General features: G+C 40.5%; 1 protein-coding gene across 1 annotated transcript; it reads right to left on the bottom strand.

Moving 5' to 3' along the window:
• Positions 1-1,121: 1,121 nt before the first annotated feature.
• pigg (phosphatidylinositol glycan anchor biosynthesis class G (EMM blood group)) lies at positions 1,122-33,805 on the bottom strand. Its single transcript, XM_074674643.1, has 13 exons — positions 33,348-33,805; positions 33,040-33,245; positions 31,537-31,746; positions 29,479-29,667; positions 28,406-28,544; positions 25,621-25,833; positions 22,970-23,187; positions 22,376-22,660; positions 19,430-19,827; positions 16,829-17,020; positions 10,628-10,937; positions 5,640-5,803; positions 1,122-2,801 (listed from the first exon to the last, which is right to left on the bottom strand). The coding sequence occupies exons 1-13, from the start codon at positions 33,499-33,501 to the stop codon at positions 2,579-2,581; spliced, it is 2,901 nt and encodes a 966-aa protein (XP_074530744.1). The 5' UTR covers positions 33,502-33,805; the 3' UTR covers positions 1,122-2,578.
• Positions 33,806-60,948: the final 27,143 nt, after the last annotated feature.

Raw genomic sequence — 60,948 nt, 5'->3', positions numbered from 1 at the left:
CAGACGTTAACTGACCAAACCACCGTTAGCATTAGCTTAACTGCTAACAGTAGCTTTTCCTACGCATCCTGTTGCATTCCTGACGGATGTCTGTTAAAGTCAGAGGTTGTCGGACTGTTTGCTCTTATTTACTGTACTCACGATTCATGACACAGCTTTCAGTGTCCCGTCAGGAACTGCTAAACAAGACAGTAAACAAATGTACATTCAGCCGTTGCTCAATAAATCATTCAGGCCTTGTACTGGAAAAAGAAAACAGAGTCTGAGTCTTCTACACTCCGTGTCCAAGTTGAGGCACAGGTTCGGGCTCAAGTCCTGGGTCCTGGTTTCGAGTACACCAGCAGTGTTTTATTGATAACAGAGGTGGCCACAACCCAACAAATAAACCACTGAAAGCTTTTGCTTTTAATTTTTAATGCTCAGCTGCAATAAAGTAGTGTTGCAGTGCACACTGGAGACTGCAACCTTTTTTTATGACACACATTAAAAAACATCAAAACATGCGAGTGCAGAACCTGCAGAACATCTCAGGAGGTTTATTCGCTACCATCACTCTTAATGCTAAAACTTTTTTTTATTTTAATATAAACTGAGTCAATTAAACGGAGAGTTGCTTACAATAAAGTGTGCTCCAAGAAGGCGAGTGCAGCAACATGATTCTCCTGTTTTGTTTCCACAACCTACAGCCAGATAACTTACAGTGGTACTGAAGGAAGCAGGGGAGGTTGAGAAGAAATCTAGAAAATTATGAATTTCATGAACAAAATGTAAGTTCAGAAAAAATGCAAAAGTAAAACTATTGTGCTGCTCTTTGTGACTCTAACTTGAAGCACTGTTGTCTCACTCCTGAGTGAATGTGTAAAGATTTAGAGACTTGTTTTCTTTGCTCTATGAAAGCTTTTAACCTTGGAGGCCGGCCTGAGCGTCTGTTTTGGTGTTGCAGGCCAAACAGTAAATCTTACCCAGGACAGATAGCTTGTCTCCGAAGGTATCACTCTTGATGTATAATACGAGTTGTGATCCAGGATGTGTTGACAGTCTTTGTTGTACTCTGTGCAATACTTTTTCCTTTGCAAAGGCCGATATGAAATATAAAAAAAGACAACACTCTGTTTTTGGACTCTTTATTTCAAACACAAGCTGCAAGTAGAGTTATGCGAGTGAAAGTTTCTGGCCTTTGTGAATCTTCAAAAGGTACTATTTCTTTTCTCACGTCGACCACACAGATGCCATTTCTTATGCAGATGGATAAGACTTCAGCTCGAGACTGCTGCAAGGTACAGACCCAGACGTATGAGACTGTTCTGCTTTTTCAGACCTTCGAGATGTCAAAGCGTCTTCTGTATTCAGCTCTCTTGTGCATACTGTCAGCTATTTGCAAGATCAGCCGTCTTCCTGCAAAGGGGGAGGCTTCAGTGACCGCGTACTCGTTTAAAAAGCCCCAGCAGATGAAGTCTGTCGCCGCTCTACACAGTCTGCATGTGATATTAAAAAAATGTGTCCCTGTATTAAGTGACAGAACAGACAGTCTGAAGTTTGCGTGTCAAGACTGAGACACATTTATAGAAACCTGTTGGAATCACACTTTAAACTCCCCTCGAGCTTGAATCTAATTTGCAAAATCTTACAAATCATCAGCTTTTTCCATCTGTCCCCACTTTCTAAAAACAGTCTAGGAAAATCTGCAATAAGAAAATAAGCTTTTTGGCCACCAGTCTAAAAAAAGACAGTAGTGTTACTGAACCTGTTGGCAGGTACGACTTCACTTTATCGAGGTCAGAGACATCACACAGTTTAGTTGGATCAGCTACAGCAAGATCAGTGCACTACTAAAACGTCTGAAACAACATCCATGCTTTGGTTTGGTTTAATGTCCAAATGAGCCCTGACTGTATGACAGTGAGCTTTAATTAACAACACCGTGAAACTAACACAGATTAATGGAATTCATTCATTGTCATATCAGCTGTGCTTTCCCACTGTGACATGTCAAAATATGTCCTGTGAAAAAGAGCAACAGATTTTTCTTGGCCTGACTTCAGCTCCCACTTTAATCAAAGAGAATCATTAAAAACACCAGGAAGTGTTTCCTCAATGTGTCACCAGAGGCTCTGTAGGAGTCAAAGATCACTACTTTACATTCTCCTTGAAAAAAACTCATTTTACTTCTCGTGTAACATAAACACAGCCCCACATAGACAGAGCAAAGTCAGTGCTGAAGCAGCATGAGCTTCCTGTTTGTCAGCTCCTGAGGTAATATAAAGCGTGTTAAAAAGTCTCTCCCTCTCAAAGAACTTCTTCGAACCATTTCACATTTATTCACCAGAAAAAAAACTTTCTATGGAAGTCAAATATTTAAATAGATAGCATAGAAATCTAGAAGTGCATTCTTAAAATTTGGGAAACTGAATGCAAGGAGTGCAAGATGAGGACGGTTCAAAGCCTTTGTCACGTCGTCAACAGGTTTGGAAAATGGTTGGTCAGGGTAGGTGTATTGCTCGTATCAGTCTGGTCCCATCAGTGTCAAAAATGAATCCAAACCCTTGGACATTAGGAGATTTCCTGAGTCTTTGGATCCTCATGACCTGCTGGAAGTGTGGCTGTGGTCCATGGTGTTGAAGAAGAGGCACACTCCTGCAGTGAGCAGGAGGTGCATGGACTCGTACAGTAGTTTGGGGGAAAAGACGCTCCATATGAAGAGATGGTACCTCAAAGCAGTTATGAGCACGATGTAGGCAGCAGCTGGCACAGACCTGAGCAGAGCTAAGCAGTAGCAGCCGTGGCCAACTGCAACCGGACTCCTACGGAAAGAAGAAAGACTCATCAGAGAGGAGGAAGACACAGAGACAGAGAAAGAGCAGACATCTCTGAGCTGTGGATGAGAAAAACTTCCAGTAACGTAACTTTAAGAGTGAAGTGCAGGGCTGTCAAACTCAATCTGATCTCATGGAGGCTGGTCCAAATTAACAGTCAAATCAAAGCATAAAAACCTTCAAGTAACAAACATTTAAGTTTTCCCCTTTGATCAGGAGCAAAAAAGTCACTCATTCACTGACAATGTTCAAATTTATCTTTTTTTTTCTGAAAACATAAACATCCTCTTCATCTTTTCCTAAGGAGAATAAGTGCAACTTCAACAATACTCTGCCTTGGTTTATCATCATAGCATGTGCATTTCAGCTTTCAGATCAGAGTGTGTCTGCAAAGCCACAAAACACTTCACTGGAACAGAACAATGAAGTGTTTTATGTTCAAAAACAACTTTTCAGGATCCCCAAATTATTTCAGATTCATATTGATTTTGATATCTGTGTAGTGTCCTGACCACCTGACCTGACACACCATCAATGTAAAACTACAGGCCAAAAGTTTTCTTGCTTAGACTTTTGAAGTAACCTCCTCTGGCTTTAACAGCAGTATGGCATATATGAGGTATTTGTTCCACAAGTTTTAAGGTATGTGCAGGGAATTGCATCCCAGGCTTTCTTTAGTTCATCAATCAGAGACTGCTGATTTGTGGGGCATGCTTTTCTGACTGATCGATCCAATTCATCCCACACAAGCTGAGTTGGAGCCTAAGGGGCCAAACCATCTTTTGAAGAACACCTTCCTCTTCTTTTTTTTTGTCTGGGTAACCCTGACAGAGTTTGGCAGAATGCTTAGAATCATTATCTTGCTGCAAAACAAACTTTCAACCCACAAGTCTTAGTCCAAATGAAACTGCAAGATGCTGGAAGATGGAGTGGTAGAGTTCCTTCTTCACAATACCCTTTTCTTAAAAAAAAAAAACAAAACTCTTACTCTATCACCTGCAAATCATCCTCATATCACGGCACAACTACCTCCTTGCCATATTGTGGGTGTTGCACAATGTGCTTCAAGACGTTTACCAGTTTGTCTGCAGACATAGACTCTGTGTTTTGAACCAAGTACTTCAGACTTGCTTTCAGTGATCCAGAGAGCTTGTTTCCTGTCGTCATAGGTCCAATTTTTGTGACCTTTCACCCAGTCATCTCTCTTTTTCTTGTTCTGTAGACAAAGTAGTGTTTTTTTTTTGCAGAAACACAACCCTTCAGACCAGCATTTCTCAAACATCTTTTCACAGTTCTCAGAGTTTGGGGTTTTGACCCATTTGATGGGTTTTTCGCCTTTCTCTCTTACTGGTGAAAATAATATGTTTATCATAACAAATTTCAGTTTCTTCTGGTCTCTTAAGAGCGCAGTAAACTCATTTCTGGACACCATTAGATGATTTGCAATTTCTCTTTCAGTGTGTCCTTCCTTCCTAAATGTACAAATCTGTACTCTTGTTTCTTTAATTAGTTGCATTGGTAGTTTGTCGGAGATTTGAACACAACTGAGATTTATTGGGATTTCTGTATGCAGACTCAAAAGCCAAAGAGTTAAAGTAAATAATGAAAACTGTGATATTACTTTTTTCTGTCACTTTTGCACTGAAGTTTTGACTCTTGCAAATCTTCTCTGCCCTAAAACTAAGCCCTTCTCTTCTTTTGTTGACATTTATTCAGCAATGGTCTGGTAACATCAATGTATACCTGGAGGTACATTGAGGAAAATGGTGCCTATTAACAAAAGTCTGATCATGCAGTAAATATATCCCCAAAAAATAGAAGTTGCTTCCAAACTTTTGTCTTGTAGTGTATATAAAATTATTCAAAGGGTCTGAGAGGAGAATGTGTTTTAATCAGTTTTTACTGCTGCATGTGGGCTGGAATGAACATTATCACAAACAAATTAGCCTCTGTGTTAGCCTTTAGCTTTAGCTGTATCACTCTCCTGTTTATCTTTCTTCTGCTCTTCTGTCCCTTTTCTGTCTGACAGTTTTGCTTCTGTGTCCACCATCACTAGAAAATTAATCACAGAAATTGTTTCCAGCAGAGGAAAACACAGATCTATCCTCTCACTACTAAACTTTGTTAGCGGGCGTGGTGTCATAAAGACTTTAACGTGTTGTAAATCAATCTCGTCCTACTCAATCAAACCCAATCAGGAAGCTGAGAAGTAGCATTAGGAATAACCTATGTTTGCCCTGATGATTTTATTTTAAAGTGTGGATTATCATCAGGCATGTATCTAGAAGGGAGACTTTTTTAAGATTACTTTGAAACTCTTCAGATCTTTTTTTTTTTAAGTTGTGGCAGTGCAAAGAGGTTCCAGTTACCTGGAAGGCTGGACTGGATTCTGTGGTGGGCTGGTTTTGCAGAGTGGACTGTATGTAGGCCTGGTTTAGTTCTTCCTTCATGACTACATTCTGACATTTGTAAGATTTTAAATAACATATTTTACAGAGTTTAAATCTGATATAATATCATCCAAAAGAAGTATAGATGATTGGTACATCTCAGTGAAGAAGTTAGAGACCTTGTTGTGTGGAGCCAAATCAAGGGAAGAGTCACATTCAGCAGTAACAGAGATAAGAAAAGAAGGTGACCCGACAAGAGGTCAATGGTGCAGGAAGAAGTTTAATTAGAGAGTTAATTAAGGGGACACACACGCAGATTTATGTTGGCTTCATTATAAAGACATTTACACTGCAGTAATAATTCACTCATTTTTCACTTGAGCACTTTGATACTGTGACTAAGAAGTTAGATCATATCTATCGGTCCGTCACTCACCTCTCCCTCTCTGAGCTGAGGTAGCAGACAAGATGACAGGCCCACAGCAGGGGCCCTGCGTACGTGTTGAGGGCCGTTAGGAAGATAGCTGGGGCCTCGATGTAACTCTCCAATCCAACAAACCCCACAGAAATGTCGATGGTGGCGATGTTGTTGGAATTACCCTGCAGGAGCACAAGAAGATCGTTTATTAGTGTCGTGAAGGCCGAGGAATTAGTCACCCGGTAAATAGACTAAAAAGTAAGCAGAGAGATCTATGGGTAAAGCTTTGTGAACATCGGGGAGCTCTTAAGAACTTGTGTTTTGTTTTACACTCCTTACTGCGGCTTTTGGCAACCTCTCAGCAGCCCTTTGATTTGTGCTCAAGGCAACAGCAGATTAAAAAACAGACCCTCTTGTTGTTTCGACCTTTACTCAAAACTGTGAGGATGATCCATCAGATATGTTTTACCTCTACACACACACACACAACAGTGACAACGATGGCTCTGCTGTGTAGCTAATAACTCTACTAACTCACCCACTCACTCACTGGTAACCTTTTTTTAACAAAGTTGGTTTTAGGGCTGGTTTGGAGGCAGAAAAAACACCAAAAAACTTTGGTGAAGCAGGAAAGAAAGCCAGAAAATACAACAGAAAGTCTTTCACTTTGTGCTGTGTTCTCTGTTTTTATGAGGGTCCCTCTGCAACTGTCAAGCCCTCAGGCAGATCAGGATCATCATCCCACATTACATCTCCTGCAGGAGGATTTAACGACTGCAGCAGACGTTACATTAACAGCTGTCTGTCTCTGCCCTGTGAAATTAAGAAATGGGTGAAATTACAGAAAACTTGCAGATCCAAGCACAAAACACAAATCAAGTGTCACTGAAACATCAGATTCATTAATCATTGGGTGAAAACACTCAGGGGGGGTTGGATTTTTGTGACTTTGATAAAACACTCTGAATTATTTTCACAGCCTTGTTAAATGTTTTTGAATGTACAACAGTCTGTGCTCTCAGAGACTGTCATAATTACTCAAAGAAAGTGTCTGTGTCTTTAAATACTCTGCCACAGATAACGCAAACTCTCTGCAGACTGTCCATAATGCTTGGAAGCTTGTAGCATGGAAAGGGAGCAGTTTTACCAAAATGAGTTCAAAATGGATCATTCAAATACATTCAAACACCCATGAGCTCATTTCTTAATTTTTAACAGAAGCTAGTGAAAAGAAAACAAAAGTGAAACATTCCAACTAGATTTTACCATTCTACAACTTTTCTGTTAAATGTGGGGCCAGGCCATTAATCAAAAAAATAATCAAAACCGACATTCAGAGCTTCCTACCTATGTCAAACTGCCACGTTGATTATTTTTGTTTTTCCTCCCTTGTTATTCTCTCCCTACTAATACACCATCCCCTTAAAATACACCACTGGTTGTGTAGTTACACAATGAGCAGCCAAGTGTCGCAAAGCTGCCAGAAAACCAGCCCAAGAAGTCACCACATGTCCCAACCAACCACACACAGTACGTTTACATGCAGATAAAGAAATTGGACCAAGTCAGCACGAGGTCAGACTATCAAGGTGCATGTAAACAGTTTAGTCAGACCAAGAAAAGACTGAGCATAGCTTGATTGTTAAGCGTAGATCATATGAACGTATCAGACTGAAGTTGGTTCAGCAGGACTCGGCAGGACTAAGAACAGAAACGCCATGGAGGAAAACCCAAACGCTGAGCCGAGAGCACAACGTGAGCAGCTTTTACCCCCAAAAAATCCCATGTTAGTTGTTTGGAAAAATGTTTGCTACAGTGACCAAAAAGTAGTGAAGTACTTTTAACATGAGGAGAAAGTTATTTTCTACATTAATGCCACAAAATTATTTATTTTGCTTACAAGAAATACATGTTGCTTTTTTTTAAATTATTATTATTTTCTCCTCTTTTAGGATTTTTTTCCCCACAAAACATTTCCATTCTAATTGATTTGTGTTTTCAATTCCATTGTATAAATTAATAACCCTTAATTGTTCATCTTTGCCTGTTCATTTCAGTTACTTGTTCCAAAATTGAAAAAAATATTACAGAATGAAATGAGTTCAGAGTGAAAGTGAGACGATTGTGTTTTAACTGAAATCAAGGTGAAAGGTTCAGTGAATCGTGATTTTGATTTTGCCATAACCGCCCAGCCCTAGCTGACTGTTATACAAGCTGATGGTGATGATAATACCACAAGGAGGGAGTGACGATGAATATCTGAACCAAACACCGCACTTACACAAAGAGACCTCCAGAGACAGCCTAACAGGAATCAAGCTCTCCTTGTATGACAGTTGGATAAATCCTCTCAGACAGGGATGTTTAATTACCACCGCTCATGAAAGGATTCTGGAGTAAGAGTTTAGGAGGGAGAGGTTTATCTGTTGATATTAAAACTTCCTTTCTAATCGGGTAGTCTCATTACATTCATTGATTCTTGTTGACATTTAACGGTTTTATGAGCGAGGCATGTTCATCAAAGGCAGATGAGAAGCCGGTCTTTTTGATTTAATTACTCCTCAGGGACAGATATTTTATAAGCCGACGCGAGTGTCATCAACGCTGAACTTCCACATGGCTAACAATTTAATCACCATCGCCACCCTCGGGTCATTACTTGTTGATGAGCTGGAGAATAGAGTGCAGCAAGACAATTTTCACTGATGGAGCTAAGCCGTGTGATTATAGACCTTTGAGTATTTTGAGTCTCAGTAAAGCTGAAGCATGATTAAAACACACCGGCATAAAACAAAAGCTGGTTTCGTGTTTACCTAGAAATTGTTGAAGCACCTTCACCTTAATGCGCTACAGTTAAGGAACCAGAGTTTATGTGGTCAAGACCATGCCTTCATCCACTAGGTGGCGCTACCAAACACACTATTAATGTATTATGTACATATTGTTTAGACCACTGGTTTTTCAAGGGGGGGGGGGCGCTAAGGGGGCCTCAGAAAATTGGAGGAAATGGCAAAATAGGATCTAACTGTTATTTTATTTCATTTGTTTATTTTGTTTTATATCATTTAAAAAAATTCTATAACCAGAACATATAACACTTAAAGTGCCGTATTAATTGGGTTCTCAGGTTTCCAACTGTACCAAACTGTGCTTTGTGTGACAGCTGCAATTCCAGTATGACAATGTCATGACCTGTGTTGACCTGGCAGTTTGCGCATGTTATTAAGCTACCAAATAAAACTAAACTGAACTTTGAGGCTCTTTCAATTTCTAACTACTGGCTACATGTAAAAGGGCAGTATCCCATCTTGGCTGACGGAGCCCTGAAGTGCTTTCTCCCTTTTGCAACAACCCACTTGTGGGAGTTTGGCTTTTGTTTGTTCATAATTTCCCTGCTCTAAACAAATGTAAAAATTATTCAAAAGTGAATATAAGTTAGAAAATACATTCTTAAATTTGACAGTTTATTTTTTTATTTTACATATTTTGATACATTGTCTGTTGATTTCCAAAAGGGGTCCCCAGCCAGAAGCAAAGTTTGGGGGACCTTGGCAAAGTAAAGTTTGGGAACCCCTGGTTTAGACCAGTGGCTCTCAAATGGGGGTACACGTACCCCTGGAGGTACACAAGGGCACTCCAGGGGTTACGCAAGATTCAAAAATGTATATTCAAAAAATAGCAACCAAGCAAAATTCCTTTAACACTTTTTCTCGACTCAATGTTCAAATAAAAGTTTTCAAATTCAATCCTGTGATACCCCCCAGAAATAAGAGTCTCCCTCATACCAGGATAACAGCACAAACAACAGCACTGTGGTTGAAGTGTAGTAGCAACACAGCTGAAAACATGGAGGGATATGCACTAATGAATGTAAAACCAGGACCGGCAAAATTCTGCCAGAACTTGTGAGAATACACTTTAATGGGATTTATGTCCACAAGTTGTATTTTTCCTGCAGGTAGAAATAAGCCAAGAGTAGCATTAAGCCAGCACATCTTCAGTGGCATTTTTATACATATATTTTATAGCAAACCTTTCATTTAAAGTTACATCTTTAGTTATTTTAATTTTAACTGTTATAATTTATTGTGCCTATCCAGTCATAATTTTCAGGGTTAACAACTTTATATTATTTATCGTTGTTAATAAAGTATAATATTTCATAAATCAGACACTAACAGTACAGCGCTGTGTTTTATGTCTTTCATTCCAACCAAAACTGTTTTGTGCTTGTTAGGTTGTACTTGGCAGAAAAAAACACTTCACAGGGGGTATACCACTGAAAAAAGTTAGAGAACCACTGGTTTAGACAACGTGAAATGAGCTTTCATTTCACAAAGAGCATCTTCAGTCTATCTCTGCTCGATCTAACACAACATATGGCACAAAATGAGGATATGGGAGGACTTTGAGGACGTAGTTAACCAAAGGACAGCACAACTTCTGAATCTGCTAAACCTGAGCAAACACAAAAAGAAATTGCGTACCTCTCACAGCAAACATAACAAGTTAAGCATTGCTAGAACTGCAATGCAGTGCAAATGTTGGCACTGTGCTCTGCTGCTGTTTGCATTTATCGGAAACATCCATTGTGCTCTCAATTGGTCGCTTTTCATACAACACATCTCAGTGCATCATACAAAAAATATCAGCCTCTGGGAGTTTGGTTAAAATGTGGAACTGTGTTAAAAAGTGCACATATTCTAGAGAAAGATGAACAAAACTCCACTAAACAGAGAATGTCAGAGAGCAAAGTCTGTTAATATTACTTGGACAACATTAGCATGGCTGATGTAACAACAGAGAAACAAACCAAAATGCTAAACTTTCAGTAACAGGAGACTCTCTGCTCGTACTAGTTTGCCAAGTTGTATCAAAATGTAAAAAATAGGAGATGAATAAATAAATGAATTAATCAGACAACTAGTTATAATAGCTACACTTTATCACTTCTTAACGAATGGCTGTTAATGCTTGTTATCACTGATGTTAGGTTTGTTTCTTACCTGAAAGTAAAAGAAGGCCTGACCGAACCAGTAGTGCATGATGGTGGTTTGGGCTGCGTCGTAGTGGAGCTTCTTCCAGATAAACTGAGCCATGAACGTCTGGATCAGCAGGCAGCAGCAGAGTACGGGTAAGTTGTGAGCACGAAACAACAATGAAACCAACAGAACCAGGCCGCTGTAAATCTCCCACAGTCCTCTGCTCTTCAGCTTGGCGTCTGTAGTGATGATCTGGGAGCGCAGCAGGTCCTTAGTGCCGGAGAAGAGGATGCCCAGAACAAAGACGTAAACAAAGCGAGCCTCCACTGTCCCCCTAAAAAAGAATAATTACACACAGAGTGAGTTTTAAACTTGAATGTTGATCTTTACCCAAACATCTTGTTAATTTTTTTGTGACTGTGAGAAGTGACTTCAAATGTGGAGGTTTTGCTATGGCTGTTGGGAAAAAGTGATTTACTTGCGAAAGAAACAAAAGAACTTTGCATCGAACAACCTTGCATCAATTAAAAAAAAAAAAAATTCTGTTTGAAGAGCTAAGGGCCTAAAAACACAGAAAAATATGATAGCAATAGCTCATATATGATCATATAGAAGACAACAATTGAGGTTATGCTAATGTTGTCAATCGTGAAAACATCATCTTCACACTTTCATAAAATCTCCACAAAACATCCGTCAGACACACTCTCTCCTCGTCTTAGACTAATTTAAAAGAAGCGAACAACAGGATGCAGTCACAGCTGAAATGTCACAACAGAAAAATAGCTGATCCCAAAGGAGTTGAGCAAGTACTGGACATGTTTTATTAATAAGTGAGATTCATAAAAACCTGTACGAGCAGAGACACAGCTCCTTTCAGCGTGCTTTAATATTCACTACTCCCTGAACAGCGTGGCTGGGGTTTTATTAATCTGTTTTAATGCAAATCAGGGATAAGTGCAGGAATCTGAATTATATAATATTATGCAAAGCAGGGATAAAGTAGCAGGCTAACCTGTTGACTGCTGTATCAGGTGAAATTAATTGTTAGACTGTTTTGGGATGCAGAAATAATTAAGCAAATGCAGCATCGTGCTCCTAATTTGACTGTTAAGTCATGACAACACAAAAAAGACAGAAATGATAAATGCATAGATCGAGGCATTGACCTTCCATTCTGAAAGTTACAATTAACCCTGAAAAGACTGCTGCTTCCATCCATTCATTTATTCATGCGGCTTTTCATAGGGCGGTGGAGTTGAGTAAATCTAAGCATGTTGATCATGTTCCTGTAGGAACATGTGTCTTAATTTTGTTCACGTTATATAAAATAAGAAGCTGTGTCCTGATCTGGAAAACAATTTACACCAGTTAAATGATCCCTGCTCAGAGAGGGAGACAAGGATGAGGATTTTTTAAAACGTCACGATGTTTCACCAAAACAGAAGTGGTTTTACCTCCCAAATGATGAACCTGAAAACACATTTTCTGTTAGTGTGTGTGTGTGTGTGTGTGCTTTATTTGTGAATATATCTGGCAGGAGTTCACAGGTGTTTTGTGACAAGTTTGAATACATTTGCATTTTGAAGCGGTTCCTGTTTGCATGAATATATTTAAATAAAAAACCAGCACCACAGCCGTCTCCAGCTAAAGCAGTAAATGGTTAGATGAGTTTGGAGCTGTGCAGGTTTAAAATAGAAGATCAAGTCATAAACACTGTAAATGCTTTGTTCGGCTCGGTGGTGCCATTACGGCTAAGAAGGGCAGCGACTGCACCAAACTCCTCTGTGATGAACACGGACACAGACAGGCTCGGCACTCAGATGCCTGCTTTGATGTCGAGCTTCGTTCTTTTCAAACACTTGTTCATAAATTTCCCTCATTATGCTTCTAGTGGTTGTTTCATCTCAATCGCTTTTTTCTCACCGATGTCAGTGTTTGGGTTGCATTTACTGACATCTCATTACGCAGTTAGATCAAAATAATGCAAAGCAGTATCTGTTGCAGTTGACTGTTTTAAGGCTGTTTCCTCTGATGCCAGGGAGAGTAACACGGGAAAAAAGGACAAACTTCTACTGACATCAAACCTGGTAACCATTTGAACTGATGACATTGAGCAGGGTTGACTGTTCATTCTGCAGTTGGCATGAGGGAAAATCAAGGACACTGGGCAGTGGAAGGGAGCTCAACTTATAGCTTATAAATTATGGCAGAGGCAGAATATTTCAGGAGGAGCAGATTTAACTTCTTATATAACATTAAAGTGAGGTGAAAAATGTCCTTCTTTGAGCTTTTTCCTATAACTGATGTTTCTGAAACAAAAAATGTTCAGGTGTGAAAATCTCTAAAACGAAAGCTTAATAAAAAAAAAGAAGCTGTACTTTTATTTGTTATGGCTATCTGCATTGTTTAGTTTCAATGACTTATCAGTTAGAAGCTTTACTGTGCTGAAAATTACAACTTATAAGCTTAGAGCTAGAGACTGCAGGATTTTCCTAAAAAAACAGAATGCAAACTCTTGTCGGAATAATCCTGCTAAATAGTCACTTCTGGACCTCTTTACATGCGTGTCAGTGTCTGTGTCTGCCCCAAATCCCCTCCTCAGCCTGTATGTTGATGTTTCTGGGCAGAGACTAGAGCTGCACGATTTGGGGAAAAGGTGCGATTTGCGATTAGGTGGACAATATTGCGATTGCGATTGTGCTTGCGATTTAATAAAAAAAGTTGTGTCATGATGAGTCTACAGACTTGTTTGGTTATCATGGAGAAAAATCTGAATTGCATGTGCTGACATTGCGATTGCGACTGTGATATCCCCTTTTGCGATTACGTAATTGCATGTGCTGACATTGCGATTGCGATTGCGATATCCTCTTTTGCGATTACGTAATTGCATGTGCTGACATTGCGATTGCGATTGCGATAATCGTGCAGCCCCAGCAGAGACTAAGCGTGGTTACATGAGCCAATCACAGCGTGCCCAGTGCGCAAATGACTTTGCATGTTGATGATAGCAAGTGGCAGAAGCTATCCAGAGCAGCTACAATAGTGGAAGAAGCATGGAGGAAGAAAGACACAACCAAAGTGAAACAAAACGCCAAACAGATAAAGCTTTTTTCTCAAATGGAGGTGAAGATTGGCTTGACTTTCACCCACTTCCGGGCATTTGGACGGGAAGAGCAAGTTGGTTTTCTGCTAACCAGGTATGTGTCGAATACCCATGATTAGCTTGTGCTAACATGCCAAGTCTGGTGCACAGCTCTTGAGTCTTTCCCACATAGAAACATGATGCTGTGGGTGGTTACTGGGCTAGTGAGTGTGCTAACCCGGTCACGATTAGAGGCTGTGGGTGTGTGCTGCCGCTGGCACTGAGCCAAGGAGGAGGAGCCCGGTTTGAATGTTGTGTTTACTAACAAGTAACAAAACTCCTGCAGACCCTACCTTTAAAGAAATTATAAATTACAAGGAGAGACTTATCTTTTCTGAATTAGCTCTTGATTTGCAGTCATTGATTTTTTTTGTTATTGTTTTCATTCTATTCAGTCTATTGATCCATTTATTTAATAATTCATTCATTTAGTAAAGTTAAAAAAAAAATGCTTTTCTTCGTTTATTTCATTGATTTTTCCATGTCCTTAATCAGTTTTACTGTTTGGATTTTTTTTTTTTAAGTAATTTATCATCCTTTTATTATTTATTGATTGCTGTAATATTTCCGCCCGTCTCCAAAGCTCCAAAGGTTCTGAACAAATAAAGCTGGATTAGATAATTACCTCTTGGTTAGGATGAAGGTAATAACAGCAGCTACAAATAAATTCTCACAAAAATCAGAGTAATCATTAAGAACAGATAGAGTGCATCAAGAAGTAGTGAATATCATAAAAATGAGTTTGTATACATGTCATCACTACTTTAAATCCTAATGGGACACTTCACTTGAGACATACTTGACGGCCAAAGAACAGCAGGTCTGGTTTTGTAGTGGCACACACTGGACCATGGACAGTACTGGCTGAGGGCAGAGTGAGGAAACCTGTGTGTAACCAGCTGTGGGGAGCAGAGTTGTCTACTTCCACTCCATCAGTAAACAAGGGCAGATATCTGTTTCTAATATCATGGCTGAGTGAGTGTGACCTAAGGGGAAATAGATGTCAACGCTTCAGCTCAGGTGTGTCCTGCCCTCTCAGGTGTTAAATTTGCAGATCTGGCAGGATATCACCTCAGCCTATGAAAGGACATTCCTCTGATCTCTTTAACGTCTAAAATCTGTTCACATAACAGTTGAGCACTTCCCAGTGACTGCTTGGTTGTGCTGCAGCTTGAAATGCCAGTCTCTATCTCTGACACTGACCCCATAAATCCAAACGGTTTCCTTATGGCTGCTGTGGGATGCTTCGCTTGGTCAGGGCGTGTAACACAATGATTATCTTATTAAAAAGTAGCTCCACTGCCAAACACTTAAAGACTATTTGTGGGCAAGCTTTATCCTTCATTATTATTTTATTACCCATTGTGAAAGTGACCTGGCATTTAAAATCAAGTAACCTTGAAAGTGGGGAGGTTATCTGAAGACACCCTGAAGCAGATGGTAGTGTTAAAACAGCAGAAGTCAAAGTCAAAACCTCTGCCTTCCAGTCAAATACCAGTCACATGACTGCTTTAACTTCCTGAGCTCAAGGATGAAGATGTGTGATGGGAGTTGGAGTTGGATTTGGTCCAAAGCCTTCTGAAGCACCATTAGAGATGTAAAGCCCCCTGTTGTTTTGATAAGTGGGGGCAAGAAAAAAATAACTTATTTAGTTTTAGGTTCTTGTTACATTACTCTTGTTCTCAAGACGCTTGACACACACATTTTTCAAACCTGACTCCCTTGTTTTACTCTTCCAAAACTCAGGCATCATTTTTGACGTTTAATACTTCAAACTGAGACATTCTTCTGGACTTGTCAGAGGATTGCAGCTTGTATTAAGTTTAACAAAAATGTTTTGAACTTAAACTAAGAAAAAAACACTTCCTTAAATTCCAGTATTTGCAGTTTACACGTGACTCACTTTCTGAAGTTGTTTATGCTACTTTGGATTAACTAAAGAGATTGTTCAAACATGCACCCACAGGGCCCAAAGGCTAGAGCAGGGGTCTGCAACCTTTACGATTTAAAGGAGCCATTTTGTCTCATCTAATCTGAATTAAAGTCTTATGGAGCGACAAAATCTACTTTACCTTCACAAAAAAGAATATGATGTGTAAATTCAATACAAAGTTAAAATATTTGTGTAATTATCTAAACAAGACATTTTTGAATTAATGAAATTGTAGAACTACAAAAGGAATTCCTGAATTTAATAACATCTATTGATAAAGCCGCTCAACTCATATTTTATTGTTTGCTAATTTCTTGCCACATATCAAGCATGTATATTGAGCCGTCCCTTTGGCAGTTAAATGAATCTATTTACACTGAATTTAAATTTCTATTGTCATCCAGATTTGTCTTCTTGTTCATTTAATTATTTTATCAGGGGTTTAAAACTTGGAGTTAGCCACAGGTGCAAGGAAAGTTGTTGGGCTGTTGATGTTGTAGGAGGTAGAGTAGAGAGGTGCCAGGCTTTACTGCAAGATGTGATGCATATTTAGTAAAAAAAAATGTTAAATCATGATTTTTTTCTGTCAATATTGTTAATCATCAATATTCTCCATAAGAAATAAAAAGTAATAAATATTTTTGATTTTTTTTTTTTCAATTATTTCTATATTTTCTTAAAGCTACAGGGAAGCAACAGCAAAGAGCTGGTGGCTGATGTGGCTGTTTTTCACAGATGAAAGTGATTGTCAGCTTTCTTATCAAACAGTTTATCAAATCTTCACCAAAAAAAGTCGGTTTTCTTTTTACACTTTGGAGTAAAGAAAACAGGATTTGCCAAATTTAGCTGACACCACAAGCTCTGTGAAATAGGGATGAGTCATTGGTTGTTGTGGTTCAAGTCTTCTGCTGGGTTGGAAGCTGAGTACAAGGCAAACATACTAAATATTGAATGTTTCAGCCACACCTTTGACCTCATACTGGATAACAGCCTTGAAATGTAACACTGCAGCTCTAAAAGACATTCAGCCCTGACCATCCAGTGTCCACTTTGAATGCATGGGAGAATACACCATGTGATCTAAGCCCCTGTAAAGTAAATAAAGAATGAAAGGATATAAAGGGCAGGAGGTAAGAAAACTCACTTGGACATGGTTCGATTAGGGTGCTGCCAGGGAAACAAGATGTTGCCTACAGCTGCCCGGTAGCTGTAGACACCCAGAAGTCCGAGTCCAAGGGCAACTTTAGACACCCATGAGCAACGTCTTTGAACCAGGAGGTAGATAAGAACCAAGCAGAAGGCAGCCAGGAAGGATAGTACAGTCCTGTGTTCAGAGCTAGAAACAGGAAACAACAAAAAGATGAATCTTAAATGAGAGTTTCAAAAACACTGAGACGAGAATCCATTTGAAACATATTTACAAACAGAGCTCGACATTTACACCCCTCAGCCCCCCGAATGCAGATGATGGGTAAGACATTCACTCCCTCAAACCAGTTTGGCAGGTTGAATTTTATTTATCAAAAGTGATTATGACTCAACAGCTACCTGCATATAGTCACAGACTACAACTGCTACGCCGACGATACCCAAATCTACATTTCCATGAAAACCATCACTCCTGCCTCATTGACATGAAGACCTGGATGAACAGCATTTTCCTCAAACTCAACTGCAACAAATCTGAACTCATTATCATAGGCCCATAACCCCCTCTCTTTCCAGGACTTTACTCTCCTCACTGATGTACATACAGTCAGCCCCTCCTCCTCTGTCTGAAACCTCAGCATCAACCTGGAAACAACTCTCTCCTTCAAATCTCACATCCGGAACTTGACCAATACATCCTTATTCCACTTTTGCAATATTGCACATGTTTGCCCAACCCTCTCCTTCTCCACTGTTGAAACACTCATTAATGCTTTCGTAACTTTGAGACTGGACTATTGTAAAAGTATTCTTTACAGCCTCGCCTCCACCGATTGACATAAACTACAGTATATACAACACTCTATTGCCCAATTACTTACCCACTCCCCCTCCAGTGAGTACATCACACCCATCCTTCAATCGGGGTGGGAGAAAAAAACAAAAATCAGTATTGGGATTTCTTTGTTTGAAAATCAGGATTCTTTGCCAAAAAAAAATATTTTTTTTCCAATTCAAATTCAAATTCTTCAGTCTTTGTTTAAAAACTGAATTGGAAAAAAAAAAACCACTTTTCTCCAGCAGAGGGTGACATGTTTCTCTCTGACTCACGTGATCTGCATTTTATGTGGAAATATGTGTCCTGGTATAGTCTGTAGACATTATCAGTACCATTTAACTTTTTCACATGGTCTGGTGTTAAAAAAGCAAACTCTATGGCAAAAATTGTTTACAGTGAAGAATCAAATTGGCACCTCAAGAATCGTAATAGGATCGAATCGAGAGAAGAGATCGTCCCAGCCCAATCCTTCAACCCCGCCACTGGCTCCCTGTCCAGCACAGTCATCTCTAAGCTCCTTCCCACCACCTACAAAGCTCAGTAACCTTGCAGACCTCCTCTAACGTCACTCCCCCATCCGCCAGCTAAGATCTTTGGACGCCAACCTCCTGACCCCCATCACCAGGATGGAGCACCGCACTGTTGGCAGTAGCCTTCTCTACTGCTGCCTCAACCCTCTGGTACTCCTTTCCTCCTAACATTCATAATTCAGATTCATTCCTCTTTCAAAAATTAACTCAAACCCACCTTTTCAAGACCGCTTTCAAGACCTGACTGCTACCATCAAAACCTCTCTTTTCTGTTTTTGTTATCCATGTTATGGATTTATCTTTGTTCTCTTGTCTTTTTTAAAGCGTCTTTGGGTAGATTTAAAGTGCTAAAAAAAACTGATTTATGAGTTGTTTACCCATTAGTATTGGTGACAGATGACCGAGCATGATGGAGACGTGAGCTGGAAGAGCTCATATGTTGATGCAGCACATAAAAAATGGATATGGTTTTTCCTGCATAGTAAAAGTGTGACATAGAGTGTCATAGAGTCTGTGTTATTAATACTGAGCTTCCTCTCTTCTTGTTTTCAGCACGTTAGTGTGCTGACAAATCAGAGCTGAAAAGAAGCACCAAGCCGTGAGCTGGATCAGACAGCAGTGGTGGTTCTCTGAGACAACATGGAGCAAAGTGCAACGCCAGGTCTCATTATTCAAACATGCAGTGTGGTGTGGAGGAAAAGGTGATACTGCCCAGGGTACAAAAAGCCCAACACCACACCTGGGTATTTCACATTGTGATGCATGTAGAGAGAAAACCTTCTTCTACTTCTATTTGCAGTTAAAGCTGTGAAATGGCCACAGATTAACTGGGACTGAACTGTTTTACAACAGTCAGAGCAATCACAGGAGCCATTTCACTGCACCAGCCATGAAAACAAGCGTAGGCTTCAGTTCCACAAGGAGAGAAAAACTAGTGTGCTGTTACAAACTGATACCTTTTTTTCCAAGAATTTGTGGTTTTACAAATCAGGCAGGGACTTTTGTTGACATCATGCATAGCAACCCACAGATTCCTCATTTGTTGGTCTAAAGCCTCAGATGGTCTCAGGGTGATTTAAGGTGAACACAGAGATGTTGAGCTCCTAAACTGTGCTGTATCAGAGAATCTATCACTGCTGCATGATCATGATGCTTTGAGCTTAGTTCAAAATGTCACTGAGCACTACTACACTGTATAAAAACTGTTGTAAATACCGCAAGAACAAACCTGTTTAGCCAGTGTCCCACGTCAGGAAGATGAGCCCACTGCACCCCGGTCTGATTCAGAGAGCGCAGCAGTCTGCAGCAGACCAGAGTGAAAGGTGGTGTGGCTAATGCTAGCCATTTCTCTGACCACATATCTGTCTTTTGATGAACAGAGGAGTGACTGTCTTTAAAAAGGGGGGTGAGATCGTCGCCATCAGAGCTGTCTCTCTTTTCTCTGAAGTACTTGCGGCAGACGTCCTGGAAGACAGCGAGGCAGAGGGTGTTGAGCAGAAAGTACCAGGTTTGGTGCTCCTCCTCCACGAAGCTGCTGGCCGCCAAACTAAGAGTATGTCCGAGTGTGCCAGCCAGCAGTAAAACATCGAGCTCTGAAAGGGACCAGTCACTGCTCCTGAAGGACGACTGTGAAAGAGAGGAAAAGGAAGACACACTCAAAGCAAGGAACCTCTTGATCCACGTTCAGAGCAGTTTATTCAGGAAGAAGTTACTCTCAAGAAAAAGAAACTTACAGATCATGTTGGATGAGAGCCTAACTGTGAAAAACCTCAGACTGTTTTAACTTCTCTCAGTTCATAAATGACTCTTGAGATGTTCCTACTCTAACCACACACTCTTAACTACACAGTCTTCTTTCACCTCCCATCCTCTGTACTTCACTGACTGTTCAAACTATTCCACTCAGCCAGATTTGTGGGTAAAACCACTGAAGTGTTTGAAAGAACTCATCCAGTCACACTCTTTAAATGTTCTTAACCCCTGAACTTAATAGTCACTGAAAGTACTCAGCTACATCAGTGAGATTGTTCATAGCAGACACTCTTATCAGGGAAACACTTTGCAGAGTGCTGTCCCAATGTTGTAGAGTGGGAAGGGGCAGCAGAGAGCAGCCTAAAGCTCTCCTCTAGTGGTCTATGTCATCAATGGATGCACCTTCAACATTCATCCGTAGGTCTGAACCTACACAACTGCTCGTTATCAAAGTTCTCCAGTTCTGGGAAATGGCTGCCTTCAGTTTATCAGAGAGATTTGGGATCATTTTTCTTCTCTCACCCACTTTCTCCCCTTACACTGAAATTCAAAAATCGTTCTGTCATAGGCTTGACACTTTATTACACAGGGGTAACTAGCTGGTTGCACAGTGAAGACGCTAGAAGCAACATGCTTAATAGTGCGACTCACTTGCTAAACCATGGGACGAAAGAGACAGCAAGAAAAGTGCTGCTTTCTGCACAGCTCCAAATCCTTCTGCATGGTTATGTTAAAGGATGTTTGCCTGGAATGAGGAGTGGTGCATTTTTCTTCTTTTTTTTATCTACCATGATTTTTACATATAATTTTATTCTTCCCCTATTAATTTGTTCTCCTCCTCCCTTATTACCTCCGCCAAGGGGGTTATGTGTTTGGCAAAGTTTGTCTGTCTGTTTGTCTGTGAACAACACAACTCTAAAACTAACCAGCAGTTCTTGGTGAAATTTTCAGGAAATGTTTAAAATGGGATAAGGAGGAAGTGAATCAATTTTGGTGGTGATCTAGATCACCGTCTGGATCCAGGACTTTTTTTAAGGATTCTTTATTATAGTGAGATAGAGCCATTTTCACCATATGTGTATATAACCCCATGATAAATGGTCAGATTGCTTTGCAAAACAATGCAAGACAAGGTCACCATAATTTCTGACAGATGTAAAAGTATGATCAAGATCCTGGCAATATTCTGGATACTAAGATCCAGAATATGAAATATGTACTGGGTCATCATTATTTTCAACACTGTCAGGAAACAAATTATTGTACAAACCTGCAACTAACACCAAATTGTAGCAGACAGTCTGCTGAAAGGGAGTATAACATTAAAGTAGGACTAAAGTGTTGGTGACAATCACAATATGCTTGGAGGAGGTCTGCGCTCTCTGAGTGCTTTTCTAGTTATTATCTCCTTTTTTTGGTCTGTATAAATAAATGAATCAATATGTATCAAAAAAAGTGATACAGAAAAGCAGTTGCAAGGATCAGCTTTTAGATATGCGTGTCACAACATTTGGAGCAATAAATATTCAACTGTGTCCTGGAATAAGAAAAAATAAGTACTTATAGTACAACAATGGAACATATATGATCTTGAACTTCTTGTTATCATACATTTTCATACATGATCTGTCTCTTTATGGTGAATCTTCACTTTGTAATATCTGGTAAAGCCTTTTCAAAATGTCATCCAGCTAAAATAATAAAAATAAGAGTCTCATCCCTAAGAGACATTACTTAGTCTGCTCAGAGCTGCTCAGAGCTGTCTTAGGAAATAGACAAAGATGGATTTTGCATTTACATACTTTCTGTTTTCTTCGGATCTCAATGGACTGCACATAGTCATTACAATGACTTAAAACTGCATCAGCAAAAGCTTTGGCATCTTTGCTCAGGCACTCAAAGTGAGTTCAAAAGACTAAAACCAGCCGTTCCCCTCTGCTCCGGCAGATATAGTCAATTTTTTCTCTTGTGAATTTTGAAAGTCTTGTAAGTTATCTGTACAGAGATAGCTGGATCGATTTCATCTGATTTTTATTTCTCTCTTGTACTTTTTATCTTTTCTTCTTTTAGAGTCTATCTGGGCAGACAGCCCAGGTACATTTACAGCTGCCTTATTATTTCCTTAGCACATTTAGATTTGTAAAAGATTGCCTTTTTTAACAAGTAACTAATCCCCACTGAGTCTTCACTCATGAATCTGCAGAGAAACACACAAATACAAAAAGGGACACATATGTCCTCTGATGCCACCCCTCTGGAAAAGCCCTAAGAGAGGCCTCTGCCTCTGTTTTGACCTTTTATTGTGGTTGTTTTTAAAGCATGGTGGTGAAGTTATTCTGTATCACATTGTTTTTAACCATTTTTCATCTCTGTCACTGACAACTTTCAGCTCAAGCAGACAGTCAACAGCGCACAGCCTCACCTTGCCAGGGATCTTTACTCCTGGAGTAAGATACCTTGTGATCATAGAGACCAGAGTACAGAACATGGCTGAGGAGAAGGCCACAGCAGCAAACACCAGACCCCAGGAGAGGCTGCAGAAGTAACAGGAGCTCTCTGCGGATGTGCACACCAAGACGTGCACCGAGGCCAGCAGCAGGCACAGGAGGTAGAAAGGCAGAGAGAGGAGGGACGAGAGGATCGGGAGGTCAACTGCTGCTTCACCACTTAGGGCCTCGGGCATGGCCAGCAGAATAACTAAGAGGAGCTTTAAAACCAGGAGACAGGGAGGAGCAGAGGGACAGAGAGAAAGATACAGGATTAAAAAACTGTTCATTTTAAACAGTCACAGAAAACTGTCATGGTTTGTTTATAAGATAAAAAACAAAATTCTTCACAGTGTGACATAATGATTGCGAAGTCAAAAGTGTATCATCGTTCATGAAGAAAACCTCTGAATATAAATGCTTTTCTTATGACTGTGACACTTTCCTCTTGAGTTCATCAAAAAGAACTGACAGCGTCTTTTTTCTCATTATTTAGACTCCTCAGAACAAATGAGACCACTTGTGCTCACCTGAAACACGAACACCATGCCTGCTATCATGGAGTACATGTCGTACTTGCCCAGCTGTTTGCTGAGGGCTGAGCTCATGGCAGCGAGGGCCTCCAGATACTGCTTCAGGACCTTTTTCCCGACATTTGATAGCACTTCTGACGTGTTGCCCTCCAGGTAAAGCTTCATCCAGTTCCCATGAGCCTTTTCTGCCACGCGGAACTGCTCGAATCCTTCATCTGGATCAGAGAGGGACAGGATGGAGCGACACGGGTAATCAGAGAGTTTCCATTACTGTGATAATCTTTTAAACTTTCAGGTGGAACTTCAGCAGCTGTTAAAATCAATTTGTCAAAATACAGAGGACATCTTTACTTTGTCATTAAAATATCGTCTTGGTTTCCTGTTGTAGCAGCAGATAAATGTGATACTGATACATCATCAAATACTAGTCAGGATGACACGACTTATTGGGAGACGAATACTGTGTTTCACTTATGTGATCCTGTTTGACTTCATCAACCACCTGACTGCATGTTTCACGTTTGAAAGGGGATTTTTCTTTTAAGAATTTAAGCTCTTTCTGTTTTATCTTCACCACAGTGAAATTAAACGTCCGTGTTTAGTTCCATTTAGTCCCCAAAAAGAGTGATTTGTCACTATTATTTTCTGCAACTCACACTCATGAATATAGTTATAATCAGCAGTTGAAATAATCCCTGTTTTCACTTTGGCGCGCAAGGAGCCAATTGGAGTACAAAGCATGGGGAGTTTGATTTGTTTCATACATCAGTGACCCACACACACACACACACACACACACACACACACACACACACACACACACACACACACACACACACACACACACACACACAAACACACACACACACACACACACACACACACACACACACACACACACACACACACACACTCACACACATACACACTTTGCAGCGTGGCTCCACTCTCAGAAGCGTACGGGTGATAAATGGTGACTGTGGCTGTGCCAGACAGAGAGGTTGGTAGAATTATTACAACCTTAAGCCACAGGCATGAATCACACAATATCAACCCAGCCCGGGCCACGTTTCATTTTTCTAAATGTGTGAGTAAGTCAACGGTTCTCCAAGGTGCCTGTACAAGAAGAAGTACAATAAAGAGATTGAAACAGTTTAAAATGAGGCAGCCAGCGCTGAATTAACAAATGAATGAATGAGAAATTTAAGCTTCATCTCTCTCCTGAGCGTGGCACTCAGATAATGTCAGCATCTGCAGACCTCCATGGCCTCATGCCTGACCTCAGCATCCCTCTGGTTTATTTTATTAGCTTTATATTGCTGGAAGCACTGTCACTACATAATACGTACATAAGAGTTTTAGATGATAAAAGAAAACCACTACACAACAACCTCTCATTATTGTGTTCAACATAATTTCAGTTGGAATAATCAGGAGAGTTATTGTTTCCACAAGACACACTTTTCCTGCACTTCCTGACCATGTGAGTTTACTGAAATGTTTGCTCGATAATCTTTGAGCATGAGGTTTTTTTCTGAGGAAAACTTCTCATTTTTTTGTCAGAAACACCAAGCTAGAGTTTCAAATACATGATAAAAATATTATATAAAGTTAAATAATTATTTTACACATACAGAGATCAGAGGTGTCAAAAGTATTCACATTCATTACTCAAGTAGAAGCTTAGATACTAGGGTTTAAACAGACTTTTGTAGAAGTCGAAGCTTTTTACTTAAGTAAAAGTGTGAAAGTACTGGTTTCAAAACTACTTAAAGTATAAAAGTAAAAGTAACTTACAGGGTGGAAAAATGCGGTTGGGGTCAAAAGCTTAGACTGTGCCACAGGGGCAGTGCAGGTGTGAAGGATCAAGTACAAACCAATAAGATTTTGAGATGGTTCTACGTTTATACATCTCACCCATACACAATCAAATTGTCTCTTTCCGAATGATGCAATTTTAGCAATTTTAGGATAGGATTTACTTTTTTTGCTGTGTGTCTGTTTGAACAATGATAAGCTGGAATGAAACATGAGTAACAAGGCTATTTTTAAAACGTGTGGAGTAGAAAGTACAAATATTTGCCTAAAAATGAAAGGAGTAGAAGTAAAAAGTCGGCTAAAAGATGATTACTCAAGTAAAGTAAAGATACCCCAAATTTTGACTTAAGTAAGGTAAAAAAGTATTTTTAGTTACTTGACACCTCTGATAGAGATGCACATGATGAGTTGGATAAGGTTCAACTTGGTAGTATTTATAAGTCCAAATTCTTGAGGACTTTAAAACTGCTTGAAAATATTTAAAGAGAGGAACTATCCAGTGCCAGGACATATTCAAAGTGTTTTATGAAAGAGAGGAGGGGTATAACCTCAGAGGGAAGTTACTTTAGAGGATTATGAGTTTTTAAAACAGGGAACAGTTTTTGAGGGGTGTCAGGTTGAATAAAACCACATTTCTGTCAGTGGGGGATTAACTATTGGTTACTGAATGAGCTGCTCATCGTTTTCCAACCACACACTGTCACGATGCTGTGTTCACTAATGCTGTGAGCAGCTGGCAGCTCTACAGCTTAATGATTATCTTTCACAGACAGTCCTGGCTTTCTACTTTTAAAGAGTCTGAGGTTGGATGTGGTATATTTGTGACGTACCTTTGTCGTAGCCTGGCATGCTGTCTTTGAGCAGGCAGCTGAGCTGGTGGCCGTTCAGATGCAGGAAGCGTAGCTGGTCTCGGAGTGTTGTTTCCTCCACTACAGCAGGGATGATGCGACCCACGTTGTTTTGAGATATGGGGAGGCCGAGTCCGAGGGCCAAAGTGGGAGTCAGATCAACTTGTTCCACCACCCCAGGCTTCTCCATCCCAGCTGGTGCCACAGAATCAAAAAATCACACAAAGAAACAGTGAGGATCTACTACACCTGTGGTACACGGCAGTCACACAGAAACTCCCCCGTTACACAGCAAAAACTAAAATCTAAGCAACTGTTTGTCTTATTTTTTTGTAAAAACAGACTTAGAATGAGCCACATTCACTGGAAAAGTCAAGAAAAATGTCTTATTCCAAGATGTTAAGACAAAAATTAAGCCTAAAAAACTGGAATGGAGCAAGAAAAGGTTTCCTTGAATGAGTCTCATATTTAGTCTAATAAAGCCTTAATATTTAAACTTGAAATAAGACACAAAGATTTGCTTAGATTTCAGTGTAATTACTTTGAGTTCATTGTTTACATTTTCTCTCAGTGTTACAGACTTTTTCCTTTTTTAATTTACATTCCAATCTTGTCAGGATGTGAGTCCAGCGCTGTGCTGTCTTCTCTTGTTAGATTAAAAATGTTTTGCCTCTTTTATTTTATTTTTTCAAACCAAGATATTCATCTGAGCTTCATCTTTCACACAGCCCAACCCAGCATGCCTGACATTCTGATTTAAAATGGTTCTGAAATCATTTGACTCCTGAATTTTTACACGGTTCATTATAGTGGACCCAGAGTCTGTAAATCATCACCTCTGGCTTCAAGCTGGTGCAGTCTGTTTGAGACCACCTGCCTGGAGCTGTGAGTCTGGACCACCTCTGAGGAAGATTTAAGAGTAAGAGCATTCAAACTGTGGTTGCTGTGATTGAAAAAGCTCTGACATCACAAATGAATTATTACCTAACTCAATATTTTGGACCATCCCATCAAAATTTAACCCATTCATAGTCTACTTCCGTTTATGTGTTGCCTCACATAACTAACTCAAAGTCAAAACTTCACATTTTACTTTATTTACTTCTGTTTTTACAGTGACCATTATCGCACCGCTCATTTATTCATTTGTTGTTTTAAAATTTAGAGACTGTTTATTGATAAACATTAAGGTGTTTGTTTAGTCCTTACACAAAGGTGTTGCTCTATTTTCTATACAAGGTATTTTATGATGTATTGATCCCATAACCAATAAACTTTAAGAGCTACAATGTGAATTAGACACCTATCAGATTGCTTTCACAGTGTCTCCTTTATTATACTGCAAACTGCGCTGACCTCAGGGGTATTTGCAGTTTTATTACCAAGTGAAATACGTGTCTTGGTTTAGCGAAAGAGACCACAGCTCCTAGATCACAACTGCATGGGCTACAGCTCCAAATATACATCATGTCAGAACTCATCACTGGAGTATTTTCTAATAAATAGGAGGTAGAGACAAAAAGTGAATACCAACCAAGTATAGGAACCTCTAAGGAAGAAACACAACAGCTGAGCTTTTATTGACCAGTCATCCTCACTGTGTGAAACATGCTGATCAGGACTCTGACTGCATCCAAACTGAACATTTTAATGTCCACAAACATCTCAGGTGGTTATAGTATTGTAAAATGTATCTGGTTTGTAAAAAAATGGTTTAAGAATAGTTCAACACATTGAAAATTGATGGTTTTTTTTCTATCCCTGCCAACATTAGACCCAGGCAAGTTAACATGCCTGCCAACATAATTTTTCCCTCAGTGTTCTCTGCTGGAGTCTGACCTACAAACCTTTCAAAATATGTGTTAAATATCTACACAGCTTGCAGCAAAAGGAAGTGACTCGCATCAAGTTGAATTGAAATTTGAAGGCATATCTCTTCTTCCAGCCTGATTCAGGCATCTCTGACAGCAACCTTTAGGAGTGATGTTGAGTGATGCTTGCATATCTTGCATGCCCTAGGTAGTGATTTTCTCATGGTTGTCGCTGCCAAGTTGTGTTGCCAGGTCAGATGACACTTATCCTACACAGTACTTTTGAACAAGCCTTTAACTGGGGGCGGCAGTGGCTCAGTCGGTAGAGACTTGGTTTGGGGATCGCTGGCCCAGGCACAGACCAAAATTGGGAATTGAGCTGATAGCTGAGGAAGTGTTGGCTTACATTCCTGAGCACTGTCAGTAGCCCTTGAGCAAGGCACCAAAGCCCCCAACGGCTCAGGTGCACATCAAGAGTGCAGCACCATCAGTCTGACCTCTCTAATTATTGCATGTTTCTGTGCAAAAAATGCTTTTTCTGCGTGTTTTGTGTGTGTGTGTGTGTGTGTGTGTGTATAGCATGATTTAGAGTGTAAAAACAGAATTTCCCTCAAGGGGATTTATAAAGTGTATCTTCTTCTCCTTCTTCTAAACTGGTATCAACCTGATCACCCAGGAGAAAATCAGGGAAAATTATAAATCAGAAGAACAGCAGGAGAACAAGTTAAAAAGCAGTAGAGCCCTGCAAGAGTTGGATGTTGGCATCTTTTTTAATTTTTTTAATATGATTCTGAATTCCACTTAAGTTGTTATTCAAATGTCCACCATCAGAAAGACCTCACATCACCACAACATAAAACCTGGATTAGATTAAACCTTGTAATCTACATTAGGAGCTTCAATATCTCCTTTTTTTCGCCCATCTTTTTGTTGACATGTTGTGGCTGACACTGTACCTTTTCTTTTGAAGGCTGGACTTATGAGCACCAGAGGTGTGTTGACTTCTGGTTCTGACGAGCCTCCATGGCTCCCAGTCTCAGACATGCCATGGTCTCCACACAGCACAAGCAGGTAGGGCAAGGATCCCTCTGCCTCCTACAAATAAAAAATAGAGAAACGGATTTCCCAAATATGTTTATGAGGAAAGAAATCACAAAGCTTTGAGATTTAAATAATTTAAACTTCTCCAGACTAGTAACAGACAACTGATGGCCAGATTCAGCATTACTGCTGTAGACAATGATCAGTCAACCTTATCTTTTCTTTCTTTGTCTTTCCAAATTTGTGATGCCATTTTGACTTGAATAAATTTCAATAGCTAAAGAAGTGGCAGACAAAAAACACATAAAATCAACTCTGATTAATTATTTTTAAAGATATGTCAAAGTAACCTGAATACAATGAATAATAAATATTTCTAACTTTTCGATCTGTCTTAACAGCACTGATATATTGAGACCTGATTTTTTAAATAATGCTGGTTGTATTTTGTACATAAATCTACAAGTCACAAATCTTAAATCTGTGCCTTGTTTTTAATTAAGAAAAAGAAGGCATAGATTTTGAAACAGCCCAACAATTTACAGCTGTTCAATCCTGGCCTTTTCAAGTTTGTATTTATGCTCTTTATTTTTCAATACGATGATTAAAGGTCCACTAATCTTCAGAAAAAGAAGTTTAAGTGCCAACAGGAATCTTTCATTTAAAGATTAAAAAGCTAAAGAGATTTATTGCCAAGCTCTCCTCAGATTTCACAGTCTCACTTTGAGTTCCCTCATTGAAATCATTCTAAAATACTTTATGATGAAGTGATTTGGCACACTGTCTATGAAAAATACAGAGTTGAGACTTATGCAGTGTTTGAGCTATAGATCAGTTTTATAAGCAGCAGATTGATTAAATGAAAACAACAATAAAAACAAACTTCAACATATTTCATGATGGAAATAAACCAAATAACGATTAATGAAATTGCAAATCAAATCATGCAGACACTACGCTGCATTAATGAATATTTAGGGAGAGTTACCTTAGAAATGAGGGCACTGTGAATCTTCTTCAGGATGTCATCCATCTCCATCAGTTTGGGCTGGATGAGGGAGCTGTGCGGTCCGCTGATGTGACCAATGTGGTCCAGGCCGAGGTAGTGAAGGATCAAAATGTCCCAGTCATCTCTTTTGAGGGTGCTGTCCAAGTGACGGGTCACGTTGTTGTCAACCTATAACAAAGAAAATTTAAGAGACAGATATTGACTGATTAACAGGATTTCTAATTTTAATTTATTAAGGTTAATATTTCCAACACTGTGCTGCAAATTTACAATAACTTTGACATATGTTGCGGGGCACATTGTGTACATTGTCATTGATAACCAGTAATTTTGAGCGACATCATCTCTGTGCTTTTAATTTCTGATCTGCTTTCACATGAATCCATGTAGATGCTGAAGTTTCTGAAACCTTTTGTGTGGGGAGGTTTTCATGGGTCTGCCGCCCTGTCTGTTTAACTCTCTCATACTCACACACTCACACACACACACACACACACTAAAGAACTGAGCGTGAGTGAGAGGTATTGTGATTTTGTGTTATGTGGAGCTATGAGCTGGGAAATGAGTTTAGGGGATTTCAAAGGACTGAATGAGCTGCTCATCACATTCATTTTTCTTCCTGTTGTTAATGTTTATCTATCATCAAATCGTCATTATCAGAGTTCTATAAGTGATGGTATTTCAAAAAAAATGTTTCCTAGTGTTTTTTTTTTTACTTCTTTGAGTGTGTGGGGGGTAAATAGTGGCACCAGTGGGGAAGTGTTAAAGAGGCTGGTATTGCAGGAAGTTGGGGGTGGGGCAGAGCCTAGAGCCCTGGAGCCCCCCCAGACCCCTCCAAAATGGGGTCAGGAAGATGTCTCTATGAGGAGCTCTTCATTTAGAATGATTTGGCACCTGCTGTAAAAGCATGATTCTAAAATACAGTATATGTTTTGTTACATCGTGGTCCATTTTAATGCACATCCTGACAACTTTCCAGACATTATTACACAGCGCTATGCTCAATGAGAATACGACAACAACTTGGTTTTACATGCAAAGTTTGTGCTTTGTTTATTTTGTTACCTCTGCCAAGAAGGTTATATTTTTGGAGGATTTTGTCTGTTTGTTTGTCTGTAAACAACATAACTCAAAAAGTAACAAACAGATCTTGATGAAATTTTCAAGAAATGTTCAGAATGGGATAAGGAGGAAGTGATAACATTTTGGAGGTGATCTGGATCACCATCTGGACCCAGGATTTTTCTAAAGGATTCTTTATCATTGGGAGATAGGGCTGTTTTCACCATATGTGTATATAACTCCACCATAAATGGTCGGATTGCTTTGCAAAACAATACAAGACAAGGTCACCATAATTTCTGACAGATGTAAAAGTACGATCCATATCCTGCCAATATTCTGGATACTAAGATCTGGAATATGAAATATGTACTGGGTCATCATAATTTTCAACACTTCAGGTAATAAATTATTGTACAAACCTGCCACTAACACCAAATTGTAGCAGACAGTCTGCTGAAAGGGAGTATAACATTAAAGTAGGACTAAAGTGTTGGTGACAATCACAATGTGCTTGGTGGAGGTCTGTGCTCTCTGAGTGATTTTCTAGTTAGATTATGATTTATAATTCCTTATTGTACCACAGCACCCTGTAAAAACTTAAGCACACATTAATGTATTATTCGTCTGAGGGTTTTAATGACTATGAATAAAAGCAAATATTATCTTTAAAAATCAAAGAGGGGGGAGAACTTTTTAAGCTGAAATTTCAATTGTTTGGGTCACATTTAAGTTTTGCTTTCTTGAGTAATTTTTTGAATAAAGAACATTCACACAGCTCACACTCAGTGTTAAACTGCCTCAACACTTTCTGTTGAAAGTTCAACTTTGTGGCTGAAGTGTGGAAACAGGGTTTTATGATCCTGTTCGACAACTCTCAGTCGAGTTTTAAGATACTTGCACCTCAACAGACACCAGATGAGTGCATTATTTCTGTTATTAACATCAGCATAAAGCTGCACCACACCTATATACCTCAGTGTAATCAGACACGAAGAAGGATGTGGTCCCATCATACTCCATGAAGTGTTTCGGGAAGAGGCGCACCCAGGTGTCATCCCCATAGAACACCATCCTCTTTCCTGCTGTCTTGGCCTGCCAGATCAGGTTGTCCTCCAGCAGTGCTGGAGAATTCAGGTTCATTACCACATCAATGAATCCTGGGATGCTGCCAGTGGTTAGAGCCTGTGGATGCAGTAAAATAATAGTAAAACAATCAGCTTCTCTCATCCTCAATGTCCACAAACTGCACTGTAGACGCCATGTGAACCATGAACCATTTCTGACTTGATAAATGATCTTAATCATAAAGATTTAATTTGTAATTTCCTTCTAAATCTTGAACCATGAATAAATCTTGCAGTAAGCTTGGTGCCCAAATCTGTTTATCCTTGAGGCCTCTTTTCTCTATCACCACTGCATCACCCTGTTAATCCTTGGATTACTGGTGGAACATCTGTCCCTCTGCCTCAATCGCCCACAGCTTTAACCCAACATCTCTTCGTTTCATTATCACTGACCTTCAATATTCAATATTTAATATTCAATATTAACATACGACAATAAAAACTACTCATGTTTATCCTTCTACAGGCAGCTACATACCACTGATTCTCTTATAATTCAGTGAACACACTGTGTATTATTTAGAGTTTCTTTACCTTTATGAGTCCCTACTCCTAAGAGTAATACCCTTTGTGTGTTCACACCCACACACCTCCACCAGTATGGGTGTTGAACTCTAAAGCAGTGCAGTGGTCAACTTAAAGCTCTGATAAAGGAATAAGGAGAAAATGATCCTTTGTTTGTGATTATGCTTTATTTTGATACTTTTAAGTTCAGAATAATCAATAGGCCTGTATTTTGTTATTATTGTTCATTTTTTGAGCATAAATTATGATTCACAGTTGTGTATTCTTTCTTAAGATTCTGTATTCATGACACCTATAAGGCCAAGAAGTTTCAGTAATAATTTTTCTTTATGCATCTTTTTACTTCCTCTTCCTCTTTGGTCCCCTTGGTCAAAGTTGGTGAGTTTTGGGCTGCCTGGCTACTCTTCTTCTGTTGTTGGGCCCTTATACTTCATCTTATGATTTACATATGGATTACTTATGTTGGCTAAAACTTCTGTGTAACGGTGCATATGTTTGATTGGTTAATTGCTGGTTGGATTATCTGTTGTTGTGTTTTTCATCTTCCTCATTATTTTGTTGTAGGGCTTTTCTTTTTTTTTCAAATAAGTCTTGATTGTGCAAACCCATGCTTTCAGAATGATAATATTTAAATAAAGTCATTATCATGACTACCATTATTATGCCATTCATATTCTAAAGTACTGTTGCTTTTCAGACTAGTTTGAACATCAGGTTTTTAATGCACAGGCACTCTGCTAAATGAAGGGCTCAAAGACTAGAGACTACAGTTGGGTTGAAAAACATAGTCACTAAAACATGAACATCATGACGACAGACAACTTACCTTGATCCTGGGCATAGTGACTGTAGGGGGTCTTGCCTTGGCTACATAACTGTGACATGAGCCTCTCTCCACCATATGTCTGGTGTAAGGCATGAACTTGCGACCATCGGGACCAAACATAAAGTCCTCTCTAAGGGCATCTACTAACATGATAACAACCCTTTTAAAGAGGGGCTGGGGAAGGCGGGTGGTGTTAGGAGAGGTTCCTGAAATGAAAGAAAATGAAGTTGAGTTTTACATCAACAAGGCAGACAGATACTGGCAAAGAAGCGCAGGTGAGTGAGAGCCTGGCGTTGCTGTGAGTTTACCTGTCAGTGGCTCTGCGGGGAGGTCTGACAGCTTGTTCTTTGATGAGAGGGAAGACTTGACAGGTACAGGAAAAAATCCACGAAGAAATAGGGCAATTCCAATTACTTCAAATATCAAAATAAAGGAGGCAAAAACAGACGTCCGTATCTTCATCTTGCTGCCTGACGAACACTTTGTCGGATGTCTTCGAACTATTTGACACTTGACAAGACGCTCTACGAATGGGTTACCGACAAACAGCAAACAGACCGCCAAAACGTCCCATTTCAGATAAATAATATAACAGAACACAATTTAAAGCCCTGTGTCTCAATTAAAGTAAACTTCATGTATGCAGTGTGTTGTCTTCATTTAGATCAAAGCACAATAATACAAAGATGCTACCACTCAAATACACTTCCGCATCGATAACTATGGAACTACGGGCCGGACGTAGAGTCAAACTACACCGATACGCTTTTCGAGACACACTCCTTCTTCTAAACAGGTTCCGGTAGGCTGTATGCAAGGAAGCGTAATGCTGCCCTCCACAGGTTGGGTTAATTAATTATTTTATATTTTCACATAAAGACCTGATCTGTGGAGGAACTTTAAAACTGCTTTTGCAACGCCCTGAATGTTCTGATCGGTTCTAAAAATGGAATTAAGAGAGAGTACCGACAATCCTAAATCAGAAAGCTCTTTGTACAGCTGTCTCCTTTCTCTGTTATATTTGTTGCACTTTATTACAACATGACACACTGTTTCAACACTGCCACACTCACACAACTCATCTGGATGCTTTCCCAATCATTTTAGACATCCTGCAAGTCCACAGTGTCCCAGCCTCAGTCTAGTTGAAACCACTCCATCCCTCTGCCTGAATCTCACCCTCCACTTCTTAATGTTCAAAGAAGGCTGTATGGAGAAAAAATATTTCATGCAATTTCAGCATATACAGGAAAGTCAAAATTTGGCTCCAAATTTCAGGTCCAGACATTACATTCTGAGGCAAATTTGGGAAAAGCTGAAACAGAGGTTTTAGTCCTCAGACTTGATTCAGGATGCCTTTTTGTCACCTGGGATGGCATGGGCTTCGATGGGGGACACATATTTCATGCAATTTCAGCCAAACTGAAAATTTCAATTTTGGCTCCAAATTTCAGGTCCCGACCTTACGTTCTGCCACAAAATTTTACTTTATAATCACTCAGTATTCTGTAATTAAATTGAATTTACAGTGTATTTTACAGGCCCGTAACTACAAGTGATGCTGCTTTATAAATAATTCTAAGTATTGGTTATTATTTAAGCGACTTATGTATGTTAAAGGTTTTGGACTTTTGAGACAGGATGAATTATCTTTTTTATTACTTTGACTACATTATGTGAATAAATGCCAAAACCTTGACAACTTTGTAACTGGGTACATGCTTTAAAGGGACTCTTTACACTTCAATATTTAATCAATATTTAATATAAAGCAGACTACTTCTATAAAGTGCAACATCACTGTAATTCATGTAATAGGAATGTCTTCTTATAATCTAGTTTGCCTGGTAACCTCAGGAGCTCTGTCTTTGCTGGAGCAATTTTAAAATACTTTGGAGGTATGGAAGCAGAGGAGTCTTTAGAGCATCCTGACCAGGAAACTCCAGGAACTTCATATTCTTCAGGAGCTACGCCTGACCAGGAAGAAGCAGGGCTGCCTTCATCTGCAGACTTGCATGTTCAGCTGCCTATTTTTTTTGGCCCAACCAGTGTGACGAGCTCTGTAGGACATTTAGCTCTGCAGATGAAAGTGACTGTGATGGAAAAGAGCTGGCTGTGGAGATGAAACAAAAATCCTGCCAACCCTGCTCTCTGATGACGTGACTGCTCTAGAGCTTCTCACTTTCATCCACAAAAACATTTGAAGGAACTGTGTCCCAATCCGTGGATTGTCCTGAGAATCGCCTGTGCTCTGTCTGTGGCCTCAGCGAAGAGGAGTTTTCTCAAAGCTGAAGCTCATCAAGAATACCTACCTTAGGTCACCCATGGGACAGGATCGTGTGTAGAGGGGCAGTAAGTTAGTGGATTTGCCATTTCATTAACATTTTTATGTATTTATTTCAACAGATGATGAATATGAACCACTACAGCCCTCTAGCTCTGCTGGGCGGATGATGGTTTTGAAGGAGAACCGTGGCTCAATTGAGAGTTTCAAGTTTTTATGCCCTTTGTTGTCCTTGTTCATTACTGTTTATCAGTTAATTAAAATATCAACAATTGCTGAGAATAAATTTGCCTCCATTGGAGTCAAACAGAATCCCTTTGTGTGGATTTCTATGAACTCGATAATGTCAATATCTTGGGGTATTATTTATTTCTTTAATCTTTTCTCTACTTTTAGACGTCTCTTTTCTCAAACCTCCGTTTACCGTGCTTTACTCAAGCCCCATTTCCACCAAGTGGTCCGGTTTGGATCAAACAGTTTGATACGGGTTGGATCGGTAATGCTTGATCCTGTTTGCGTTTCCACAGCCAACCATGCCCCCTTCTTGGTAGGCAATGTGTAAGCTGGATGCCAATAGCTGAGTCAGCTGCATAATAGCATGACGCAATAGAAGTGTGACACAGTGTACCATGCTAATAAATCCAAGGAAGAAGAGAAACATGACACGGTAAACAAAGAGCAACAATGAAGACATTCAGCAATTCGTCTTCTTTGTGATCGGCATGTGACTCTGTTACAAAGTGCAACCAAGCTTTGTTTCACAGAAGTCTGTGTGTTGCCAGGAGAAATACAGCAGCTGTTGTTACACGCTAAATGACGATTCTTTCAACCAGTCAACAAACTGTGGTCTTTCTAGCTTTGGAAACAGAGCTAGAAAGTTTCAGGCTCCACATTCTGGGGTTGGATCGGTTTTTCTCGCACCCAAACAGAAGGGTCCCAAAAAGTGGAACAGTACGGGTTGGTAATTTGGTTCATTTGTCATGGTCTTATTTAAAAGACCAGTTTCCATTGACAAAAATCAGAGCCGGGATCACAAAAAGGCAAATTGCTGGATATCTTCTATTGTTGCTCTTTGTTTACTGTGTCGTGTTTTTCTTCTTTGCTGGATTTATTAGCGAGGTACACTGTGTCGTGCTGCTAATGGTGTCATGCTATTACGTACCGAGACGAACCAAACTCTATAGCTTGGTGGAAATGGGGCCTTTAACAGCCTTACACTTTTCACAAGTGACATCTGGGTGTTGTTCCACAGTTTGATTTAATCTTTAGGCTTCTGTGTTATATTTGAAAAAAAGAACATTTACTATAACTGTTCTACTACTGTTCATATTTTTAAAAGCAAACTCAAGACCTACCTTTTTAATATGGCTTTTAGCTGAACTTTGTTTTATTCTTTTAATCTGCATCTTATGGGGTTTACTCCGTTTTGATTTCAGAGTCACTATTTAATGTTTTAGCACTTTTTATTTCTTAATTGTTTGGTTTTAAAATAGTTTTATCTTAATCAACTTTTAGCATTTTATTACCTTTGTCATATTTTATTATGGTTGTATTTATTTTATTTATTTATTTATTGAATCAGTTTAGTTTTAGCTCCAGTGTTTCCTCATTTTCAATTCAAGATAGCGTTTCCTCAGTCCTCTGTGGATTTCTAAAGAGTCCTGTGCTTTATAAATTAAGTTTGATTTGATTTGATAAAATGATTTTTTTACGCAAGGATAAAAATTCTTCATTTCTGCTGTGTTTCATCAGTATTAACTCCTACACAGCTACTTTTGTAACCTTTATTGTGATACCAAGATGATGCACACAGAGCTGATCATATCTGAGATACCTGATTTGTTTATAGAACGTCATTTGTGCCTCAAAGAATGACTCAGGAAAGAAAAGGCAAGAGAAGCAAACATAGAGGCAATGTAGGTGAACCTCAGACTTTGAACAAAGTGATTTAAAATAATCTCTTGAATTTTCTTTTGTTATTTAATGAGATAAGTTTTGTCAAATTCAATGTCAGAGGAGTTTTATATAGCACTAGTAAACTTCTGGTGTCCTCTCTGCACGCAGAACAGCTGATGACCACAAGGTGGCACAACAGCTCAACTTTCTACAACCTGAGCCAAAGAGCACCGTTTCTCAAACCTCCTTTTACTTTTCTGTCATTTATGTCACAACGTGCTCTTTCTTAATGTGACATATACAGTTTATTAGAATTTCAGATTAAATATGAAGCTTTGAAATGAGAGGAAGGTGGAGACCATATTTTGGAGACCACTGAAGATTCATAAGCAGATCTATGAACAACACTTCTCGCCATCTGAAAACTAGTTTGGTGTTTACACAGACATGGGCAGAGTGAAACCATTCAGTTGTCAGCCCCTTTTTATGGATACAAACAACTGCTCCACGCCCAATTGTCTGGCTGAAGCAGACAGGAAACTTCAAACGTCTGTGATTCATGAGGAGAGATGATGGAGACAGTCTTTGGCTGGGCTTGTCCTTTTACAGTAGTCATGCTTGATGAAGAAGACCCCAGAGGAAGCAGACTCAGGGCATCGGGAGTAACAGATCATTTTAATCCTCTTTCCAAAGCTAAAGTAACCCCATCAGATAGTTTCTGTAGTGGCCCCAGCCTGCTGTTTTATTTTAAACAGAAGTAAATCTATTTTAGGGGGTTGTCAGTAGTGTTGGGTGTGTGTCAGAGTGTATGTGCTGAATAAAACAGGAGAAGACAGTCTTCAGGGCATACACACTATGCCAGGAAGAGCCACAACCAGAGCCAGAGTCAGAGAGGGAGGGAGACATGAAGAGAAGCAGGGGAGCTCTTGAAGTCAGAGGGTCACATCCAGGTGCAGCTGAGGACCCCAAGCCAGGACACGCCCCCTGACCCTTTTTTTTTTTTTTTTTGGAGTTGGTTTTCAAAGGGGAAAGCAGAGATGTCATTCAGTGATGTTTGAAAGTTCCTTGCATCTTTAGCCAAGTGGATCAGGGCTTTGACATTATGTAATGGGAAGACTGGGCTGGAGAGTGTCACGACCTGGCTCAGAGGTCGCAACAAAAATAAAGGGGGAGCACACGATCAACTTAACTTTAACAAATATTTATTTAAAGAATGTTTAAACGTTTAAATGATCAATATAAGGATGAGGTGTGTGCGTCAGTAGATCAGTGTGTCGGGTGTGGGTGAAGAGAATATGTGTGTGGCATGTTGTCCAGGTGCAAAACTAAAACACAAAGAGGGCCGAAGCCAACCAAACGAAAAGCACGCTGCTGCTCAGAGCGCCTGGAGGGAATGAGAGAGAGAGAGAGAAGGAGAGCAGGTGATCCGCCACGGCTTAAATCCACCTGGGAGACTGGCCAGGTACTCCCAGGTGCGCTGAAACCCCGCCCACCAGCAACCTGCAACAGATGAGACAAGACAGAACCCGGGAAAGACAAACAGACGACAGCAGGCCCTAGTAGGAGGGCCGTCACAGAGAGCTTGGTTGAGGTTTTATAAAAATACACCAGAAGCTCTTCTGCGTAACCAAGGGAGAAGATCCGGGTACACTCACTAGAGTCCAGTGGTACAGATATGGCAACAGACAGCGTCAAAAAGTCATTATAACAACTGTCTTGCAGAGAGCCTTGGAGAACAACAGGTCCTGTGTGGAGTAAAAACTACTGGAATTCTGTAGCTTTCCACCTGTCCAGATCAGACAGACTTTGTGGCTGTCGGGCAAAATCTCATGGCAGCTTTCCACGGAGGGACAGGAGTCTAGCTGAAATCTGACCAATTTGCCTTGAGGACAGCCTACACTCTCTAGGTCCCTGCTTTAGAAAGTTTAGCAATCTTCTGACAACTCCAAGGGAGACAACATGCATATAGTCCAGCACAAACGGTTTTATGCTCTGCAACCGTGCACTGATGAGGGGTGAGCATCCAGTTTGGTGGCTGGGATATGCCTGTTGGCTGAACTCCTCTTCTGATCCAGCACTGACCTCTTCTTGAGACTGGTAGTTGTAGACCACTCTGTTACTTACATACTGTCCTTCAGTGCTGCACCTCTAGCAGCTTTTTTTAGCCAATGTAGGACTTGCTGCATTTTAGGAATGCTCTAGCTGGGGCATCACAAGTAAAAACATTGACTTTTAATGTTTCATTTTGGAACTCCAACCCATGTTATTGGAGTGCCTTTAGTTCTGTTAAAAAGCTTCTTGTGTAATCAGCAACACTGTTTTGTTTTGCAGCTCCACAAAATGGCACTACAATAAATGGATCAAGCTTTTTTACCCCACAAAGAACAGGCCAAATTTGGACGTTTGAAGATTTAAACAATGGCACACCAACTATGTTGAAATTTAACTGTATGTAAGAGTCTGTTGGGGAAAAAAAGCAAGAATGCTCAGAGCACTATTTCAGAAATCCTGTCTCCACACTAAAATCAATCAGCTCATCAATGGATGTGCACGTTTCCCTACTTTTACAACTCAATTTGCCAAATCAGTTTTAAGGTTGCTCGATTCTTCCTCCTGGAATTTAAATCAGAATGAAGCATCTGTAATTTATTATTGAGGCCTGGCACATACGCTGCATGAAGGGTAAAATTACCCATGACGCAAGACCACATGATGCCACGATGTAATCTATTGATGAAAGGAACAGAAAAATGCCCTTTATAAATGCCATTAACCATTGCCTTGTTATTGCAAAACTACGATCTGTTTCTAGACCTATTTTATTGAATTTATTTATTTTTAAATATATTTTATTCATTTATTTTATTTTTTATTTTAATTTCTTTTTAAGTCATTTATTTATTCATTTTTTACCCAGAGGACACAAGCCACGACTATCAGCTAAAGCTCCAGTAATGCTGTAGAATGCAAATCTGAGGGAAAGACTGCAGCTCTTTTAGCAATGCACCTGCGAACTACTAATGATAAAAAATCCCTCCGAAACCTACTGGGGGAGCGGCATCTATGTAGAAATTTAAAGAGGGTCATGCTTGTTTCTCCTTTTCACTATGCCATACTAGGATGCCTGTAAAGCATTTCTGCCCTCAGTACAAGTCATTTAGTTCCTTCATTGCTCCACAATAGCGTTCTCAATATCCTCATTTTAGGCCATTCTGAAGATCTCGTTGAAACGCTCCGTTTCTAGAATGACCTCCAGTAACCTCGCAACGTCACAGCCCTTTGTGCTCTGATTGGTCAGTTCTATCAGAGGGGCGGAGGGGGTAGAGCCAGGGGGCGGTTTTTGCAGCATGGCAGTATTTACAAAATTGCCATATTGGATGGGGCAGACCGAGCGAGTTTGCTATTTGCCAAAAATTTACCCTTTAAGGTAATAGAACTATCTGTGATATCATTATAGAAAAAAAATGTCATTCCAACTGTCACACAGTATTGACCTGAAACTGAGGTCAGATCTACACCCTCTTTCCAGAATGACAAAAGAGTTCACTGTCTAAAAGTAATGCCTAAGAATTCAACAGATGTTTATTTTTATTTATCTATTTTTTATTATTTTATTTATTTATCAATTTATTTATTGGGATCAATTGTTTCCTTGGCAGAAAGGGGAACACTAGGTTTGTTACAAACGTCCTTAAGTGCTCTGATGCAGCAAACTGGTTTAGACTGAGGGAAATCTACCAACAGAAAATCATCCAACAGAGGGAGAACAAAAGGTAATTTGCGGTTATTCAGTAGGATCCAAAACAGAACTACACAGAGAGAGTAAAAGAAGCATGGACTTTAACAGCCTAATGGCTGCTTTCGCAGAAAGGATTTATCATATTCAAAAACAGAGTTGTGCCATAAGAAACTGCCAAGTCAGACATAAAACTAAGTAAATCTTCAGTTCAAATCTTGGTTGAGGATATAGCTCACAGATAACGACTCCGGGTGTGTCTCAATGCGTTTACTTCATGCCTCCTCCGTCCTATCTCCTCTGTGGCACCAGAGGTACTTTCTTGGTCGCCATTTTAAAGACTGTCCCAAAGCGATAATTGTGCGCGGAGGACAGAGGAGAGAGGATGGAGGAGACTGATCAGAGGAGCTATGATCGAGGAAACACGAGAGCTGGTTTTGCAGAAGTCTTTTCACTGACAGACATGTCCCCATATAGAATATCACTGTCTGATTGGACGCTGCAGCGGCTCAGACTTCACATGAAACTTCACAAACACAATGGAGTTTGATGAGAGAGAAAAGACGAGCTGAGGACCGGCACAGAGGATCGTTCAGAAACTGATCATAAATCTGGTAATCAAGTGTTTGTCGTAAGTTTAAAGCACAAAAAAATGAACACAACCATCATGAAATCAATATAATAGAGGATTAAACTGAAAACTGAAAAATAATATCTTCCTGACACACAATAAACGGGGTTAATTAATAAGTTTCACAGTTCACGATCTAGATAAAGGCCAGGGGCGTCACTAGGATTTAGGAACAGGGGGGGCTTCAGCCCCTGGAGATGCAAATGATCAAATGTGTAACAAACGTAAAACAACAAATAGATTTAATAACTGCTCAACATAGAGGCTAATGCCATGACTTTCGCAGACAACTCAATAATAGTTTTGTATTTTGAAGTCAGATGGTTGTGAAATAGATGACAAATAAAACCGGGTTGGTAGGTTAAACTTCCTTTGAGCTATTTCAAAATAAACCCAGTAGTATTTCCTCAGTGAGCTCAATATATACCATTTGTTCCTTGAACATTTTTATATGATTTTCTGTGACATGATGGTTGTGTAAGATCGATATCCACCTCATAAACAGATTTAGAGTGAAACTGAGTGGGTAGGTTGAACTTCCTGTGAGCTATTTCAAAATTAAACTGAGTAATATTCCCCAATGAGGTCAATATTAACTAATTATTTTTGGGACATTTTTACTTGATTTTCTGGAAAATAATGGCTGTGAAAGATCAGTGCTGACCTGAAAAATAGATATGAAGTGCGATTTTTTTTTAGGGGAGTTTGAAGGTTGGAATTCCTGAGTGCCATTTCAAAATAAACCTGAGAAATTTGATAGAAGACTTTTGATTTATAAGAAGATGTACGACAATCAAGATGTATAATAAGTTTTTTAAAAGACCGTATTTATGTTTTTTTTATATATTTTCTGTCATTGTCTTAACTGAAAATTCAGACATAGAAATTTCATGATGGTCCCTAAGCGCCCAGGCTGCCGCACGCTACTCCGACATTCAGCTATGTTTTTTGGAGTTTTCGCCACAACTGCTTGGTGAGTTGATGGGACCTGTGAAATGTCTGATGTACTTATCTGTACAATATAAGACCAACCTGGCTGGAATTGGTACGGTTTTCATGACGCTACTATGAAACAGAAAAAAAGCAGCGAATCTTGAATATAAAACAAAATTTACTGCGCCAGAGTATGACACGGCTTGAATGGCCAGTGTGACTGCGCAGGAGACTACGTATAAATGAATAGTGGAGGAGGAACGATATTTGAACATCTCAAAAAGAGTCAACCAAACAAAGCTTATTTGTAGCTCTTAACACATTAACAGTGTGCAGTGTTTCCCCTACTATTTGTGGCAGGATGATGTGTCTCATCCATGCTTCATTATGAGCTGCATTGTCAGCCAATGACCTCATGGTGGCACTCGATAAAAGGGAGTGTTGGCGGCCTCCCCTCCCTCTTGCGCTGGCCATCTCCGTCACTTCCGGGTCCCGTCGTTCCCTTCCTCGCGCTGTTGCCGGTGCAGGTATTGTAGATCATTTGCTAAGTAACTGTCTTGACCTGTTAGAGCCACCGTAGTTGCTGGGTGTTGTGTTGTGTTTGCACCAACCGTGGGCAGAACTGATTTGGTTTTAAGTTGGATGCCTACCATGAGATATGTGTTCCCTCAGTTACGGCTGGATAGTAAATGTTCAAGAGAACTTATCGTCTCGTCAGTTAGACTCCTTCCCAACAAGTTATCAAGTTCCTTAAACAACTATTTACATGGTGTCAGAATGTGATCGGACTCATCGCCCGTGAGTATCCTCCCTGCATTCCACCGAGCTCTAAAAGTGTTGGAGAAAGCGCTAATGCTAAAGCTAGCCGGAGCTACGTCGCTGAAATGGCAGAGTGATTTCGCAGACCAGGCCCTGCTGTGTTTGATGGGAATGTCGCCGAGAGCTGGCGGATGTTCGAGAGGGAGTACGACATCTTTATTGCCGCAGCACACTTCGATAAACCTGCAAGAACCAAGGCATATGTCCCCCTCAATCTAGCGGGACCGGAAGCCGTAGAGCGGGAACGTTCGTTCGTTTATGCAGCTGAAGTGCGCGAACCGGGTGAAAATGGAGCAGTTATCAGCCCTGCGGAGTCCAGAGAGGACCCAGAGTGTTTGAAAAGGAAATTTCGGGAAATCTGCAACCCCCAAAACAACAGAACCATGGAGAGGCACAGGTTTCATTCAAGAAATCGGAGACAAGGTGAGAGCATCGAGTCATTCATCAGTGATTTAAGGATTAAAGCTAAGAGCTGCTATGTTGGAGATTTGACTGATGAGCTGATCTGTGACCGAATCGTGTGTGGCATTACCAGTGATGCTTTGATAAAGACGCTCTCGAGAGACAGTGACCTGAGTCTAAATAAAGCGATAACCGTCTGCCGCATTCATGAAATGACAGAGGAAAGCAGTAAGACGTTAGCCACACAAGCAATCAATGTTGACAGCATAAAGTCAGTTTCACACAGAAAGCATCAGCCCAAATCACAAACACTCTCCCCGCCCAGAACGGTCTCTAACTGCAATAACTGTGGGGGTAGCCATGCAGCTAAGCGGGAAAAGTGTCCAGCGATAGGACAGCAGTGTCACAACTGCTAGAAACTGAATCATTTCAAGAAATGCTGCAAGTCTAAACCACGCAACCAGTCCACCTTAAACATAGTGGAGCAGATAAATGTAATATGTAAAATTTTGAGAGAATCGTTCAAATGGTGATGCAAGCATGAAATTTGGCACAAATACTCTCTTGGGGTCACTCTTTTGAAATAAAATGTTAGACACGCCACAATTCAAGATGGCGGCCATCTTTAAAGATGGGCGCCATTTCTATAAGACGATTCTTATTTCAAAAGTTCAGATGGTGATGCAAGCCTGAAATTTAATACAGATACTCTCTAAGGAAGACTCTTTTGAAATAAAAGGTTAGACACGCCAAAATTCAAGATGGCGGCCATTTTTAAAGATGGCCGCCATTTCTATTAGATGATTCTTATTTCAAAAGTTCTAATTGTGATGCAAGCATGAAATTTGGTACAGATACCATCTAAGGGACACTCTTTTGAAACAAAAGATTAGACACAACAAAATTTCAAGAAGGCGGCCATTTTTAAAAATGGCTGCGATGTTTATTGTATTCGCATGCTTTCAATGGTTTAAATGGTAATGCAGGCTTAAAAGATGGCTCAAATACTCCTTCTGAGCCACTCATTCGAACAAGGACATTTGACACTTGAATATTAAAAATGGTAGTCATTTTTCAGGATAACCACCACCGTACTAGAAAACTGGTGTTAAGAGTGCTCATGAGGTCCCTTTACAAGGAACCATTTACAGCCACTCAAAACTTCAAAACTGTAAGCCAAGAGTGTTTATTTGACTGTGTTTTGTCTAACTCCTTACCCTTGACCTGTCCGAATTGGTTAAACCTGCCAGAACTGCCCCCTAACGGGATAGCTCACAGAGTTCAACGGAGTACACAAGCTCCCTTACTGTAACAAGGTAACAGCCACAAGGGAGGCTTGTTTTTTTTTTTGATTTTTATTTTTTGTTTTTTTGCTTTTTATGCTTAAGAACTATCAGAACTATTAGACATTTTATATATATATATATATATATATATATATATATATATATATATATATGTTTTTTTGTAAGAGAGAGAGCGGGGGACAGAGAGACACAGAAAGAAAGAAAAGATAACTACACAAAGACTGAGCCATACCAAAGACTCAAGCTGGCTGCATACTCTTCTATTCACACTTGCAGCTGCAAAGTGCTGTGCAGGTGAACCCCAACCTGAAACATTTGCACCTTCCAACTTAAGCTGTTTGATAAAAAAAAAAAAAAAAATCCCTGCAAAATTCATGCCTGTATTTTAATTCTCTCACCTATATAGCTAAAGACATATATAATTTTTTCAGGTTATTGTTATTTTTCTTCTTAAAATTATTATAATAGTAATAACAATTTTTATTATTAATTAACGTCTTTTGATGTATTCTTTTTAGCATTCATGTAATTATTGTTTTACCATTAAATTATTAGTATTGTCATTATTATTAATGTGTTTGAAAACAGAGCTTTTAAAACAAAATGGTGGCCATCTTAAAAAATGGCGGCAATCTTCAATTTTTGTATGTCTAGCATAGTTTTTGTGGTCCCTAAAGAGTAGTTATGCCAAATTTTACATTTGCATCACCATTTGAGTTTGAGTTGGTATAATGAGCGTTCAACTGAAATGGTAGCCATCTTGAATAAAATGGCCCCCACCATAAAAAATGGTCACCAATTTGTATTTTGGGGTGTCTAAATTAATTTTTCATGAGTGTTAGAGAATGTATGTGCAAAAATTCATGCTCGCATCACAAATAGAAATATATTGAAATAACAAGTGTTCAACAAAATGGTGGCCATCTTTAAAAATGGCCGCCATCTTGAATTTTGTCGGGTCTAACGTTTTGTTTCAAAAGAGTGTCCCTTAGATAGTATCTGCACCAAATTTCATGCTTGCATCACCATTAGAACTTTTGAAATAAGAATCGTCTGATAGAAATGGCGTCCATCTTTAAAAGTGGCCGCCATCTTGAATTTTGGCGTGTCTAACATTTTATTTCAAAAGAGTCTCCCTTAGAGAGTATCTGTACCAAATTTCATGCTTGCATCATCATGTGAACGATTTTTTCACTTATCTGCTCCACTAATAAAAGAACTTCACGACACTCAGTACATGAAGTGGCGGTAGAAGAGCCCGTCACATGTAGCGAAGAGACATTGTATGTGGACGGTGTTGACACTAGGCTTGTCACGATACTGGATTTCTAACTTCGATACGATATTTTGAAAAATATTGATTTTCGATATGATTTTCGATACCACCCAACAAGGGCTTGACATTAACATTTTTTGCTCACCAGCCACTGTGGCTAGTTGTTATCCAAATTTATTAGCCACTCAGCATTTTCACTAGCCACAATTTTGTTATTGGATAATTTTGTTTAACATGATGAAAGCAGACAAAAACATGCTTGAGTTTACTTGAACTAGATTTACAGTTTTTTTTAAATGTGAATGACCTCTGTTTACACTTAAATCAAAACTACATAAATGTTTAACCCCATGATCAGGTATTAAGTTCTAAAACTGTTGTGCTCCTTTAATATGAAAATATGCAGACAATTAAGACAAAGTAATTAAAGGAGCAGTTTAATATTGCATTGAATGAAATTTGTTATGCTTGAAGGTTAGTTGAAAAGATAAAAACTAAACTGAAAAACTAGCAAGAAAAAATGTCTGCTTAGATATTTATTCACAACAGTAATTTTTTAGTGATAAACTAAGTACCATACTTTCTGGACTATGTCACTTTGTAGTATTATTTTACATTTTTTAAAGTCGTATCAATCAAAAGAAAAAATTGCGTCATGAAGACGAAAACAGCAGATAAAAGTCACACTGGACCATGAGTTTCATTTATTTAGAATGATTTGGTTTGTTTACAGGATTTCCAGAGTGAACTTTTTACATATAACGAGGGATGGGTACCTTTCACATAAAAAATGATACGGTACCGATGCCCGGTACCTGGCAATCGGTATCGGCACTCAACGGTACCAATTTTTGATGCTTTTTTGTGCTCATTTGGTAAAAAAAAATAAATTTGTTTAATAGTATTTTGTGTTTTTCAATTTGACATATATATTCTTTAATATATAACCTTGTAATGCTGTGATCATGTCCAGCATGGTAAATCTTCTACTCTTCCACTTCCTCACAGTCACAAAGATGCATTTAGTTACCTAAACATGGTACCTTTCGATTTTTCGTGAATCGGTACCCGGTACTTTTGACAGATTTCGGTCGGTACCTATAAAAGTACCTAATTTGGTACCCATCCCTACATGTAACTGTTATAAATGTTTATGAGGAAGTTTAAATATTGTTCCTTCAGCTCCTCGTATCTGTGACCAGTTTCTCTTCTCTACTTGCACTCCTCTCCTCTCCCCCTCCCCTCCCCTGCTCTAGGTGAGTGTTACGGGTGAGATAGTTGCAGTGTGAGTTTAAATGAGCTCTGTCCTCACTTTAAAAAGTTAACGGAGTTTTGGCGCTAGTTGCTGTGAATGCAGCAATGCATTCACAGTATATGTTCTTCTGTGACAAAAAAATTTATTCTTCTTCTTCTTCTTCTTCTTCTTCTTCATTCTTCCGCCCGCTTTTTTGGACCGCTAAAACTCAGGCAAACTTCAACCGATTTTCACCGTTCAAACTTCAAAACGTGTGTTTCAGTTGGGACAAGGGGGCTATGACTCTTCAGACACTTTTCACAAATACTTTCCGAGATATTTCAGAATTTGTGCGTTTTTTGGTCTCATAGAGATGAATGAGGAATTTTCAAAATTTTCTCCTTTCAGGACATTTTTTCAGCCTGCTTCAAACCCTTCTCATTCAGTCATACATTCAGCTACAAACTCCATTCAAACTTCAAAATATTAAGCTACCTTTTGGCTTCATTCAGTGGGTTTCAGATGTTTCCTAGCATTCATAGTTTCTTCACAATGACCCTTCAAAGGTCATGATGCATTTCAGCTCTTCGAGCCGTTTAACATTGGTGTGTATTGGACGGAATGTTTTGGCTCAGAGTGGGAGATTCAAACGACAGAGCACGGAGAGGGGGAAACAAGACCTGAAAAATTTCTGGGTAAACTGCTCTTTTGGTCACAATGTTCGCTCCACATAGGCATTTTATATATCAAAATGGAGGAGGGCTTGTCCTGCTTCTGACAAAGTGGTTTTTAAAGCAAAAGGATGGAGCACTTTTTCACAAAAAGGCCAACTGTTATGAGAAGTTCAAAAAAATCCCCATATACCTCCATGTTAATTCCTGAGGGGTTTTCTCAGATATCAGTAAATTTTCCCTCATCTATCTATCGCTCTCGTGGGTTCGTTTCTTGACCTTCATGCATGAAATTTAGACGGACAGCTTCCTCTGAGTCTCAGGATTCCTACGGTGTGTTCATTTTTATTCTAGCCCTCACGGTTTTGGCAAGGTGACAGGAGATTCGGACTCTTGCTTTGCCACAAAATCTTCATAAGATTACAGTAACAAGGGCAAAGTTGTGCACCTGCACCTGCTGCCTTTAACGAGCTGGTCACCGTGGAAACCTTTGATCTCATGCAGCTGTTTATAGTAACTCATCAAAACATCCAGGAACAAAGACAAGCATGTGTCTGTTAATTTATCATTGATCACCAATGTAAAATCTGGCTTCAGATAAGCCTCAGCAGACAGGTTGACATGATTGAACACACACACACACACACACACACACACACACACACACACACACACACACACACACACACACACACACACACACACACACACACACACAGGGCAGAAAGTATCACACTTTAACAGCATTTGACTTCCATTTCCCTGAGTCAGCTCCTTATTTTCCTAGATTTTTTCCTTTAAATTTAAATTCCTTCCCTTAATTCCTGAATTGATTCAGCCATTCAAACTTTTAAATCCAATTTTGGATCACACTGATTCATGCTTCATGATCATTCTTTTTGTCAGAATTGCAAGCACCTTTACACCCTGATTTCAAAAGGGGTGTTGGGAATAAACAGACTCCACCAGCTCTCTGATGGCAGTTGGTAAACAATGATCACCATGGCAACATCTGGCTTCAGATGGGCCTGAGCCTACAGGCTTACATGGTTAAAAAACTAACACATAGGACACACAGGATTACATTTTAACAGGGTTTAAGATAGCAGACTTACATTTTCCCTCAGTCAGGTCATTATTTCTATAAATGTTCTTTAAAATTTAATTCATTCCTTTAATTTTTGAATAGACGCAACCATTTCAACTTTGAATTCATTCATCCATTCCATTTATTCGACCATTCATTTCCTTTCATCCAAGAGTTCATGGCAGGCTAATTCAGCATTCTGCATTAGCAGTTGAGCGCAAGCTTTTACAGGACTTCTTTAAACAATTTTCAGACATATCCTCAGTCATTCTTGATCAGCATTCTGCATCAGCAGTTGAGCACAAGCTTTTAAAGACTTCATTCAACCATTTTAAGACAAATCTTCAGTCATTCATGTTCAGCGTTCTGCATTAGCATTTCAGTGCAAGCCTTGCATGACTTCATTCAACCATTTTCAGACACATCTTCAGTCATTCATGTTTAGCTTCTGCTGTAGCATTTCAGCATGAGTTATTTAAGACTTCATTTAGCAATTTTCAGACATATCTTCAGTCATCCATGTTCAGCATTCTGCATTAGCAGTTCAGCGCAAGCTGCTTCAGCATTCTGCATTCACAGCGCAATTTCTTCAGAAATTGCTTTTCTAGTTTGTAACTTAAACCCCGGAATCTTTTTACAATAGAGAGCTAAAAAGACGTGAATGGAGTTTTAAATCACGTTATCAGGAGCAAAACACCGTGGCCTGTCCAAGACGGAGGCTGAGGACAAGCGCGTCCATTGAGCAAACACTGTGTGCAGGTAGTGCTCATGGGAGTTGAAGTGCCATAATCCCTTACTGCAATGGGTTAAGTATTTCAGATGCCGTTTCAGAAAACTACAATGAAATAATTCAACCCGCCAAAGTGGCTGGTAGGAGTGACGATGTTACATGCTACAGCTGGAATTCAGTGTAAGCTAGTGTCTTTCTCTCTCTCCCAACTACTTAAGCCCAACTGAAAATTTCAATTTTGGCTCCAAATTTCAGGTCCGGCCCTTACGTTCTGGGCTCAATGTGGTAAAACCCGAAACAGAGGTTTTAGCCCTCAGACTTGATTCAGGATGCATTTTTCTCACCTGGGATGGCATGGGCTTCCACGGGGGACACATATTTCATGCAATTTTAGCCAAAGTAAAAATTTCAGTTTTGGCTCCAAATTTCAGGTCCGGCCCTTACGTTCTGGGCTCAATGTGGTAAAACCCGAAAACAGAGGTTTTAGCCCTCAGACTTGATTCAGGATGCATTTTTCTCACCTGGGATGGCATGGGCTTCCACGGGGGACACATATTTCATGCAATTTCAGCCAAAGTGAAAATTTCAATTTTGGCTCCAAATTTCAGGTCCGGCCCTTACGTTCTGGGCTCATTGTGGTAAAACCCGAAACAGAGGTTTTAGCCCTCAGACTTGATTCAGGATGCATTTTTCTCACCTGGGATGGCATGGGCTTCCACGGGGGACACATATTTCATGCAATTTCAGCCAAAGTGAAAATTTCAATTTTGGCTCCAAATTCAGGTCCGGCCCTTACGTTCTGGGCTCAATCTGGTAAAACCCGAAACAGAGGTTTTAGCCCTCAGATTTGATTCAGGATGCATTTTTCTCACCTGGGATGGCATGGGCTTCCACGGGGGACACATATTTCATGCAATTTCAGCCAAAGTGAAAATTTCAATTTTGGCTCCAAATTTCAGGTCCGGCCCTTACTTTCTGGGCTCATTGTGGTAAAACCCGAAACAGAGGTTTTAGCCCTCAGACTTGATTCAGGATGCATTTTTCTCACTTGGGATGGCATGGGCTTCCACGGGGGACACATATTTCATGCAATTACAGCCAAAGTGACAATTTCAATTTTGGCTCCAAATTTCAGGTCCGGCCCTTACGTTCTGAGCTCAATGTGGTAAAACCCGAAACAGAGGTTTTAGCCCTCAGACTTGATTCAGGATGCATTTTTCTCACCTGGGATGGCATGGGCTTCCACGGGGGACACATATTTCATGCAATTACAGCCAAAGTAAAAATTTCCATTTTGGCTCCAAATTTCAGGTCCGGCCCTTACGTTCTGAGCTCAATGTGGTAAAACCCGAAAACAGAGGTTTTAGCCCTCATATTTGATTCAGGATGCATTTTTCTCACCTGGGATGGCATGGGCTTCCACGGGGGACACATATTTCATGCAATTTCAGCCAAAGTGAAAATTTTAATTTTGGCTCCAAATTTCAGGTCCGGCCCTTACGTTCTGGGCTCAATGTGGTAAAACCCGAAACAGAGGATTTAGCCCTCAGACTTGATTCAGGATGCATTTTTCTCACCTGGGATGGCATGGGCTTCCACGGGGGACACATATTTCATGCAATTTCAGCCAAAGTGAAAATTTCAATTTTGGCTCCAAATTTCAGGTCCGGCCCTTACGTTCTGAGCTCAATCTGGTAAAACCCGAAACAGAGGTTTTAGCCCTCAGATTTGATTCAGGATGTATTTTTTTCACCTTGGATGGCATGGGCTTCCACGGGGGACACATATTTCATGCAATTTCAGCCAAAGTGAAAATTTCAATTTTGGCTCCAAATTTCAGGTCTGGCCCTTACGTTCTGGGCTCAATGTGGTAAAACCCGAAACAGAGGTTTTAGCCCTCAGACTTGATTCAGGATGCATTTTTCTCACCTGGGATGGCATGGGCTTCCACGGGGGACACATATTTCATGCAATTTCAGCCAAAGTGAAAATTTCAATTTTGGCTCCAAATTTCAGGTCCGGCCCTTACGTTCTGAGCTCAATCTGGTAAAACCCGAAACAGAGGTTTTAGCCCTCAGATTTGATTCAGGATGCATTTTTCTCACCTTGGATGGCATGGGCTTCCACGGGGGACACATATTTCATGCAATTACAGCCAAAGTGAAAATTTCAATTTTGGCTCCAAATTTCAGGTCTGGCCCTTACGTTCTGGGCTCAATGTGGTAAAACCCGAAACAGAGGTTTTAGCCCTCAGACTTGATTCAGGATGCATTTTTCTCACCTGGGATGGCATGGGCTTCCACGGGGGACACATATTTCATGCAATTACAGCCAAAGTGAAAATTTCAATTTTGGCTCCAAATTTTAGGTCCGGCCCTTACGTTCTGAGCTCAATCTGGTAAAACCCGAAACAGAGGTTTTAGCCCTCAGATTTGATTCAGGATGCATTTTTCTCACTTGGGATGGCATGGGCTTCCACGGGGGACACATATTTCATGCAATTTCAGCCAAAGTGAAAATTTCAATTTTGGCTCCAAATTTCAGGTCCGGCCCTTACGTTCTGGGCTCAATGTGGTAAAACCCGAAACAGAGGTTTTAGCCCTCAAACTTGATTCAGGATGCATTTTTCTCACCTGGGATGGCATGGGCTTCCACGGGGGACACATATTTCATGCAATTTCAGCCAAACTGAAAATTTCAATTTTGGCTCCAAATTTCAGGTCTGGCCCTTACTTTCTGGGCTCATTGTGGTAAAACCCGAAACAGAGGTTTTAGCCCTCAGACTTGATTCAGGATGCATTTTTCTCACTTGGGATGGCATGGGCTTCCACGGGGGACACATATTTCATGCAATTTCAGCCAAAGTGAAAATTTCAATTTTGGCTCCAAATTTCAGGTCCGGCCCTTACGTTCTGGGCTCAATGTGGTAAAACCCGAAACAGAGGTTTTAGCCCTCAGACTTGATTCAGGATGCATTTTTCTCACTTGGGATGGCATGGGCTTCCACGGGGGACACATATTTCATGCAATTTCAGCCAAAGTGAAAATTTCAATTTTGGCTCCAAATTTCAGGTCCGGCCCTTACGTTCTGGGCTCAATGTGGTAAAACCCGAAACAGAGGTTTTAGCCCTCAGACTTGATTCAGGATGCATTTTTCTCACCTGGGATGGCATGGGCTTCCACGGGGGACACATATTTCATGCAATTACAGCCAAAGTAAAAATTTCCATTTTGGCTCCAAATTTCAGGTCCGGCCCTTACGTTCTGAGCTCAATGTGGTATAACCCGAAACAGAGGTTTTAGCCCTCATATTTGATTCAGGATGCATTTTTCTCACCTGGGATGGCATGGGCTTCCACGGGGGACACATATTTCATGCAATTTCAGCCAAAGTGAAAATTTTAATTTTGGCTCCAAATTTCAGGTCCGGCCCTTACTTTCTGGGCTCAATGTGGTAAAACCCGAAACAGAGGATTTAGCCCTCAGACTTGATTCAGGATGCATTTTTCTCACTTGGGATGGCATGGGCTTCCACGGGGGACACATATTTCATGCAATTTCAGCCAAAGTGAAAATTTCAATTTTGGCTCCAAATTTCAGGTCCGGCCCTTACGTTCTGAGCTCAATGTGGTAAAACCCGAAACAGAGGTTTTAGCCCTCAGACTTGATTCAGGATGCATTTTTCTCACCTGGGATGGCATGGGCTTCCACGGGGGACACATATTTCATGCAATTACAGCCAAAGTAAAAATTTCCATTTTGGCTCCAAATTTCAGGTCCGGCCCTTACGTTCTGAGCTCAATGTGGTAAAACCCGAAAACAGAGGTTTTAGCCCTCATATTTGATTCAGGATGCATTTTTCTCACCTGGGATGGCATGGGCTTCCACGGGGGACACATATTTCATGCAATTTCAGCCAAAGTGAAAATTTTAATTTTGGCTCCAAATTTCAGGTCCGGCCCTTACGTTCTGGGCTCAATGTGGTAAAACCCGAAACAGAGGATTTAGCCCTCAGACTTGATTCAGGATGCATTTTTCTCACCTGGGATGGCATGGGCTTCCACGGGGGACACATATTTCATGCAATTTCAGCCAAAGTGAAAATTTCAATTTTGGCTCCAAATTTCAGGTCCGGCCCTTACGTTCTGAGCTCAATCTGGTAAAACCCGAAACAGAGGTTTTAGCCCTCAGATTTGATTCAGGATGCATTTTTCTCACCTTGGATGGCATGGGCTTCCACGGGGGACACATATTTCATGCAATTACAGCCAAAGTGAAAATTTCAATTTTGGCTCCAAATTTCAGGTCTGGCCCTTACGTTCTGGGCTCAATGTGGTAAAACCCGAAACAGAGGTTTTAGCCCTCAGACTTGATTCAGGATGCATTTTTCTCACCTGGGATGGCATGGGCTTCCACGGGGGACACATATTTCATGCAATTACAGACAAAGTGAAAATTTCAATTTTGGCTCCAAATTTTAGGTCCGACCCTTACGTTCTGAGCTCAATCTGGTAAAACCCGAAACAGAGGTTTTAGCCCTCAGATTTGATTCAGGATGCATTTTTCTCACTTGGGATGGCATGGGCTTCCACGGGGGACACATATTTCATGCAATTTCAGCCAAAGTGAAAATTTCAATTTTGGCTCCAAATTTCAGGTCCGGCCCTTACGTTCTGGGCTCAATGTGGTAAAACCCGAAACAGAGGTTTTAGCCCTCAAACTTGATTCAGGATGCATTTTTCTCACCTGGGATGGCATGGGCTTCCACGGGGGACACATATTTCATGCAATTTCAGCCAAACTGAAAATTTCAATTTTGGCTCCAAATTTCAGGTCTGGCCCTTACTTTCTGGGCTCATTGTGGTAAAACCCGAAACAGAGGTTTTAGCCCTCAGACTTGATTCAGGATGCATTTTTCTCACTTGGGATGGCATGGGCTTCCACGGGGGACACATATTTCATGCAATTTCAGCCAAAGTGAAAATTTCAATTTTGGCTCCAAATTTCAGGTCCGGCCCTTACTTTCTGAGCTCATTGTGGTAAAACCCGAAACAGAGGTTTTAGCCCTCATATTTGATTCAGGATGCATTTTTCTCACTTGGGATGGCATGGGCTTCCACGGGGGACACATATTTCATGCAATTTCAGCCAAAGTGAAAATTTCAATTTTGGCTCCAAATTTCAGGTCCGGCCCTTACGTTCTGGGCTCAATGTGGTAAAACCCGAAACAGAGGTTTTAGCCCTCAGACTTGATTCAGGATGCATTTTTCTCACCTGGGATGGCATGGGCTTCCACGGGGGACACATATTTCATGCAATTACAGCCAAAGTAAAAATTTCCATTTTGGCTCCAAATTTCAGGTCGGGCCCTTACGTTCTGAGCTCAATGTGGTATAACCCGAAACAGAGGTTTTAGCCCTCATATTTGATTCAGGATGCATTTTTCTCACCTGGGATGGCATGGGCTTCCACGGGGGACACATATTTCATGCAATTTCAGCCAAAGTGAAAATTTTAATTTTGGCTCCAAATTTCAGGTCCGGCCCTTACGTTCTGGGCTCAATGTGGTAAAACCCGAAACAGAGGATTTAGCCCTCAGACTTGATTCAGGATGCATTTTTCTCACCTGGGATGGCATGGGCTTCCACGGGGGACACATATTTCATGCAATTTCAGCCAAAGTGAAAATTTCAATTTTGGCTCCAAATTTCAGGTCCGGCCCTTACGTTCTGAGCTCAATCTGGTAAAACCCGAAACAGAGGTTTTAGCCCTCAGATTTGATTCAGGATGCATTTTTCTCACCTTGGATGGCATGGGCTTCCACGGGGGACACATATTTCATGCAATTTCAGCCAAAGTGAAAATTTCAATTTTGGCTCCAAATTTCAGGTCTGGCCCTTACGTTCTGGGCTCAATGTGGTAAAACCCGAAACAGAGGTTTTAGCCCTCAGACTTGATTCAGGATGCATTTTTCTCACCTGGGATGGCATGGGCTTCCACGGGGGACACATATTTCATGCAATTACAGCCAAAGTGAAAATTTCAATTTTGGCTCCAAATTTCAGGTCCAACCCTTACGTTCTGGGCTCAATCTGGTAAAACCCGAAACAGAGGTTTTAGCCCTCAGACTTGATTCAGGATGCATTTTTCTCACCTGGGATGGCATGGGCTTCCAAGGGGGACACATATTTCATGCAATTTTAGCCAAAGTAAAAATTTCAGTTTTGGCTCCAAATTTCAGGTCCGGCCCTTACGTTCTGGGCTCAATGTGGTAAAACCCGAAACAGAGGATTTAGCCCTCAGACTTGATTCAGGATGCATTTTTCTCACCTGGGATGGCATGGGCTTCCACGGGGGACACATATTTCATGCAATTACAGCCAAAGTGAAAATTTCAATTTTGGCTCCAAATTTCAGGTCCAACCCTTACGTTCTGGGCTCAATCTGGTAAAACCCGAAACAGAGGTTTTAGCCCTCAGACTTGATTCAGGATGCATTTTTCTCACCTGGGATGGCATGGGCTTCCAAGGGGGACACATATTTCATGCAATTTTAGCCAAAGTAAAAATTTCCATTTTGGCTCCAAATTTCAGGTCCGGCCCTTACGTTCTGGGCTCAATGTGGTAAAACCCGAAAACAGAGGTTTTAGCCCTCAGACTTGATTCAGGATGCATTTTTCTCACCTGGGATGGCATGGGCTTCCACGGGGGACACATATTTCATGCAATTACAGCCAAAGTGAAAATTTCAATTTTGGCTCCAAATTTCAGGTCCGGCCCTTACGTTCTGGGCTCAATGTGGTAAAACCCGAAACAGAGGTTTTAGCCCTCAGACTTGATTCAGGATGCATTTTTCTCACCTGGGATGGCATGGGCTTCCAAGGGGGACACATATTTCATGCAATTTTAGCCAAAGTAAAAATTTCCATTTTGGCTCCAAATTTCAGGTCCGGCCCTTACGTTCTGGGCTCAATGTGGTAAAACCCGAAAACAGAGGTTTTAGCCCTCAGACTTGATTCAGGATGCATTTTTCTCACCTGGGATGGCATGGGCTTCCACGGGGGACACATATTTCATGCAATTTCAGCCAAAGTGAAAATTTCAATTTTGGCTCCAAATTTCAGGTCCGGCCCTTACGTTCTGGGCTCATTGTGGTAAAACCCGAAACAGAGGTTTTAGCCCTCAGACTTGATTCAGGATGCATTTTTCTCACCTGGGATGGCATGGGCTTCCACGGGGGACACATATTTCATGCAATTTCAGCCAAAGTGAAAATTTCAATTTTGGCTCCAAATTCAGGTCCGGCCCTTACGTTCTGGGCTCAATCTGGTAAAACCCGAAACAGAGGTTTTAGCCCTCAGATTTGATTCAGGATGCATTTTTCTCACCTGGGATGGCATGGGGCTCCACGGGGGACACATATTTCATGCAATTTCAGCCAAAGTGAAAATTTCAATTTTGGCTCCAAATTTCAGGTCCGGCCCTTACTTTCTGGGCTCATTGTGGTAAAACCCGAAACAGAGGTTTTAGCCCTCAGACTTGATTCAGGATGCATTTTTCTCACTTGGGATGGCATGGGCTTCCACGGGGGACACATATTTCATGCAATTTCAGCCAAAGTGAAAATTTCAATTTTGGCTCCAAATTTCAGGTCCGGCCCTTACGTTCTGGGCTCAATGTGGTAAAACCCGAAACAGAGGTTTTAGCCCTCAGACTTGATTCAGGATGCATTTTTCTCACCTGGGATGGCATGGGCTTCCACGGGGGACACATATTTCATGCAATTACAGCCAAAGTAAAAATTTCCATTTTGGCTCCAAATTTCAGGTCCGGCCCTTACGTTCTGGGCTCATTGTGGTAAAACCGGAAACAGAGGTTTTAGCCCTCAGACTTGATTCAGGATGCATTTTTCTCACTTGGGATGGCATGGGCTTCCACGGGGGACACATATTTCATGCAATTTCAGCCAAAGTGAAAATTTCAATTTTGGCTCCAAATTTCAGGTCCGGCCCTTACGTTCTGAGCTCAATCTGGTAAAACCCGAAACAGAGGTTTTTAGCCCTCAGACTTGATTCAGGATGCATTTTTCTCACCTGGGATGGCATGGGCTTCCATGGGGGACACATATTTCATGCAATTTCAGCCAAAGTGAAAATTTCAATTTTGGCTCCAAATTTCAGGTCCGGCCCTTACGTTCTGGGCTCAATGTGGTAAAACCCGAAACAGAGGTTTTAGCCCTCAGACTTGATTCAGGATGCATTTTTCTCACTTGGGATGGCATGGGCTTCCACGGGGGACACATATTTCATGCAATTTCAGCCAAAGTGAAAATTTCAATTTTGGCTCCAAATTTCAGGTCCGGCCCTTACGTTCTGGGCTCAATGTGGTAAAACCCGAAACAGAGGTTTTAGCCCTCAGACTTGATTCAGGATGCATTTTTCTCACCTGGGATGGCATGGGCTTCCACGGGGGACACATATTTCATGCAATTACAGCCAAAGTAAAAATTTCCATTTTGGCTCCAAATTTCAGGTCCGGCCCTTACGTTCTGGGCTCATTGTGGTAAAACCGGAAACAGAGGTTTTAGCCCTCAGACTTGATTCAGGATGCATTTTTCTCACTTGGGATGGCATGGGCTTCCACGGGGGACACATATTTCATGCAATTTCAGCCAAAGTGAAAATTTCAATTTTGGCTCCAAATTTCAGGTCCGGCCCTTACGTTCTGAGCTCAATCTGGTAAAACCCGAAACAGAGGTTTTTAGCCCTCAGACTTGATTCAGGATGCATTTTTCTCACCTGGGATGGCATGGGCTTCCACGGGGGACAAATATTTCATGCAATTTCAGCCAAAGTGAAAATTTCAATTTTGGCTCCAAATTTCAGGTCCGGCCCTTACGTTCTGGGCTCAATGTGGTAAAACCCGAAACAGAGGTTTTAGCCCTCAGACTTGATTCAGGATGCATTTTTCTCACCTGGGATGGCATGGGCTTCCATGGGGGACACATATTTCATGCAATTACAGCCAAAGTGACAATTTCAATTTTGGCTCCAAATTTCAGGTCCGGCCCTTACGTTCTGAGCTCAATCTGGTGAAACCCGTAACAGAGGTTTTAGCCCTCAGATTTGATTCAGGATGCATTTTTCTCACCTGGGATGGCATGGGCTTCCACGGGGGACACATATTTCATGCAATTACAGCCAAAGTGAAAATTTCAATTTTGGCTCCAAATTTCAGGTCCGGCCCTTACGTTCTGGGCTCAATGTGGTAAAACCCGAAACAGAGGATTTAGCCCTCAGACTTGATTCAGGATGCATTTTTCTCACCTGGGATGGCATGGGCTTCCACGGGGGACACATATTTCATGCAATTACAGCCAAAGTGAAAATTTCAATTTTGGCTCCAAATTTCAGGTCCGGCCCTTACGTTCTGGGCTTAATGTGGTAAAACCTGAAACAGAGGTTTTAGCCCTCAGACTTGATTCAGGATGCATTTTTCTCACCTGGGATGGCATGGGCTTCCATGGGGGACACATATTTCATGCAATTACAGCCAAAGTGACAATTTCAATTTTGGCTCAAAATTTCAGGTCCGGCCTATGTTCTGAGCTCAATCTGGTGAAACCCGAAACAGAGGTTTTAGCCCTCAGATTTGATTCAGGATGCATTTTTCTCACCTGGGATGGCATGGGCTTCCACGGGGGACACATATTTCATGCAATTACAGCCAAAGTGAAAATTTCAATTTTGGCTCCAAATTTCAGGTCCGGCCCTTACGTTCTGGGCTCAATGTGGTAAAACCCGAAACAGAGGATTTAGCCCTCAGACTTGATTCAGGATGCATTTTTCTCACCTGGGATGGCATGGGCTTCCACGGGGGACACATATTTCATGCAATTACAGCCAAAGTGAAAATTTCAATTTTGGCTCCAAATTTCAGGTCCGGCCCTTACGTTCTGGGCTTAATGTGGTAAAACCTGAAACAGAGGTTTTAGCCCTCAGACTTGATTCAGGATGCTTTTTTCTCACCTGGAATGGCATGGGCTTCCACGGGGGACACATATTTCATGCAATTTCAGCCAAAGTGAAAATTTCAATTTTGGCCAAAATTTCAGGTCGGGCCCTTACGTTCTGGGCTCAATGTGGTAAAACCCATAACGGAGGTTTAAGCCCTCAAACTTTATTCAGCATGCAATTTTCTCACCTGGGATGGCATGGGCTTCCACGGGGGACACATATTTCATACAATTTCAGTCAAACTGAAAATTTCAATTTTGGCTCCAAATTTCAGGTCCGGCCCTTACGTTCTGGGCTCAATGTGGGAAAACCTGAAACAGAGGTTTTAGATCTCAGACTTGATGCAGGATGCCTTTTTCTCACTTGGGATTGCATGGGCTTCCACAGGAGACACATATTTCATGCAATTTCAGCCAAAGTGAAAATTTAAATTTTGGCTCCAAATTTCAGGTCCGGCACTTATGTTCTGGGCTCAATGTGGTAAAACCCGAAACAGAGGTTTTAGCCCTCAGACTTGATTCAGGATGCATTTTTCTCACCTGGGATGGCATGGGCTTCCACGGGGGACACATATTTCATGCAATTTCAGCCAAAGTGAAAATTTCAATTTTGGCTCCAAATTTCAGGTCCGGCCCTTACGTTCTGGGCTCAATGTGGGAAAACCTGAAACAGAGGTTTTAGCCCTCAGACTTGATTCAGGATGCATTTTTCTCTCCTGGGATGGCATGGGCTTTCACGGGGGACACATATTTCATGCAATTTCAGCCAAAGTTAAAATTTCAATTTTGGCTCCAAATTTCAGGTCCGGCCCTTACGTTCTAGGCTCATTGTGGTAAAACCCGAAACAGAGGTTTTAGCCCTCAGACTTGATTCAGGATGCATTTTTCT

This window comes from Halichoeres trimaculatus, unplaced genomic scaffold (assembly GCF_033239565.1).
Source record: "Halichoeres trimaculatus isolate MK-OKI-2021-1 unplaced genomic scaffold, fHalTri1.1 fHalTri1_scaffold_7, whole genome shotgun sequence".
NCBI classification, from domain to species: Eukaryota; Metazoa; Chordata; class Actinopteri; order Labriformes; family Labridae; genus Halichoeres; species Halichoeres trimaculatus.
Note: the sequence above shows the minus strand (reverse complement) of the source record. Positions and strands in the feature narration are given on the sequence as shown.

Bases quoted from the DNA above. Each gene is read 5' to 3' on its own strand.
- pigg (XM_074674643.1), bottom strand. From the start codon at position 33,501: ATGAAGATACGGACGTCTGTTTTTGCCTCCTTTATTTTGATATTTGAA. The intron at 23,188-25,620 runs GTACGTCACAAA...TCTCTGATCCAG, and splicing joins CATGCCAGGCTACGACAAAG to ATGAAGGATTCGAGCAGTTC. The intron at 17,021-19,429 runs GTTTGTTCTTGC...TCCTGTTTCTAG, and splicing joins GTGGGACACTGGCTAAACAG to CTCTGAACACAGGACTGTAC.